General features: G+C 42.3%; 10 non-coding genes across 10 annotated transcripts; 6 read left to right on the forward strand and 4 right to left on the reverse strand.

Moving 5' to 3' along the window:
* Nucleotides 1-7,157: 7,157 nt before the first annotated feature.
* LOC140276371 (U5 spliceosomal RNA) lies at nt 7,158-7,271 on the forward strand. The gene has a single exon (XR_011908971.1). It is a non-coding gene; the product is annotated as a U5 spliceosomal RNA (small nuclear RNA).
* Nucleotides 7,272-10,523: 3,252 nt separating this feature from the next.
* LOC140276134 (U2 spliceosomal RNA) lies at nt 10,524-10,707 on the reverse strand. Its single transcript, XR_011908817.1, has one exon. It is a non-coding gene; the product is annotated as a U2 spliceosomal RNA (small nuclear RNA).
* Nucleotides 10,708-11,015: 308 nt separating this feature from the next.
* LOC140275789 (U5 spliceosomal RNA) lies at nt 11,016-11,129 on the reverse strand. Its single transcript, XR_011908504.1, has one exon. It is a non-coding gene; the product is annotated as a U5 spliceosomal RNA (small nuclear RNA).
* A 16,469-nt stretch (nt 11,130-27,598) lies between these two features.
* Nucleotides 27,599-27,712, forward strand: LOC140275733 (U5 spliceosomal RNA). The gene has a single exon (XR_011908452.1). It is a non-coding gene; the product is annotated as a U5 spliceosomal RNA (small nuclear RNA).
* A 308-nt stretch (nt 27,713-28,020) lies between these two features.
* On the forward strand, nt 28,021-28,204 carry LOC140276041 (U2 spliceosomal RNA). Its single transcript, XR_011908732.1, has one exon. It is a non-coding gene; the product is annotated as a U2 spliceosomal RNA (small nuclear RNA).
* Nucleotides 28,205-30,471: 2,267 nt separating this feature from the next.
* Nucleotides 30,472-30,585, forward strand: LOC140276338 (U5 spliceosomal RNA). Its single transcript, XR_011908940.1, has one exon. It is a non-coding gene; the product is annotated as a U5 spliceosomal RNA (small nuclear RNA).
* A 308-nt stretch (nt 30,586-30,893) lies between these two features.
* LOC140276043 (U2 spliceosomal RNA) lies at nt 30,894-31,077 on the forward strand. The gene has a single exon (XR_011908733.1). It is a non-coding gene; the product is annotated as a U2 spliceosomal RNA (small nuclear RNA).
* A 23,486-nt stretch (nt 31,078-54,563) lies between these two features.
* LOC140276321 (U5 spliceosomal RNA) lies at nt 54,564-54,677 on the forward strand. Its single transcript, XR_011908924.1, has one exon. It is a non-coding gene; the product is annotated as a U5 spliceosomal RNA (small nuclear RNA).
* Nucleotides 54,678-57,907: 3,230 nt separating this feature from the next.
* LOC140276093 (U2 spliceosomal RNA) lies at nt 57,908-58,091 on the reverse strand. The gene has a single exon (XR_011908779.1). It is a non-coding gene; the product is annotated as a U2 spliceosomal RNA (small nuclear RNA).
* A 312-nt stretch (nt 58,092-58,403) lies between these two features.
* On the reverse strand, nt 58,404-58,517 carry LOC140276423 (U5 spliceosomal RNA). The gene has a single exon (XR_011909018.1). It is a non-coding gene; the product is annotated as a U5 spliceosomal RNA (small nuclear RNA).
* Nucleotides 58,518-72,089: the final 13,572 nt, after the last annotated feature.

Here is a 72,089-nt window from a genome sequence, read left to right on the forward strand (position 1 = left end):
GTACAGCAGAACACCTCCGCTCCCTCTTTTGATGGTGTATGTTCGGGCAGTCAAACCTTTTCTTACCCGCTTTTTCCAAACTATGGTCGGCTATTCACAGCTTCCTCTCCACCATACTTGTATGGTGGGATATTCACACCCACTTGCATCCGAAGACCTCCGCCCCAAATTTTGTTGATATTTAGTCGGACATTCGCACCTTACCCGCTTTTGGCAAACTATAGCCTTCTTGCAGCCAAACACCTCTGATCTCGCTTTTGATGATGTAAGGTTGGGCATTCAGACCTTGCTTCACCTGCTTTTCACCAAATATAGTCGGACATTCACACCTTCTTGCAGCCGAACACTTCCGCTCCACCTTTTAGTGTTCTATCACACCTTTTTTTCACCGCATTTTATACATTATGGTCGGAAATTTTCAACCACTCTCATCCGAAGACCTCTCCTCCCGCTTTTGTTAATATATTTGAACTTTAGTTTGACATTCAAACCTTCTTGTAGCCGAACAACTCCGCTCCCGCTATTGATTGTGTACAGTCGGGTATTTTAACCTTTTCTTACCCGCTTTTTACCAACTATGGTCGGACATTCACACCGTCTTACAGCGGAACACCTCTGCTCCCGCTTTTCATGGTGTATAGTCGGGCATTCGAACCTTTTCTTACCCGCTTTTTACAAACTATGGTGGGACATTCAAACCTTCTTGTATCCGAAAACCTCCGCTCTCTCTTTTGATCATACATTGTCGGACATTCGCACCTTTTCTTACCCGCTTTTTACAAACCATGGTCGGACTTTCACATCTTCTTGTAGCCGAACACATCCGCTCCCGCTATTGATTGTGTACAGTCGGGTATTTTAACCTTTTCTTACCCGCTTTTTACCAAGTATGGTCGGACATTCACACCTTCGTACAGCGGAACACCTCCGCTCCCTCTTTTGATGGTGTATGTTCGGGCATTCAAACCTTTTCTTACCCGCTTTTTCCAAACTATGGTCGACTATTCACAGCTTCCTCTCCACCATACTTGTATGGTGGGATATTCACACCCACTTGCATCCGAAGACCTCCGCCCCAAATTTTGTTGATATTTAGTCGGACATTCGCACCTTACCCGCTTTTGGCAAACTATGGCCTTCTTGCAGCCAAACACCTCTGATCTCGCTTTTGATGATGTAAGGTTGGGCATTCAGACCTTGCTTCACCTGCTTTTCACCAAATATAGTCGGACATTCACACCTTCTTGCAGCCGAACACTTCCGCTCCACCTTTTAGTGTTCTATCACACCTTTTTTTCACCGCATTTTATACATTATGGTCGGAAATTTTCAACCACTCTCATCCGAAGACCTCTCCTCCCGCTTTTGTTAATATATTTGAACTTTAGTTTGACATTCAAACCTTCTTGCAGCTGAACCACCTCCGCTCCCTGTTTTGATCATATATGGTCTGGCTACTACCTTTTCTTACACGTTTGTGAGTAATTATGGCTGGACATTCACACCTACTTGCAGTCGAACACAACCTCTCTCGCTTTTGATGATGTATGGACCGGCATTTTTACCTTTTCTAACACATTTTTCAGCAATTATGGTCGGAGATTCACACCTACTCACAGCCGAACAACTCCGCTCCCGCATTTGATGATGTATAGTCGGGCATTCTCACCCTTTCTCATCAGCTTTTTGCAAATTATGATCTGACATTCACACCTACTTGCAGTCGAACAGCTCTGCTCCCGCTTTTGATTATGTTTGGTTGGATATTCTAACCTTTTCTTAACTTCTTTTTACATATTTTGGTTGGACGTTCACACCTTCTTGTAGCCGAACACTTCCACTCCTGCTTTTGATGATGTATGGTTGGGCATTCACACCTTTTTTTTTCCCATTTGTCAGGAATTATGGGTGGACATTCACACCTTGCAGCTGAACACCTCCTATCCCACTTATGATCATGTGCGGTTTGATTTTCGAAAAGTTTCTTTCATGTTTTCTAGCAATTATTGATGGACATGTAGACCTTCTTGCAGCTGAACACCTCCGCTCCCGCTTTTGATCATACATTGTCAGGCATTCGCACCTTGTCTTACCCACTTTTTACAAACTTTAGTCGAACAGTCACACCTTTTTGCAGCCGAACACCACCTCTCCCGCTTTTGATGATGTATGGTCCAGCATTCTTACCTTTTCTAACACATTCTTCAGCAATTATGGTCGGACATTCACACCTACTCAGAGCCGAACACCTCCGCTCCCGCATTTGATGGTGTATAGTCGGGCATTCTCACCCTTTCTCATCAGCTTTTTACAAATTATGATCTGACATTCACACCTGCTTTTGATAATGTATTGTTAGGCATTCGCACCTTTTTTTTTTACCCATTTTTCATGAATTATGGGTGGACATTCACACCTTCTTGCAGCCGAACACCTCCTCTCCTGCTTATGATCATGTGCGGTTTGATATTCGAAAATTTACTTTCTTGTTTTAAAGCAATTATTGATGGACATTCAAACCTTCTTTTTGATGGTGTATAGTCGGGCTTTCGAGCCTTTTCTTCCCGGTTTTTACAAACCATGGTCGGACTTTCACACCTTCTTGTAGCCGAACAACTCCGCTCCCGCTATTGATTGTGTACAGTCGGGTATTTTAACCTTTTCTTACCCGCTTTTTACCAACTATGGTCGGACATTCACACCGTCTTACAGCGGAACACCTCTGCTCCCGCTTTTGATGGTGTATAGTCGGGCATTCGAACCTTTTCTTACCCGCTTTTTACAAACTATGGTGGGACATTCAAACCTTCTTGTATCCGAAAACCTCCGCTCTCTCTTTTGATCATACATTGTCGGACATTCGCACCTTTTCTTACCCGCTTTTTACAAACCATGGTCGGACTTTCACATCTTCTTGTAGCCGAACACATCCGCTCCCGCTATTGATTGTGTACAGTCGGGTATTTTAACCTTTTCTTACCCGCTTTTTACCAAGTATGGTCGGACATTCACACCTTCGTACAGCGGAACACCTCCGCTCCCTCTTTTGATGGTGTATGTTCGGGCAGTCAAACCTTTTCTTACCCGCTTTTTCCAAACTATGGTCGGCTATTCACAGCTTCCTCTCCACCATACTTGTATGGTGGGATATTCACACCCACTTGCATCCGAAGACCTCCGCCCCAAATTTTGTTGATATTTAGTCGGACATTCGCACCTTACCCGCTTTTGGCAAACTATGGCCTTCTTGCAGCCAAACACCTCTGATCTCGCTTTTGATGATGTAAGGTTGGGCATTCAGACCTTGCTTCACCTGCTTTTCACCAAATATAGTCGGACATTCACACCTTCTTGCAGCCGAACACTTCCGCTCCACCTTTTAGTGTTCTATCACACCTTTTTTTCACTGCATTTTATACATTATGGTCGGAAATTTTCAACCACTCTCATCCGAAGACCTCTCCTCCCGCTTTCTTCAATATATTTGAACTTTAGTCGGACATTCAAACCTTCTTGCAGCTGAACCACCTCCGCTCCCTGTTTTGATCATATATGGTCTGGCAATACTACCTTTTCTTACCCGTTTGTGAGTAATTATGGCTGGACATTCACACCTACTTGCAGCCGAACACAACCTCTCTCGCTTTTGATGATGTATGGACCGGCATTTTTACCTTTTCTAACACATTTTTCAGCAATTATGGTCCGAGATTCACAGCTACTCACAGCCGAACAACTCCGCTCCCGCATTTGATGATGTATAGTCGGGCATTCTCACCCTTTCTCATCAGCTTTTTGCAAATTATGATCTGACATTCACACCTACTTGCAGTCGAAAAGCTCTGCTCCCGCTTTTGATTATGTTTGGTTGGATATTCGAACCTTTTCTTAACTGCTTTTTACATATTTTGGTTGGACGTTCACACCTTCTTGTAGCCGAACACTTCCACTCCTGCTTTTGATGATGTATGGTTGGGCATTCACACCTTTTTTTTGCCCATTTTTCAGGAATTATGGGTGGACATTCACACCTTGCAGCTGAACACCTCCTATCCCACTTATGATCATGTGCGGTTTGATTTTCGAAAAGTTTCTTTCATGTTTTCTAGCAATTATTGATGGACATGTAGACCTTCTTGCAGCTGAACACCTCCGCTCCCGCTTTTGATCATACATTGTCAGGCATTCGCACCTTGTCTTACCCACTTTTTACAAACTTTAGTCGAACAGTCACACCTACTTGCAGCCGAACACAACCTCTCTCGCTTTGATGATGTATGGACCGGCATTCTTACCTTTTCTAACACATTTTTCAGCAATTATGGTCGGAGATTCACACCTACTCACAGCCGAACAACTCCGCTCCCGCATTTGATGGTGTATAGTCGGGCATTCTCACCCTTTCTCATCAGCTTTTTGCAAATTATGATCTGACATTCACACCTACTTGCAGTCGAACAGCTCTGCTCCCGCTTTTGATTATGTTTGGTTGGATATTCGAACCTTTTCTTAACTGCTTTTTACCAACTATGGTTGGACATTCACACCTTCTTACAGCAGAACACCTCCGCTCCCTGTTTTGATTATGTATGGTTTGACATTCGCACCTTCTCTCACCCGCCTTTTACTATGGTCGGCCATTCACAGCTTCCTCTCCACCATACTTGTATGGTGGGATATTCACACCCACTTGCATCCGAAGACCTCCGCCCCCACTTTTGTTGATATTTAGTCGGTCATTCGCACCTTACCCGCTTTTGGCAAACTATGGCCTTCTTGCAGCCAAACACCTCTGATCTCGCTTTTGATGATGTAAGGTTGGGCATTCAGACCTTGCTTCACCTGCTTTTCACCAAATATAGTCGGACATTCACACCTTCTTGCAGCCGAACACTTCCGCTTTTAGTGTTCTATGAGGCATTCACATATTTTTTTTCACCGTATTTTATAGATTATGGTTGGAAATTCTCACCCACTCTCATCCGAAGACCTCTCCTCCCGCTTTTGTTAATATATAGTCGGGCATTCGAACTTTTTCTTACCTGCTTTTTACAAATTATGGTCGAACATTCACACCTACTTGCAGCTGAATACTTCCGCTCCACCTTTTAGGTATGTTTGGTTGGCATTTGCACCTCTTTTTATACTGATTGCTGAAGATTAAGTTGTTCTTTCTCAAACTACAAATTTTTTTTAATTGTTGAAACTTGATTTGAAGTGGATAAATAAGGAGGACAAACAGTTTTAAGTCAGGCTGATAGAAGGAATTAATTTTATAGCAAAATCTGTATTTTGTCATATGTCGAGAGATGCTTATTGCTGAAGAAGTTCTTTCTCATTCTACAAAGTACAACGTTGTTTATCGTTGAAACTTGATTAGACATGAATAAATATGAAGGACAAAGCAGTCTTAACTTGGTTTGAGTTAATGAATTCGTTTTATAGGAGAATCCGAATTCGTGCATAACTCATAAAATAGAGCTTATTTTCGGATTCCTGAAGAATGAGTCTGGTTCTTTCTCATAATACAAAGTTTGTTGTTTATTGTTGAAACTTCATCAGAAGTGAAGAAATAAATGAATGCCTATCAACAAATGTGGGATCTAAACTCTAGTGCTTCCTCTAAAATAATTTCCTTTCACAATTTAGAAATGTGTGTGTGTAAGTCACAACACCCGTGACACCAAAACGGCTTTCTTTTCTCTACACTCTGCACTATGAGCACACACACCAAATCAGAAAGGCTTTTTTCTCTCTTTTCTACATTATGGACTGTGGGGACACAAAACCGCTCTCTCTCTTTTTTTTTTTTTATCGTGTGCCAGGGCGTTGTCTCACGTATTAGATTATGCTTAAGATACGACTGGGTTTATCAGTCACATCAGAATCCATACATACTGATCCTCCCGTAATAAAATGGTCGGATCTTATCAAACACACTTTGTTTCTTGTGACAATCAAGTCAGCGAAACAGCGTATACACGTCAAGACACTGAATCAAGTTTGCCACAAGAACTCATAAGTTTGGCAGTATTGCTCTGCCGTCAGCAATCATACACCCATTTTATTTTCGTGAGACATGTGCAAGCACCTGTTCATCTACTGTTCTATCAATATGAATTAGTGATCTATTATCAATAAGGATACGTCTACAACTACTATCAAAGTATGTCCGGACTTCTTATGTTGTCAGTTGCTATATATGAATAAGTGGGTAGCTACTGACAAGCATTAAGCATGTCACACAGCCCAAACATATAACATTTCAGGACACACCACACAGTTAACAACCACAGTGAAGCGTGTCAAAGCCCAAACATGTAACATTCAACAGGACACTTACACAACACATTCAAATCAAACAGTCAGACAACATACAAGAACATATACCCCAGCCGGCATTGCTCCCTGCCTATTTTCGTACAGCACACTATGTGTGCGCACACCTTTATTCACAAACTCTTCAACTTATACTCTTTTACCGAAGCTGCTACAGCTCGATTGGCCGAATACCCTTTGATCCTATTTCGGTGAATTTGACATCTGCCTTACATATAACAGATTAGCGGTTTAGCAGTTTTAATTTAGTATGAGTGAAGGAATTCATTTTATAGCAAAATCCGAAATCGTGAAGAACTCATGAAAGTAAGCTTATTCTCGGATTCCTGAAACTTTAGATTTGCTCTTTCTTTTACTGCAAAGTACAACGTTGTTTTTTTTGTTTAAATCTTTCTAGACATGGTAAATATTAAGGACAAAGCAGTTTTCACATAGTTTGAGTGAAGGAATTAATTTTATGGATAAAATCCCAAGAGTCTGCTGAGAAAAGAGAGTGAATGCGAAGTAGACTTTAACACGGCTATGGGAGCGAGCCGAGTGTGGGCTAACCGGGAGAATTGCTTGAAAGAAACGCGACACCGAATGAGCGATCAGAACAAAGCCTCAATACGGGATTCTCGTGGTGTTTTTGTTGCTGCCTTGTCTTTTGCACAGAGTAAAAGACAAGGCAGCCATCGAATAGGGCCCGATTGTTCCTAGTTGGTCAGCCGAGGAGCAGGGGGGGGGGGGGGCAAGCGTCTCAACCAAGCAAAGCTCACCATGGGGAAGGTGGCTATGCCAACAAGCCTGATGCCCTGCTCCCGCAGTGACGGATAATCGTACTCTGGTTTCTCTTCATAACGTACAAGTCTTTCGCCTTTTACTAAAGATTTCTGTGGAGAGCAGCACTAATGAGTTGTTTCTATTTTTGGCAGGCTTTACCTTTGCGGGTGAAGCCCTTTCTGTCTGTGCAAAAGAAATCTTCTTACTGTGCAGAGTGACTTCTCTGAGTAGAGTCGCCTTACTTGTTGCGACTGTGCCGATGTTCGAAGCTGGAGTGCAAAGTTGTTGCTTGAATGGTGCTTGCTGGAGCGTGCGGGAGTGCAAAGTTATACCATTTAAAAGGGCTGAAGAGTGCTCAGTGCAGCGGGTGGGCGACACTCTGGCCACCTTGAAAACCGAGGTTACATCCACTACCAGGGGCAGCCCAAGTTCTGCCGCAAGTGTGGTGATTATGGGCACCTGGTTGAGGCTTGTACCAAGGTGTTATGTGGGAAGAGCAGAGAAATTGGGCAAACTTTTGGAGAGTGTCCAAATGGCAGGAAATGTAATCTCTGTGGAGAATTAAATCACCTCTTCAGAGATTGCCCTAAATCTTTTGCCAACAAATTAAAGACGGTAAAGCCACAGTCAAGCCAACAAAGAGAAGGACCAAAGGTGGCAGTTGGTGAACAAAGTGAAGAGGTTGACCCAATAAATTCAAACTTCCCGCCAAAAGCTTGGATTGGAAGTGAGGAGCAAAAAGGGGAGGGGCCTGTAGAGGCCTCACCACTCAGTGTTGAAGTCTGTGAGAATTCACAGGCAGAGGGTGGAGCTACGCTAAATGAGGAGGAAGAGCAGACAGGTGAGTCTAGTGAAGATACTCACCTCCCCGAAGGTCAACAGCCGAAGAGGACGGCATCTGAGCCTCTGATTCCCCAGTGGTATCAGAGAAGAGGGGAAGGGTTAGGTCCCTTTCAGACAGTTCTTCAGTGGAAGAACCTAGAGTCTTCCCCTCCGACTCACGAAATGAGGTCTCCTTTTTAACTTCAGCTCTGCAATCAACCCCCAGGGACTCAAAGTTAAATGCAACATTGCGTCAGAGGCCAACACCGAGAGTCCGAAAAGGAAATATAGATCACCCTACTCACTTTTCACCTAAAGAAATGAAGGAAGAGCTAGTTTCCCAAGAAATAACCTGTGTGTAATTTGTTTTGATAACTTAGAAAAACGAAAATGACATACCTACTTTCCTTTATGCTTTTAATGGTTCTCACCTTCTCAACACTAAATGTGAGAAGTGTGAAATCAAAGACAAGAGCCCAGAGTATTTTATCCTTCTTAGACTCCATTAAATCAGATGTGTTTTTAATACAAGAATGTGGACTACCTTTTTTAAAAAACCATAGACAATGGGAGGAAATGTGGCCCCATTTATCGATATGGAGTGGCTCAAATCAAAATAAAAATGATGGTGTGGCCATTCTAATTAAAAATCCGCATGTTCTGGTGAAAGGTAGCACAGTGGTGAGAGACGGACGGGCACTTTTAGCACACTTGAATTTTATGGGGCAAGACTTTAACCTCTTAAATATTTATGGTTTCAATGGAAAAAATGAAAGGTATGACCTTTTAGAAGATATACAGCTTTACATGCTAGGGCAAGTACCTTTAGTTGTAGGAGGGGATTTTAACTGTATCTTGAGCAGGAAAGATAGAAAAAGAGCAGGGGTAGATTTTAAAGTGGATAAGACTTCGAATTTACTTCAGGGCATATGCAGGGATTTTAAGCTTACTGACTGTTTTAAAACCATGCATCCCAGAGAGGAGGGCTTCACCTGGTTTAGTCATGATGGCACCAGAGCCTCTCGCATTGATTATTTCTTTACTAGAGATTGCCCACCCACTGATGTTAGATTAACCCCTGTTTTCTTTTCAGACCACCTTATGCTCTCCTGCACCCTTTCACCCCCTTCTGGTGTGACGGTAGGAAGTGGTCTGTGGAAACTCAACTGTTCCCTGTTGGAGGATGAAATCATAGTCAGTCAGTACAGGGAATGTTATAAAGAGTGGCAGACCCTTCAAGACCTCTACGAAACACATGCACAATGGTGGGAAATGGTGAAGGAAACGACCCAGACTTTTTTTAAACAGCAAGGTAAACGTAAAAAAAGGAAAGAGAATAGATGTATGATGGGACTACATAAACGCTTACAGCGCTACTTTAAACTAAATCAGTGTGGCATAGACTTTAAAGAAGAAATCAAAGATGTCAAAAAGGAAATGTCAGTTTTAGCAGAAATAAAGAGTAAAGGAATTTTTGTAAGAAGCAGGGAGCAGGAAATTGAGGAAGGTGAAAAAGAAAGAAAGTTATAAATAAAAAGGAGTGTATTCAAAATCTAAAAAGAGAAGATGGGTTTTTAACAAAATCCACACAAGAGATGATTGAAACTGTACATACCTTTTATAGTAACATGTACAAAGAGAAACCAGTGCACTTGGAAACATCGGCAGAAATCTTAAAATTCGTTGACAAAACCGTAAAAGAGAATGCACACTTGACACAGAATTTTACTGCTTTAGAGTTAAAAAAAATGCCTAACAGGTTTTAAGAGAAGTCGAGCTCCGGGTTTAGACGGGCTTCCTGCAGAATTCTATCTGACCTATTGGGACCTTTTATCATCAGACATTTTAGATGTTTTTAAAGATTTTGAAAAACTCGACCGACTGCCTGACAGTTTTAGAGTGGGAATAGTGACTCTACTTTATAAAAAAAATGATAAGACTGACCTAAAGAATTGGAGGCCCATCACACTTTTAAACTTTGACTGTAAACTTTTTAGCAAGGTTTTAGCGACACGGATGTCCTCTGTTTTAGAGGAGGTAATTCACCCAGACCAAGCTTGTGCCATCTCAGGGAGACAACTCACCGACAGCCTCGTACTGATTCGAGACATCATTGATTACGCTAGAGACAGAAACACCCGGCTTGTCATCTTAAATTTAGACTTTGAAAAAACATTTGATCGGGTCTCGCATCAATATCTCTTTCAGGTGTTGCAGCCATCGAAAAGGGCCCGATTGTTCCTACTTGGTGAGCTTTGCTTGGTTGAGACGCTTCCCCCCCCCCCCCCCCCCCCGCTCCTCGGCTGACCAAGTAGAAACAATCTATTCGATGGCTGCCTTGTCTTTTACTCTGTGCAAAAGACAAGGCAGCCACAAACACCACGGGAACACCGTATTGAGGCTTTGTTCTGACCACTCATTCGGTGTCGCGTTTCTTTCAAGCAATTCTCCCGGTTAGCCTGCACTCGGCTCGCTCCCAGAGCCGTGTTAAAGTCCACTTCGCATTCACTCTCTTTTCTCAGCAGATTAAAAGAAAGTTTCATCTTGGGCTCCCTGAAACTTCCATCCTGCACCGCTGTTTGCTTTTTCACAAGAGCAGAGGAGAGCGCACCGTTCCCAGCGGCACTGCAGTACCGGGTCGAGGCTTGGAGTGAACGGAGCAAGCTTCTTTTTCAACTCCTATTCTTAAAAATCCATTTAATATGTTGTCCTCGTATAGAGGACATATTAAACTGATAAGAACGGATACTACACTTGATCTTAGCCAAAAGGCCGAGAAGCGATAACTGTCCACTGTTTCAGGTCCGAGGGCCCTTGCTGGCACAATGCGCACTTGTAGCAGTGTTCTTTTTATGGCCATAGGTGGCCAGAGTGTCACGTTGCACCTCCGCCCACCCGCTGCACTGAGCACTCTTCAGCCCTTTTAAATGGTATAACTTTGCACTCCCGCATGCTCCAGCAAGCACCATTCAAGCAACAACTTTGCACTCCAGCTTCGAACATCGGCACAGTCGCAACAAGTAAGGCGACTCTACTCAGAGAAGTCACTCTGCAAAGTAGCAAGATTTCTTTTGCACAGACAGAAAGGGCTTCACCCGCAAAGGTAAAGCCTGCCAATAATAGAAACAACTCATTAGTTCTGCTCTCCACGGAAGTCTTTAGTAAAAGGCGAAAGACTTGTATGTTATGAAGAGAAACCAGAGTACGATTATCCGTCACTGCGGGAGCAGGGCATCAGGCTAGTTGGTATAGCCACCTTCCCCATGGTGAGCTTTGCTTGGTTGAGACGCTTGCCCCCCCCCCCCTTGCTCCTCGGCTGACCAAGTAGGAACAATCGGGCCCTATTCGATGGCTGCCTTGTCTTTTACTCTATGCAAAAGACAAGGCAGCAACAAAAACACCACGAGAATCCCGTATTGAGGCTTTGTTCTGACCTCTCATTCGGTGTCGCGTTTCTTTCAAGCAATTCTCCCGGTTAGCCGACACTCGGCTCGCTCCCATAGCCGTGTTAAAGTCTACTTCGCATTCACTCTCTTTTCTCTGCAGACTCTTGGGATTTTATCTATAAAATTAATTCCTTCACTCAAACTATGTGAAAACTGCTTTGTCGTTCATATTTACCATGTCTAGAAAGATTTAAACAAAAAAAACAACTTTGTACTTTGCAGTAAAAGAAAGAGCAAATCTAAAGTTTCAGGAATCCGAGAATAAGCTTACTTTCATGAGTGCTTCACGATTTCGGATTTTGCTATAAAATGAATTCCTTCACTCAAACTAAATTAAAACTGCTAAACCGCTAATCTGTTACATGTAAGGCAGATGTCAAATTCACCGAAATAGGATCTAAGGGTATTCGGCCAATCGAGCTGTAGCAGCTTCGGTAAAAGAGTATAAGTTGAAGAGTTTGTGAATAAAGGTGTGCGCACACATAGTGAGCTGTACAAAAATAGGCAGGGAGCAATGCCGGCTGGGGTATATGTTCTTGTATGTTGTCTGACTGTTTGATTTGAATGTGTTGTGTAAGTGTCCTGTTGAATGTTTGGGCTTTGACACTTCACTGTGGTTGTTAACTGTGTGGTGTGTCCTGAAATGTTATATGTTTGGGCTGTGTGACATGCTTAATGCTTGTCAGTAGCTACCCACTTATTCATATATAGCAACTGACAACATAAGAAGTCTGGACATACTTTGATAGTAGTTGTAGAAGTATCCTTATTGATAATAGATAAACTAATTCATAGTGATAGAACAGTAGATGAACAGGTGCCTGCACGTCTCACGAAAATAAAATGGGTGTATGATTGCTGACGGCAGAGCAATACTGCCAAACTTATGAGTTCTTGTGGCAAACTTGATTCAGTGTCTTGACATGTATACGCTGTTTCGCTGACTTGATTGTCACAAGAAACAAAGTGTGTTTGATAAGATCCGACCATTTTATTACGGGAGGATCAGTATGTATGGATTCTGATGTGACTGATAAACCCATTCGTATCTTAAGCATAATCTAATACGTGAGACAACGCCCTGGCACACAATCAAAAAAAAAAAGAGAGAGCGGTTTTGTGTCCCCACAGTCCATAATGTAGAAAAGAGAGAAAAAAGCCTTTCTGATTTGGTGTGTGTGCTCATAGTGCAGAGTGTAGAGAAAAGAGAGAAAAGAAAGCCGTTTTGGTGTCACGGGTGTTGTGACTTACACACACACATTTCTGAATTGAGAAAAGAAATTATTTTAGAGGAAACAGTAGAGTTTAGATCCCACATTTGTTGATAGGCATTCATTTATTTCTTCACTTCTGATGAAGTTTCAACAATAAACAACAAACTTTGTATTATGAGAAAGAACCAGACTCATTCTTCAGGAATCCGAAAATAAGCTCTATTTTATGAGTTATGCACGAATTCGGATTCTCCTATAAAACGAATTCATTAACTCAAACCAAGTTAAGACTGCTTTGTCCTTCATATTTATTCATGTCTAATCAAGTTTCAACGATAAACAACGTTGTACTTTGTAGAATGAGAAAGAACTTCTTCAGCAATAAGCATCTCTCGACATATGACGAAATACAGATTTTGCTATAAAATTAATACCTTCTATCAGCCTGACTTAAAACTGTTTGTCCTCCTTATTTATCCACTTCAAATCAAGTTTCAACAATTAAAAAAAATTTGTAGTTTGAGAAAGAACAACTTAATCTTCAGCAATCAGTATAAAAAGAGGTGCAAATGCCAACCAAACATACCTAAAAGGTGGAGCGGAAGTATTCAGCTGCAAGTAGGTGTGAATGTTCGACCATAATTTGTAAAAAGCGGGTAAGAAAAGGTTCGAATGCCCGACTATATATTAACAAAAGCGGGAGGAGAGGTCTTCGGATGAGAGTGGGTGAGAATTTCCAACCATAATCTATAAAATACGGTGAAAAAAAATATGTGAATGCCTCATAGAACACTAAAAGCGGAAGTGTTCGGCTGCAAGAAGGTGTGAATGTCCGACTATATTTGGTGAAAAGCAGGTGAAGCAAGGTCTGAATGCCCAACCTTACATCATCAAAAGCAGGAGTGCATGTGTTCGGCTACAAGAAGGTGTGAACGTCCAACCAAAGTTTGTAAAAAGCAGTTAAGAAAAGGTTCGAATATCCAACCATACATAATCAAAAGCGGGAGCAGAGCTGTTCGACTGCAAGTAGGTGTGAATGTCAGATCATAATTTGCAAAAAGCTGATGAGAAAGGGTGAGAATGCCCGACTATACACCATCAAATGCGGTAGCGGAGTTGTTCGGCTGTGAGTAGGTGTGAATCTCCAACCATAATTGCTGAAAAATGTGTTAGAAAAGGTAAAAATGCCGGTCCATACATAATCAAAATCGGGAGAGGTGGTGTTCAGTTGCAAGAAGGTCTAAATGTCCATCAATAATTGCTAGAAAACATGAAAGAAAATTTTCGAAAATCAAACCACACATGATCATAAGTGGGAGCGGAGTTGTTCGGCTGTGAGTAGGTTTGAATGTCCGACCATAATTGCTGAAAAATGTGTTAGAAAAGGTAAGAATGCCGGTCCATACATCATCAAAAGCGAGAGAGGTTGTGTTCGGCTGCAAGTAGGTGTGAATGTCCAGCCATAATTACTCACAAACGGGTAAGAAAAGGTAGTATTGCCAGACCATATATGATCAAAACAGGGAGCGGAGGTGGTTCAGCTGCAAGAAGGTTTGAATGTCCGACTAAAGTTCAAATATATTAACAAAAGCGGGAGGAGAGGTCTTCGGATGAGAGTGGTTGAAAATTTCCAACCATAATGTATAAAATGCGGTGAAAAAAAGGTGTGATGGAACACTAAAAGGTGGAGCGGAAGTGTTCGGCTGCAAGAAGGTGTGAATGTCCGACTATATTTGGTGAAAAGCAGGTGAAGCAAGGTCTGAATGCCCAACCTTACATCATCAAAAGCGAGAAAAGAGGTGTTTGGCTGCAAGAAGGCCATAGTTTGCCAAAAGCGGGTAAGGTGCGAATGTCCGACTAAATATCAACAAAATTTGGGGCGGAGGTCTTCGGATGCAAGTGGGTGTGAATGTCCGACTATATTTGGTGAAAAGCAGGTGAAGCAAGGTCTGAATGCCCAACCTTACATCATCAAAAGCGAGATCAGAGGTTTTTGGCTGCAAGAAGGCCATAGTTTGCCAAAAGCGGGTAAGGTGCGAATGACCGACTAAATATCAACAAAAGTGGGGGCGGAGGTCTTCGGATGCAAGTGGGTGTGAATATCCCACCATACAAGTATGGTGGAGAGGAAGCTGTGAATGGCCGACCATAGTAAAAGGCGGGTGAGAGAAGGTGCGAATGTCAAACCATACATAATCAAAACAGGGAGCGGAGGTGTTCTGCTGTAAGAAGGTGTGAATGTCCAACCATAGTTGGTAAAAAGCGGGTAAGAAAAGGTTAAAATACCCGACTGTACACAATCAATAGCGGGAGCGGAGTTGTTCGGCTACTAAAAGGTGTGAAAGTCCGACCATGGTTTGTAAAAAGCGGGTAAGAAAAGGTGCGAATGCCCGACAATGTATGATCAAAAGAGGGAGTGGAGGTTTTCGGCTGCAAGAAGGTCTGAATGTCCAACCATAATTTGTAAAAACCGGGGAAGAAAAGGCTCGAAAGCCCGGCTATACACCATCAAAAGTGGGAGCGGAGGTGTTCAGCTGCAAGACGGTCTGAATGTCCATCAATAATTGCTAGAAAACATGAAAGAAAATTTTCGAATATCAAACTGCACATGATCATAAGCGGGAGAGGAGGTGTTCAGCTGCAAGAAGGTGTGAATGTCTACCCATAATTACTGAAAAATGGGTAAGAAAAGGTGCGAATGCCTAACCATACATCATCAAAATAGGGAGCGGAGGTGTTCCGCTGTAAGACGGTGTGAATGTCCGACCATAGATGGTAAAAAGCGGGTAAGAAAAGGTTAAATTACCCGACTGTACACAATCAAAAGAGGGAGCGGAGTTGTTCAGCTAAGAGAAGGTGTGAAAGTCCGACCTTGGTTTGTAAAAAGCGGGTAAGAAAAAGTTCATATGCCCGAATATACACCATCAAAAGCGGAAGCAGAGGTGTTCGGCTGCAAGATATTGTGAACGTCCGACCAAAGTTTGTAAAAAGCAGTTAAGAAAAGGTTCGAATATCTAACCATACATAATCAAAAGCGGGAGCAGAGCTGTTCGACTGCAAGTAGGTGTGAATGTCAGATCATAATTTGCAAAAAGCTGATGAGAAAGGGTCAGAATGCCCGACTATACACCATCAAATGCGGTAGCGGAGTTGTTCGGCTGTGAGTAGGTGTGAATCTCCAACCATAATTGCTGAAAAATGTGTTAGAAAAGGTAAAAATGCCGGTCCATACATCATCAAAATCGGGAGAGGTGGTGTTCAGCTGCAAGAAGGTCTAAATGTCCATCAATAATTGCTAGAAAACATGAAAGAAAATTTTCGAAAATCAAACCACACATGATCATAAGTGGGAGAGGAGGTGTTCAGCTGCAAGACGGTGTGAATGTCCACCCATAATACCTGAAAAATGGGTAAAAAAAAGGTGCGAATGCCCAACCATACATCATCAAAAGCAGGAGTGCATGTGTTCGGCTACAAGAAGGTGTGAACGTCCAACCAAAGTTTGTAAAAAGCAGTTAAGAAAAGGTTCGAATATCATACCAAACATAATCAAAAGCAGGAGCAGAGCTGTTCGACTGCAAGTAGGTGTGAATGTCAGATCATAATTTGCAAAAAGGTGATGAGAAAGGGTGAGAATGCCCGACTATACACCATCAAATGCGGGAGCGGAGTTGTTCGGCTGTGAGTAGGTGTGAATCTCCGACCATAATTGCTGAAAAATGTGTTAGAAAAGGTAAGAATGCCGGTCCATACATCATCAAAAGCGAGAGAGGTTGTGTTCGGCTGCAAGTAGGTGTGACTGTCCAGCCAAATATTACTCACAAACGGGTAAGAAAAGGTACTATTGCCAGACCATATATGATCAAAACAGGGAGCGGAGGTGGTTCAGCTGCAAGAAGGTTTGAATGTCCGACTAAAGTTTGTAAAAAGCGGGTAAGACAAGGTGTGAATGCCCGACAATGTATGATCAAAAGAGGAGCGGAGGTTTTCGGCTGCAAGAAGGTCTGAATGTCCACCCATAATTACTGAAAAACGGGTAAGAAAAGGTGCGAAAGCCCAACCGCACATGATCATAAGTGGATGAGAAGGTGTTCGACTGCAAGTAGGTTTTAATGTAATCAATGTCTAGATAGATTTCAACAAAAAACAACGTTGTACTTTGCAGTAAAAGAAAGTGCACATCAAAAGTTTTAGGAATCCGAGAATAAGCTTATTTTCATGAGTTCTGCACGATTTCGGATTTTATGTATAAAATGAATTTCTTCACTCAAACTAAGTTAACACTGCTTTGTCCTTCATATGTACCCATTTCTACATATATTTCAAGCATAAACTTCCTCATATTACCCTGAATGAGAAAGAGCCACACTTGTGATTAAGCCATACCTCCCTTTTGAGGAGTTCTGCATGATTTGGGATTTTATCTATAAAATTAATTCCTTCACTCAAACTATGTTAAAACGGCTTTTACCTTCATATATATCAATGTCTCGATAGATTTAAACAAAAAAAAACAACGTTGTACTTTGCAATAAAAGAAAGAGCAAATCAAAAGTTTTAGGAATCCGAGAATAAGCTTATTTTCATGAGTTCTGCACGATTTCGGATTTTATGTATAAAATGAATTAATTCACTCAAACCAAGTTAAAACTGCTTTTTCCTTCATATTTATCAATGTCTAGATCGACTTCAACAAAGAACAACATTGTATTTTGCAGTAGAAGAAAGAGCAAAACTGAAGGATCAGGAATCCGAGAATAAGCTTCTTTTCATACGTTCTGCATGATATGGGATTTTATGTATAAAATGAATTCCTTCACTCAAACTAAGTTAACACTGCTTTGTCCTTCATATGTACCCATTTCTACATATATTTCAAGCATAAACTTCCTCATACTACCCTGAATGAGAAAGAACCACACTTGTGATTAAGCCATACGCCCCTTTTGAGGAGTTCTGCATGATTTGGGATTTTATCTATAAAATCAATTCCTTCACTCAAACTATGTTAAAACGGCTTTTACCTTCATATTTATCAATGTCTCGATAGATTTAAACAAAAAAAACAACGTTGTACTTTGCAGTAAAAGAAAGAGCTAATCAAAAGTTTTAGGAATCCGAGAATAAGCTTATTTATATGAGTTCTGCACGATTTCGGATTTTATGTATAAAATGAATTAATTCACTCAAACCAAGTTAAAACTGCTTTTTCCTTCATATTTATCAATGTCTAGATCGACTTCAACAAAGAACAACATTGTATTTTGCAGTAGAAGAAAGAGCAACACTGAAAGATCAGGAATCCGAGAATAAGCTTATTTTCTTATGGGCAAGTAGGAACTGCTTTGTCCTTCATATTTATCAATGTGTAGATGGATTTCAACTTCTTCTACTGCAAAGTCCAATGTTTTTCTTTGTAGAAGTCGATCTAGACATTGATGAATATGGAAGGACAAAGCAGTTTTAACTTGGTTTGAGCAAAGCAATTCATTTTATAGCAAAATCCGAAATCGTGCAGAACTCATGAAAGCAGGCTTATACTCGGATTCCTGAAACTAGATTTGCTCTTTCTTTTACTGCAAAGTACAACGTTGTTTTTTTGTTTAAATATTTCTAGACATGGTAAATATGAAGGACAAATCAGTTTTAACATAGTTTGAGTGAAGTAATGCATTTTATAAGCAAAATCCCAAATCATGCAGAACTCACGAAATGCTTTTTCTCGCTTTTCACTGCTTTTTACAAACTTTGGTCGGACGTTCACACCTTCTTGCATCCGAACACCTCCGCTTCCGCTTTTGATGATGTATATTCGGGCATTTGAACCTTTTTTTACCCGCTTTTTAAAAACCATTGTCGGACTTTCACACCTTCTTGCAGCCGAACACCACCTCTCCCGCTTTTGATGATGTATGGTCCAGTATTCTTACCTTTTCTAACACATTTTTCAGCAATTATGGTCGGACATTCACATCTACTCACAGCTGGACACCTCCGCTCCCGCTTTTGATCATACAATGTCGGGACATCGCTCCTTGTCTTACCAGCTTTTTACAAACTTTAGTCGAACATTCACACCTTCTTGCAGCTGAACACCTCCGCTCCCGCTTTTGATGATGTATAGTCGGGCTTTCGAGCCTTTTCTTACCCGGTTTTTACAAATTATGGTTGGACATTCAGACCTTGCAGCCGAACACCTCCGCTCTCTCTTTTGATCATACATTGTTGGGCATTCGCACCTTGTCTTACCCGCTTTTTACAAACTATAGTCAGACATTAACACCTTGCAGCTGAACCTCTGCTCCCTGTTTTGATCATGTATGGTCTGGCAATACTACCTTTTCTTCCCCCGTTTGTGAGTAATTATGGCTGGACATTCACACCTACTTGCAGTCGAACAGCTCTGCTCCCGCTTTTGATTATGTTTGGTTGGATATTCGAACCTTTTCTTAACTGCTTTTTACAAACCATGGTCGGACTTTCACACCTTCTTGTAGCCGAACAACTCCGCTCCCGCTATTGATTGTGTACAGTCGGGTATTTTAACCTTTTCTTACCCGCTTTTTACCAACTATGGTCGGACATTCACACCGTCTTACAGCGGAACACCTCCGCTCCCGCTTTTTATGGTGTATAGTCGGGCATTCGAACCTTTTCTTACCCGCTATTTACAAACTATGGTAGGACATTCAAACCTTCGTGTATCCGAAAACCTCCGCTCTCTCTTTTGATCATACATTGTCGGACATTCGCACCTTTTCTTACCCGCTTTTTACAAAACATGGTCGGACTGTCACACCTTCTTGTAGCCGAACACATCCGCTCCCGCTATTGATTGTGTACAGTCGGGTATTTTAACCTTTTCTTACCCGCTTTTTACCAAGTATGGTCGGACATTCACACCTTCGTACAGCGGAACACCTCCGCTCCCTCTTTTGATGGTGTATGTTCGGGCATTCAAACCTTTTCTTACCCGCTTTTTCCAAACTATGGTCAGCTATTCACAGCTTCCTCTCCACCATACTTGTATGGTGGGATATTCACACCCACTTGCATCCGAAAACCTCCGCCCCAAATTTTGTTGATATTCAGTCGGACATTCGCACCTTACCCGCTTTTGGCAAACTATGGCCTTCTTGCAGCCTAACAACTCTGATCTTGCTTTTGATGATGTAAGGTTGGGCATTCAGACCTTGCTTCACCTGCTTTTCACCAAATATAGTCGGACATTCACACCTTCTTGCAGCCGAACACTTCCGCTCCACCTTTTAGTGTTCTATCACACCTTTTTTTTCACCGCATTTTATACATTATGGTTGGAAATTTTCAACCACTTTCATCCGAAGACCTCTCCTCCCGCTTTTGTTAATATATTTGAACTTTAGTTTGACATTCAAACCTTCTTGCAGCTGAACCACCTCCGCTCCCTGTTTTGATCATATATGGTCTGGCAATACTACCTTTTCTTACCCGTTTGTGAGTAATTATGGCTGGACATTCACACCTACTTGCAGCCGAACACAACCTCTCTCGCTTTTGATGATGTATGGACCGGCATTTTTACCTTTTCTAACACATTTTTCAGCAATTATGGTCGGAGATTCACACCTACTCACAGCCGAACAACTCCGCTCCCGCATTTGATGATGTATAGTCGGGCATTCTCACCCTTTCTCATCAGCTTTTTGCAAATTATGATCTGACATTCACACCTACTCTCAGTCGAACAGCTCTGCTCCCGCTTTTGATTATGTTTGGTTGGATATTCGAACCTTTTCTTAACTTCTTTTTACATATTTTGGTTGGACGTTCACACCTTCTTGTAGCCAAACACTTCCACTCCTGCTTTTGATGATGTATGGTTGGGCATTCACACCTTTTTTTTGCCCATTTTTCAGGAATTATGGGTGGACATTCACACCTTGCAGCTGAACACCTCCTATCCCACTTATGATCATGTGCGGTTTGATTTTCGAAAAGTTTCTTTCATGTTTTCTAGCAATTATTAATGGACATGTAGACCTTCTTGCAGCTGAACACCTCCGCTCCCGCTTTTGATCATACATTGTCAGGCATTCGCACCTTGTCTTACCCACTTTTTACAAACTTTAGTCGAACAGTCACACCTTTTTGCAGCCGAACACCACCTCTACCGCTTTTGATGATGTATGGTCCAGCATTCTTACCTTTTCCAACACATTCTTCAGCAATTATGGTCGGATATTCACACCTACTCAGAGCCGAACACCTCCGCTCCCGCAGTTGATGGTCTATAGTCGGGCATTCTACAGCGGAAAAGACTCATTCTTATGTTTGGTTAGATATTCAAACCTTTTCTTAACTGCTTTTTACAAAATTTGGTCGGACGTTCACAGTATCTTGCAGCCGAACACCTCCGCTTCCGCTTTTGATGGTGTATATTCGGGCATACGAACCTTTTCTTACCCACTTTTTACAAACCAAGGTCGGACTTTCACACCTTCTCTTAGCTGAACAACTCCGCTCCCTCTTTTGATTGTGTACAGTCGGGTAATTTAACCTTTTCTTACCCGCTTTTTACCATCTATGGTCGGACATTCACACCGTCTTACAGCGGAACAACTCCGCTCCCTCTTTTGATGATGTATGGTTAGGCATTCGCACCTTTTCTTACCCATTTTTCAGTAATTATGGGTAGACCTTCTTGCAGCTGAAATCCTCCTCTCCTGCTTATGATCATGTGCAGTTTGATATTTGAAAATTTTCTTTCATGTTTTCTAGCAATTATTGATGGACATTCAGACCGTCTTGAAGCTGAACACCTCCGCTCCCACTTTTGATGGTGTATAGTCGGGCTTTCGAGCCTTTTCTTCCCCGGTTTTTACAAATTATGGTTGGACATTCAGACCTTCTTGCAGCCGAAAACCTCCACTCCCTCTTTTGATCATACATTGTCGGGCATTCGCACCTTTTCTTACCCGCTTTTTACAAACCATGGTCGGACTTTCACACCTTCTTGTAGCCGAACAACTCTGCTCCCGCTATTGATTGTGTACAGTCGGGTATTTTAACCTTTTCTTACCCGCTTTTTACCAACTATTGTTGGACATTCACACCGTCTTACAGCGGAACACCTGCGCTCCCTCTTTTGATGGTGTATGTTCGGGCACTCGAACCTTTTCTTACCCGCTTTTTACAAACTATGGTCAGACATTCAAACCTTCTTGTAGCCGAACACATCCACTCCTGCTTTTGATGATGGGTATTCAAACCTACTTGTTGCCCGATTTTCATTAATTATGGGTGGACATACACACCTTGTCGCAGCCAAACACCTCCGCTCCCTGTTTTGATCATGTATGATTGGACATTCGCACCTTTTCTCACCCGCTTTTTACTATGGTCGGCCATTCACAGCTTCCTCTCCACCATACTTGTATGGTGGGATATTCACACCCACTTGCATCCGAAGACATCCGCCCCCACTTTTGTTGATATTTAGTCGGTCATTCGCAGCTTACCCGCTTTTGGCAAACTATGGCCTTCTTGCAGCCAAACACCTCTGATCTCGTTTTTGATGATGTAAGGTTGGGCATTCAGACCTTGCTTCACCTGCTTTTCACCAAATATAGTCGAACAGTCACACCTTCTTGCAGCCGAACACTTCTGCTCCATCTTTTAGTGTTCTATGGGGTATTCACACCTTTTTTTTCACCGCATTTTATTGATTATGGTTGGAAATTCTCACCCACTCTTATCCGAAGACCTCTCCTCCTGCTTTTGTTAATATATAGTCGAGCATTCAAACCTTTTCTTACCCGCTTTTTACAAATTATGGTCGAACATTCACACCTACTTGCAGCCGAACACCTCCGCTCCCGCTTTTGATGGTGTATAGTCGGGCTTTCGAGCCTTTTCTTCCCCGGTTTTTACAAATTATGGTTGTATATTCAGACCTTGCAGCCGAAAACCTCCGCTCCCTCATTTGATCATACATTGTCAGGCATTCGCACCTTGTCTTACCCGCTTTTTATAAACTTTAGTCAGACATTCACACCTTGCAGCTGAACCACCTCCGCTCCCTGTTTTGATAATGTATGGTCTGGCAATACTACCTTTTCTTACCGGTTTGTGAGTAATTATGGCTGGACATTCACACCTACTTGCAGCCGAACACCACTTTTCCCGCTTTTGATGATGTATGGTCCGGCATTCTTGTCTTTTCTAACACATTTTTCAGCAATTATGGTCGGAGATTCACACCTACTTGCAGTCGAACAGCTCTGCTCCCGCTTTTGATTATGTTTGGTTGGATATTCGAAACTTTTCTTCACTGCTTTTTACAAACTTTGGTCGGACGTTCACACCTTCTCTCAGCCGAACACCTCCGCTTCCGCTTTTGATGGTATATATTCGGGCATTCGAACCTTTTCTTACCCGCTTTTTACAAACCATGGTCGGACTTTCACACCTTTTTGTAGCCGAACAACTCCGCTCCCGCTATTGATTGTGTACAGTCGGGTATTTTAACCTTTTCTTACCCGCTTTTTACCAACTATTGTTGGACATTCACACCGTCTTACAGCGGAACACCTCCGCTCCCTCTTTTGATGGTGTATGTTCGGGAATTCGAACCTTTTCTTACCGGCATTTTACGAACTATGGTCGGACATTCAAACCTTCTTTTAGCCGAACACATCCACTCCTGCTTTTGATGATGTATGGTTGAGCATTCGCACCTTTTCTTACCCATTTTTTACAAACTATGGTCGGACATTCACACCTTCTTGCAGCTGAACACCTCCTCTCCCGCTTATGATGATGTGTGGTTTGATATTCGAAAATTTTCTTTCATGTTTTCTAGCAATTATTGATGGACATTCAGACCTTCTTGCAGCTGAACACCTCCGCTCCCGCTTTTGATGATGTATAGTCGGGCTTTCGAGCCTTTTCTTCCCCGGTTTTTACAAAATTATTGTTGGACATTCAGACCTTCTTGCAGCCGAAAACCTCCGCTCCCTCTTTTGATCATACATTGTCGGGCATTCGCACCTTCTCTTACCCGCTTTTTACAAACCAGGGTCGGACTTTCACACCTTTTAGTAGCCGAACAACTCCGCTCCCGCTATTTATTGTGTACAGTCGGGTATTTTCACCTTTTCTTACCCGCTTTTTACCAACTATGGTCAGACATTCACACCTTCTTACAGTGGAACACCTCCGCTTCCTCTTTTGATGGTGTATGTTCGGGCATTCGAACCTTTTCTTACCCGCTTTTTACAAACTATGGTCGGACATTAAAACCTTCTTGTAGCCGAACACATCCACTCCTGCTTTTGATGATGTATGGTTGGGCATTCGTACCTTTTCTTACCCATTTTGCAGTAATTATGGGTGGACATTCACACCTTTTTGCATTTTAACACCTCCTCTCCCGCTTATGATCATGTGCGGTTTGATATTCGAAAATTCTCTTCCATGTTTTCTAGCAATTATTGATGGACATTCAGACCTTCTTGCAGCTGAACACCTCCGCTCTAGCTGTTGATGGTGTATAGTCGGGCTTTCGAGCCTTTTCTTCCCCGATTTTTACAAATTATGGATGGACATTCAGACCTTCTTTCAGCCGAAAACCTCCACTCCCTCTTTTGATCATACATTGTCGGGCATTCGCACCTTTTCTTACCCGCTTTTTACAATTCATGGTCGGACTTTCACACCTTTTAGTAGCGGAACAACTCTGCTCCCGCTATTGATTCTGTACAATAGGGTATTTTAACCTTTTCTTACCTGCTTTTTGCCAATTATGGTTGGACATTCACACCTTCTTACAGCGGAACACCTCCGCTCCCTCCTTTGATGGTGTATGTTCGGGCATTCAAACCTTTTCTTACCCGCTTTTTACAAACTATGGTCAGACATTCAAACCTTCTTGTAGCCGAACACATCCACTCCTGCTTTTGATGATGGGTATTCAAACCTACTTGTTGCCCGCTTTTCATTAATTATGGGTGGACATACACACCTTGTCGCAGCCAAACACCTCCGCTCCCTGTTAGGATCATGTATGGTTGGGCATTCGTACCTTTTCTTACCCATTTTGCAGTAATTATGGGTGGACATTCACACCTTCTTGCATTTGAACACCTCCTCTCCCGCTTATGATCATGTGCGGTTTGATATTCGAAAATTCTCTTCCATGTTTTCTAGCAATTATTGATGGACATTCAGACCTTCTTGCAGCTGAACACCTACGCTCCAGCTGTTGATGGTGTATAGTCGGGCTTTCGAGCCTTTTCTTCCCAGATTTTTACAAAATATGGATGGACATTCAGACCTTGTTTCAGCCGAAAACCTCCGCTCCCTCTTTTGATCATACATTGTCGGGCATTCGCACCTTTTCTTACCCGCTTTTTACAAACCATGGTCGGACTTTCACACCTTTTAGTAGCGGAACAACTCTGCTCCCGCTATTGATTGTGTACAATCGGGTATTTTAACCTTTTCTTACCTGCTTTTTGCCAACTATGGTCGGACATTCACACCTTCTTACAGCGGAACACCTCCGCTCCCTCCTTTGATGGTGTATGTTCGGGCATTCAAACCTTTTCTTACCCGCTTTTTAAAAACTATGGTCAGACATTCACACCTTCTTGCAGCCGAACACTTCCGCTCTACCTTTTAGTGTTCGATGGGGTATTCACACCTTTTTTTTCACCGCATTTTATAGATTATGGTTGTAAATTCTCACCCACTCTTATCCGAAGACCTCTCCTCCTGCTTTGGTTAATATATAGTCGGGCATTCGAACCTTTTCTTACCCGCTTTTTACAAATTATGGTCGAACATTCACACCTACTTGCAGCCGAACACCTCCGCTCCCGCTTTTGATGGTGTATAGTCGGGCTTTCGAGCCTTTTCTTCCCCGGTTTTTACAAATTATGGTTGGACATTCAGACCTTGCAGTCGAAAACCTCCGCTCCCTCTTTTGATCATACATTGTCAGGCATTCGCACCTACTTGCAGCCGAATACTTCCGCTCCACCTTTTAGTGATGTATGGTTGGCATTTGCACCTTTTCTTACCCTTTCTTACCCTACTGATTGCTTAAGATTAAGTTGTTTTTTCTCAAACTACAACATTTTTTTAATTGTTGAAACTTGATTTGAAGTGGATAAATAAGGAGGACAAACAGTTTTAAGTCAGGCTAATAGAAGGAATTCATTTTATAGCAAAATCTGTATTTCGTCATATGTCGAGAGATGCTTATTGCTGAAGAAGTACAAAGTACAACGTTGTTTATCGTTGATAAATAACTTGATTAGACATGAATAAATATGAAGGACAAAGCAGTCTTAACTTGGTTAGAGTTAAGGAATTCGTTTTATAGGAGAATCCGAATTCGTGCATAACTCGTAAAATAGAGCTTATTTTCGGATTCCTGAAGAATGAGTCTGGTTCTTTCTCATAATACAAAGTTTGTTGTTTATTGTTGAAACTTCATCAGAAGTGAAGAAATAAATGAATGCCTATCAACAAATGTGGGATCTAAACTCTAGTGCTTCCTCTAAAATAATTTCCTTTCTCAATTCAGAAATGTGTGTGTGTAAGTCACAACACCCGTGACACCAAAACGGCTTTCTTTTCTCTCTTTTCTCTACACTCTGCACTGTGAGCACACACACCAAATCAGAAAGGCTTTTTTCTCTCTTTTCTACATTATGGACTGTGGGGACACAAAACCGCTCTCTCTTTTTTTTTTTGATTGTGTGCCAGGGCGTTGTCTCACGTATTAGATTATGCTTACGATACGAATGGGTTTATCAGTCACATCAGAATCCATACATACTGATCCTCCCGTAATAAAATGGTCGGATCTTATCAAACACACTTTGTTTCTTGTGACAATCAAGTCAGCGAAACAGCGTATACACGTCAAGACACTGAATCAAGTTTGCCACAAGAACTCATAAGTTTGGCAGTATTGCTCTGCCGTCAGCAATCATACACCCATTTTATTTTCGTGAGACATGTGCAGGCACCTGTTCATCTACTGTTCTATCACTATGAATTAGTTTATCTATTATTAATAAGGATACTTCTACAACTACTATCAAAGTATGTCCAGACTTCTTATGTTGTCAGTTGCTATATATGAATAAGTGGGTAGCTACTGACAAGCATTAAGCATGTCACACAGCCCAAACATATAACATTTCAGGACACACCACACAGTTAACAACCACAGTGAAGTGTCAAAGCCCAAACATGTAACATTCAACAGTACACTTACACAACACATTCAAATCAAACAGTCAGACAACATACAAGAACATATACCCCAGCCGGCATTGCTCCCTGCCTATTTTCCTACAGCTCACTATGTGTGCGCACACCTTTATTCACAAACTCTTCAACTTATACTCTTTTACCAAAGCTGCTACAGCTCGATTGGCCGAATACCCTTAGATCCTATTTCGGTGAATTTGACATCTGCCTTACATGTAACAGATTAGCGGTTTAGCAGTTTTAATTTAGTTTGAGTGAAGGAATTCATTTTATAGCAAAATCCGAAATCGTGAAGAACTCGTGAAAGTAAGCTTATTCTCGGATTCCTGAAACTTTAGATTTGCTCTTTCTTTTACTGCAAAGTACAACGTTGTTTTTTTTTTTGTTTAAATCTTTCTAGATATGGTAAATATGAAGGACAAAGCAGTTTTAACATAGTTTGAGTGAAGGAATTCATTTTATAGATAAAATCCCAAGAGTCTGCTGAGAAAAGAGAGTGAATGCGAAGTAGACTTTAACACGGCTCTGGGAGCGAGCCGAGTGTGGGCTGACCGGGAGAATTGCTTGAAAGAAACGCGACACCGAATGAGCGGTCAGAACAAAGCCTCAATACGGTGTTCCCGTGGTGTTTTTGTTGCTGCCTTGTCGATTGCACAGGGGCAAGCGTTTCAACCAAGCAACGCTCACCATTGGGAAGGTGGCTATGGCAACTAGCCTGATGCCCTGCTCCCGCAGTGACGGATAATCGTACTCTGGTTTCTCTTCATAACATACAAGTCTTTCGCCTTTTACTAAAGACTTTCGTGGAGAGCAGCACTAATGAGTTGTTTCTATTTTTGGCAGGCTTTACCTTTGCGGGTGAAGCCCTTTCTGTCTGTGCAAAAGAAATCTTGTTACTGTGCAGAGTGACTTCTCTGAGTAGAGTCGCCTTACTTGTTGCGATTGTGCCGATGTTCGAAGCTGGAGTGCAAAGTTGTTGCTTGAATGGTGCTTGCTGGAGCATGCGGGAGTGCAAAGTTATACCATTTAAAAGGGCTGAAGAGTGCTCAGTAAAGCGGGTGGGCGGAGGTGCAACGTGACACTCTGGCCACCTATGGCCATAAAAAGAACACTGCTACAAGTGCGCATTGTGCCAGCAAGGGCCCTCGGACCTGAAACAGTGGACAGTTATCGCTTCTCGGCCTTTTGGCTAAGATCAAGTGTAGTATCTGTTCTTATCAGTTTAATATGTCCTCTATACGAGGACTACATATTAAATGGATTTTTAAGAATAGGAGTTGAAAAAGAAGCTTGCTCCGTTCACTCCAAGCATCGACCCGGTACTGCAGTGCCGCTGGGAACGGTGCGCTCTTCTCTGCTCTTGTGAAAAAGCAAACAGCGGTGCAGGATGGAAGTTTCAGGGAGCCCAAGATGAAACTTTCTTTTAATCTGCTGAGAAAAGAGAGTGAATGCGAAGTAGACTTTAACACAGCTCTGGGAGCGAGCCGAGTGTGGGCTAACCGGGAGAATTGCTTGAAAGAAACGCGACACCGAATGAGTGGTCAGAACAAAGCCTCAATACGGTGTTCCCGTGGTGTTTGTGGCTGCCTTGTCTTTTGCACAGAGTAAAAGACAAGGCAGCCATCGAATAGGGCCCGATTGTTCCTACTTGGTCAGCCGAGGAGCAAGGGGGGGGAGCAAGCGTCTCAACCAAGCAAATCTCACCAAGTAGGAACAATCGGGCCCTATTCGATGGCTGCAACACCTGAAAGAGATATTGATGCGAGACCCGATCAAAAGCTTTTTCAAAGTCTAAATTTAAGATGACAAGCCGGGTGTTTCTGTCTCTAGCGTAATCAATGATGTCTCGAATCAGTACGAGGCTGTCGGTGAGTTGTCTCTCTGAGATGGCACAAGCCTGGTCTGGGTGAATTACCTCCTCTAAAACAGAGGACATCCGTGTCGTTAAAACCTTGCTAAAAAGTTTACAGTCAAAGTTTAAAAGTGTGATGGGCCTCCAATTCTTTAGGTCAGTCTTATCATTTTTATCAGAAGTGAAGAAATAAATGAATGCCTATCAACAAATGTGGGATCTAAACTCTAGTGCTTCCTCTAAAATAATTTCCTTTCACAATTTAGAAATGTGTGTGTGTAAGTCACAACACCCGTGACACCAAAACGGCTTTCTTTTCTCTACACTCTGCACTATGAGCACACACACCAAATCAGAAAGGCTTTTTTCTCTCTTTTCTACATTATGGACTGTGGGGACACAAAACCGCTCTCTCTTTTTTTTTTTGATTGTGTGCCAGGGCGTTGTCTCACGTATTAGATTATGCTTACGATACGAATGGGTTTATCAGTCACATCAGAATCCATACATACTGATCCTCCCGTAATAAAATGGTCGGATCTTATCAAACACACTTTGTTTCTTGTGACAATCAAGTCAGCGAAACAGCGTATACACGTCAAGACACTGAATCAAGTTTGCCACAAGAACTCATAGGTTTGGCAGTATTGCTCTGCTGTCAGCAATCATACACCCATTTTATTTTCGTGAGACATGTGCAGGCACCTGTTCATCTACTGTTCTATCACTATGAATTAGTTTATCTATTATTAATAAGGATACTTCTACAACTACTATCAAAGTATGTCCAGACTTCTTATGTTGTCAGTTGCTATATATGAATAAGTGGGTAGCTACTGACAAGCATTAAGCATGTCACACAGCCCAAACATATAACATTTCAGGACACACCACACAGTTAACAACCACAGTGAAGCGTGTCAAAGCCCAAACATGTAACATTCAACAGGACACTTACACAACACATTCAAATCAAACAGTCAGACAACATACAAGAACATATACCCCAGCCGGCATTGCTCCCTGCCTATTTTCCTACAGCTCACTATGTGTGCGCACACCTTTATTCACAAACTCTTCAACTTATACTCTTTTACCAAAGCTGCTACAGCTCGATTGGCCGAATACCCTTAGATCCTATTTCGGTGAATTTGACATCTGCCTTACATGTAACAGATTAGCGGTTTAGCAGTTTTAATTTAGTTTGAGTGAAGGAATTCATTTTATAGCAAAATCCGAAATCGTGAAGAACTCATGAAAGTAAGCTTATTCTCGGATTCCTGAAACTTTAGATTTGCTATTTCTTTTACTGCAAAGTACAACGTTGGTTTTTTTGTTTAAATCTTTCAAGACATGGTAAATATGAAGGACAAAGCAGTTTTAACATAGTTTGAGTGAATTTATTCATTTTATTGATAAAATCCCAAGAGTCTGCTGAGAAAAGAGAGTGAATGCGAAGTAGACTTTAACACGGCTCTGGGAGCGAGCCGAGTGCGGGCTAACCGGGAGAATTGCTTGAAAGAAACGCGACACCGAATGAGCGGTCAGAACAAAGCCTCAATACGGGATTCTCGTGGTGTTTTTGTTGCTGCCTTGTCTTTTGCACAGAGTAAAAGACAAGGCAGCCATCGAATAGGGCCCGATTGTTCCTACTTGGTCAGCCGAGGAGCAAGGGGGGGAGCAAGCGTCTCAACCAAGCAAAGCTCACCATGGGGAAGGTGGCTATGGCAACTAGCCTGATGCCCTGCTCCCGCAGTGACGGATAATCGTACTCTGGTTTCTCTTCATAACATACAAGTCTTTCGCCTTTTACTAAAGACTTCCGTGGAGAGCAGCACTAATGAGTTGTTTCTATTATTGGCAGGCTTTACCTTTGCGGGTGAAGCCCTTTCTGTCTGTGCAAAAGAAATCTTGCTACTTTGCAGAGTGACTTCTCTGAGTAGAGTCGCCTTACTTGTTGCGACTGTGCCGATGTTCGAAGCTGGAGTGCAAAGTTGTTGCTTGAATGGTGCTTGCTGGAGCATGCGGGAGTGCAAAGTTATACCATTTAAAAGGGCTGAAGAGTGCTCAGTGCAGCGGGTGGGCGGAGGGGCAACGTGACACTCTGGCCACCTATGGCCATAAAAAGAACACTGCTACAAGTGCGCATTGTGCCAGCAAGGGCCCTCGGACCTGAAACAGTGGACAGTTATCGCTTCTCGGCCTTTTGGCTAAGATCAAGTGTAGTATCTGTTCTTATCAGTTTAATATGTCCTCTATACGAGGACTACATATTAAATGGATTTTTAAGAATAGGAGTTGAAAAAGAAGCTTGCTCCGTTCACTCCAAGCATCGACCCGGTACTGCAGTGCCGCTGGGAACGGTGCGCTCTTCTCTGCTCTTGTGAAAAAGCAAACAGCGGTGCAGGATTGAAGTTTCAGGGAGCCCAAGATGAAACTTTCTTTTAATCTGCTGAGAAAAGAGAGTGAATGCGAAGTAGACTTTAACACAGCTCTGGGAGCGAGCCGAGTGTGGGCTAACCGGGAGAATTGCTTGAAAGAAACGCGACACCGAATGAGTGGTCAGAACAAAGCCTCAATACGGTGTTCCCGTGGTGTTTGTGGCTGCCTTGTCTTTTGCACAGAGTAAAAGACAAGGCAGCCATCGAATAGGGCCCGATTGTTCCTACTTGGTCAGCCGAGGAGCAAGGGGGGGGGAGCAAGCGTCTCAACCAAGCAAATCTCACCAAGTAGGAACAATCGGGCCCTATTCGATGGCTGCAACACCTGAAAGAGATATTGATGCGAGACCCGATCAAAAGCTTTTTCAAAGTCTAAATTTAAGATGACAAGCCGGGTGTTTCTGTCTCTAGCGTAATCAATGATGTCTCGAATCAGTACGAGGCTGTCGGTGAGTTGTCTCTCTGAGATGGCACAAGCCTGGTCTGGGTGAATTACCTCCTCTAAAACAGAGGACATCCGTGTCGTTAAAACCTTGCTAAAAAGTTTACAGTCAAAGTTTAAAAGTGTGATGGGCCTCCAATTCTTTAGGTCAGTCTTATCATTTTTATCAGAAGTGAAGAAATAAATGAATGCCTATCAACAAATGTGGGATCTAAACTCTAGTGCTTCCTCTAAAATAATTTCCTTTCACAATTTAGAAATGTGTGTGTGTAAGTCACAACACCCGTGACACCAAAACGGCTTTCTTTTCTCTACACTCTGCACTATGAGCACACACACCAAATCAGAAAGGCTTTTTTCTTTCTTTTCTACATTATGGACTGTGGGGACACAAAACCGCTCTCTCTTTTTTTTTTTATCGTGTGCCAGGGCGTTGTCTCACGTATTAGATTGTGCTTAAGATACGAATGGGTTTATCAGTCACATCAGAATCCATACATACTGATCCTCCCGTAATAAAATGGTCGGATCTTATCAAACACACTTTGTTTCTTGTGACAATCAAGTCAGCGAAACAGCGTATACACGTCAAGACACTGAATCAAGTTTGCCACAAGAACTCATAAGTTTGGCAGTATTGCTCTGCCGTCAGCAATCATACACCCATTTTATTTTCGTGAGACATGTGCAAGCACCTGTTCATCTACTGTTCTATCACTATGAATTAGTGATCTATTATCAATAAGGATACTTCTACAACTACTATCAAAGTATGTCCGGACTTCTTACGTTGTCAGTTGCTATATATGAATAAGTGGGTAGCTACTGACAAGCATTAAGCATGTCACACAGCCCAAACATATAACATTTCAGGACACACCACACAGTTAACAACCACAGTGAAGCGTGTCAAAGCCCAAACATGTAACATTCAACAGGACACTTACACAACACATTCAAATCAAACAGTCAGACAACATACAAGAACATATACCCCAGCCGGCATTGCTCCCTGCCTATTTTCGTACAGCACACTATGTGTGCGCACACCTTTATTCACAAACTCTTCAACTTATACTCTTTTACCGAAGCTGCTACAGCTCGATTGGCCGAATACCCTTTGATCCTATTTCGGTGAATTTGACATCTGCCTTACATATAACAGATTAGCGGTTTAGCAGTTTTAATTTAGTTTGAGTTGTTTTTTTTGTTTAAATCTTTCTAGACATGGTAAATATTAAGGACAAAGCAGTTTTCACATAGTTTGAGTGAAGGAATTCATTTTATAGATAAAATCCCAAGTCATGCAGAACTCACGAAATGCTTTTTCTCGCTTTTCACTGCTTTTTACAAACTTTGGTCGGACGTTCACACCTTCTGGCATCCGAACACCTCCGCTTCCGCTTTTGATGGTGTATAGTCGGGCATTAGAACCTTTTTTTACCCGCTTTTTAAAAACCATTGTCGGACTTTCACACCTTCTTGCAGCCGAACACCACCTCTCCCGCTTTTGATGATGTATGGTCCAGTATTCTTACCTTTTCTAATACATTTTTCAGCAATTATGGTCGGACATTCACACCTACTCAGAGCCGAACACCTCCGCTCCCGCATTTGATGGTCTATAGTCGGGCATTCTACAGCGGAAAAGACTCATTCTTATGTTTGGTTAGATATTCGAACCTTTTCTTAACTGCTTTTTACAAACTTTGGTCGGACGTTCACAATATCTTGCAGCCGAACACCTCCGCTTCCGCTTTTGATGGTGTATATTCGGGCATACGAACTTTTTCTTACCCGCTTTTTACAAACCAAGGTCGGACTTTCACACCTTCTTGCAGCCGAACACCACCTCTCCCGCTTTTGATGATGTATGGTCCAGTATTCTTACCTTTTCTAATACATTTTTCAGCAATTATGGTCGGACATTCACACCTACTCAGAGCCGAACACCTCCGCTCCCGCATTTGATGGTCTATAGTCGGGCATTCTACAGCGGAAAAGACTCATTCTTATGTTTGGTTAGATATTCGAACCTTTTCTTAACTGCTTTTTACAAACTTTGGTCGGACGTTCACAATATCTTGCAGCCGAACACCTCCGCTTCCGCTTTTGATGGTGTATATTCGGGCATACGAACTTTTTCTTACCCGCTTTTTACAAACCAAGGTCGGACTTTCACACCTTCTCTTAGCTGAACAACTCCGCTCCCTCTTTTGATTGTGTGCAGTCGGGTAATTTAACCTTTTCTTAACCGCTTTTTACCATCTATGGTCGGACATTCACACCGTCTTACAGCGGAACACCTCCGCTCCCTCTTTTGATGATGTATGGTTAGGCATTCGCACCTTTTCTTACCCATTTTTCAGTAATTATGGGTAGACATTCACACCTTCTTGCAGCTGAACACCTCCTCTCCTGCTTATGATCATGTGCAGTTTGATATTCGAAAATTTTCTTTCATGTTTTCTAGCAATTATTGATGGACATTCAGACCGTCTTGAAGCTGAACACCCCCGCTACCACTTTTGATGGTGTATAGTCGGGCTTTCGAGCCTTTTCTTCCCCGGTTTTTACAAATTATGGTTGGACATTCAGACCTTCTTGCAGCCGAAAACCTCCACTCCCTCTTTTGATCATACATTGTCGGGCATTCGCACCTTTTCTTACCCGCTTTTTACAAACCATGGTCGGACTTTCACACCTTCTTGTAGCCGAACAACTCCGCTCCCGCTATTGATTGTGTACAGTCGGGTATTTTAACCTTTTCTTACCCGCTTTTTAGAAACTATTGTTGGACATTCACACCGTCTTACAGCGGAACACCTCCGCTCCCTCTTTTGATGGTGTATGTTCGGGCACTCGAAACTTTTCTTACCCGCTTTTTACAAACTATGGTCAGACATTCAAACCTTCTTGTAGCCGAACACATCCACTCCTGCTTTTGATGATGGGTATTTAAACCTACTTGTTGCCCGCTTTTCATTAATTATGGGTGGACATACACACCTTGTCGCAGCCAAACACCTCCGCTCCCTGTTTTGATCATGTATGATTGGACATTCGCACCTTTTCTCACCCGCTTTTTACTATGGTCGGCCATTCACAGCTTCCTCTCCACCATACTTGTATGGTGGGATATTCACACCCACTTGCATCCGAAGACCTCCGCCCCCACTTTTGTTGATATTTAGTCGGTCATTCGCACCTTACCCGCTTTTGGCAAACTATGGCCTTCTTGCAGCCAAACACCTCTGATCTCGTTTTTGATGATGTAAGGTTGGGCATTCAGACCTTGCTTCACCTGCTTTTCACCAAATATAGTCGAACATTCACACCTTCTTGCAGCCGAACACTTCTGCTCCACCTTTTAGTGTTCTATGGGGTATTCACACCTTTTTTTTCACCGCATTTTATTGATTATGGTTGGAAATTCTCACCCACTCTTATCCGAAGACCTCTCCTCCTGCTTTTGTTAATATATAGTCGGGCATTCAAACCTTTTCTTACCCGCTTTTTACAAATTATGGTCGAACATTCACACCTACTTGCAGCCGAACACCTCCGCTCCCGCTTTTGATGGTGTACAGTCGGGCTTTCGAGCCTTTTCTTCCCCGGTTTTTACAAATTATGGTTGTACATTCAGACCTTGCAGCTGAAAACCTCCGCTCCCTCATTTGATCATACATTGTCAGGCATTCACACCTTGTCTTACCCGCTTTTTATAAACTTTAGTCAGACATTCACACCTTGCAGCTGAACCACCTCCGCTCCCTGTTTTGATAATGTATGGTCTGGCAATACTACCTTTTCTTACGGGTTTGTGAGTAATTATGGCTGGACATTCACACCTACTTGCAGCCGAACACCACTTTTCCCGCTTTTGATGATGTATGGTCCGGCATTCTAGTCTTTTCTAACACATTTTTCAGCAATTATGGTTTGACATTCACACCTACTCACAGCCGAACACTTCCGCTTCCGCATTTGATGGTGTATAGTCGGGCATTCTCACCCTTTCTTATCAGCTTTTTGCAAATTATGATCTGACATTCACACCTACTTGCAGTCGAACAGCTCTGCTCCCGCTTTTGATTATGTTTGGTTGGATATTCGAAACTTTTCTTCACTGCTTTTTACAAACTTTGGTCGGACGTTCACACCTTCTTGCAGCCGAACACCTCCGCTTCCGCTTTTGATGGTATATATTCGGGCATTCGAACCTTTTCTTACCCGCTTTTTACAAACCATGGTCGGACTTTCACACCTTCTTGTAGCCGAACAACTCCGCTCCCGCTATTGATTGTGTACAGTCGGGTATTTTAACCTTTTCTTACCCGCTTTTTACCAACTATTGTTGGACATTCACACCGTCTTACAGCGGAACAACTCCGCTCCCTCTTTTGATGGTGTATGTTCGGGCATTCGAACCTTTTCTTACCTGCATTTTACGAACTATGGTCGGACATTCAAACCTTCTTTTAGCCGAACACATCTACTCCTGCTTTTGATGATGTATGGTTGAGCATTCGCACCTTTTCTTACCCATTTTTTACAAACTATGGTCGGACATTTACACCTTCTTGCAGCTGAACACCTCCTCTCCCGCTTATGATGATGTGTGGTTTGATATTCGAAAATTTTCTTTCATGTTTTCTAGCAATTATTGATGGACATTCAGACCTTCTTGCAGCTGAACACCTCCGCTCCCGCTTTTGATGATGTATAGTCGGGCTTTCGAGCCTTTTCTTCCCCGGTTTTTACAAAAATTATTGTTGGACATTCAGACCTTCTTGCAGCCGAAAACCTCCGCTCCCTCTTTTGATCATACATTGTCGGGCATTCGCACCTTCTCTTACCCGCTTAATACAAACCAGGGTCGGACTTTCACACCTTTTAGTAGCCGAACAACTCCGCTCCCGCTATTGATTGTGTACAGTCGGGTATTTTCACCTTTTCTTACCTGCTTTTTACCAACTATGGTCAGACATTCACACCTTCTTACAGTGGAACACCTCCGCTCCCTCTTTTGATGGTGTATGTTCGGGCATTCGAACCTTTTCTTACCCGCTTTTTACAAACTATGGTCGGACATTAAAACCTTCTTGTAGCCGAACACATCCACTCCTGCTTTTGATGATGTATGGTTTGGCATTCGTACCTTTTCTTACCCATTTTGCAGTAATTATGGGTGGACATTCACACCTTTTTGCATTTTAACACCTCCTCTCCCACTTATGATCATGTGCGGTTTGATATTCGAAAATTCTCTTCCATGTTTTCTAGCAATTATTGATGGACATTCAGACCTTCTTGCAGATGAACACCTCCGCTCCCTCCTTTGATGGTGTATGTTCGGGCACTCGAACCTTTTCTTACCCGCTTTTTACAAACTATGGTCAGACATTCAAACCTTCTTTTAGCCGAACGCATCCACTCCTGCTTTTGATGATGGGTATTCAAACCTACTTGTTGCCCGCTTTTCATTAATTATGGGTGGACATACACACCTTGTCGCAGCCAAACACCTCCGCTCCTTGTTAGGATCATGTATGGTTGGGCATTCGTACCTTTTCTTACCCATTTTGCAGTAATTATGGGTGGACATTCACACCTTCTTGCATTTGAACACCTCCTCTCCCGCTTATGATCATGTGCGGTTTGATATTCGAAAATTCTCTTCCATGTTTTCTAGCAATTATTGATGGACATTCAGACCTTCTTGCAGCTGAACACCTCCGCTCCAGCTGTTGATGGTGTATAGTCGGGCTTTCGAGCCTTTTCTTCCCAGATTTTTACAAAATATGGATGGACATTCAGACCTTGTTTCAGCCGAAAACCTCCGCTCCCTCTTTTGATCATACATTGTCGGGCATTCGCACCTTTTCTTACCCGCTTTTTACAAACCATGGTCGGACTTTCACACCTTTTAGTAGCGGAACAACTCCGCTCCCGCTATTGATTGTGTACAATCGGGTATTTTAACCTTTTCTTACCTGCTTTTTGCCAACTATGGTCGGACATTCACACCTTCTTACAGCGGAACACCTCCGCTCCCTCCTTTGATGGTGTATGTTCGGGCATTCAAACCCTTTCTTACCCGCTTTTTACAAACTATGGTCAGACATTCACACCTTCTTGCAGCCGAACACTTCCGCTCTACCTTTTAGTGTTCTATGGGGTATTCACACCTTTTTTTTCATCGCATTTTATAGATTATGGTTGTAAATTCTCACCCACTCTTATCCGAAGACCTCTCCTCCTGCTTTGGTTAATATATAGTCGGGCATTCGAACCTTTTCTTACCCGCTTTTTAAAAATTATGGTCGAACATTCACACCTACTTGCAGCCGAACACCTCCGCTCCCGCTTTTGATGGTGTATAGTCGGGCTTTCGAGCCTTTTCTTCCCCGGTTTTTACAAATTATGGTTGGACATTCAGACCTTGCAGCCGAAAACCTCCGCTCCCTCTTTTGATCATACATAACTCGTAAAGCACGAAGAAAAGGTTAGTAGCCGAGAGTTGTTCGGCTACTAAAAGGTGTGAAAGTCCGACCCTGGTTTGTAAAAAGCGGGTAAGAGAAGGTGCGAATGCCCGACAATGTATGATCAAAAGAGGGAGCGGAGGTTTTCAGCTGCAAGAAGGTCTGAATGTCCAACAATAATTTTGTAAAAACCGGGGAAGAAAAGGCTCTAAAGCCCGACTATACATCATCAAAAGCGGGAGCGGAGGTGTTCAGCTGCAAGAAGGTCTGAATGTCCATCAATAATTGCTAGAAAACATGAAAGAAAATTTTCGAATATCAAACCACACATCATCATAAGCGGGAGAGGAGGTGTTCAGCTGCAAGAAGGTGTGAATGTCCGACCATAGTTTGTAAAAAATGGGTAAGAAAAGGTGCGAATGCTCAACCATACATCATCAAAAGCAGGAGTGAATGTGTTCCGCTGTAAGACGGTGTGAATGTCCGACCATAGATGGTAAAAAGCGGGTAAGAAAAGGTTAAATTACCCGACTGTACACAATCAAAAGAGGGAGCGGAGTTGTTCAGCTAAGAGAAGGTGTGAAAGTCCGACCTTGGTTTGTAAAAAGCGGGTGAGAAAAGGTTCGTATGCCCGAATATACACCATCAAAAGCGGAAGCGGAGGTGTTCGGCTGCAAGATATTGTGAACGTCCGACCAAAATATGTAAAAAGAAGTTAAGAAAAGGTTCGAATATCCAACCAAACATAATCAAGAGCGGGAGCAGAGCTGTTCGACTGCAAGTAGGTGTGAATGTCAGATCATAATTTGCAAAAAGCTGATGAGAAAGGGTGAGAATGCCCGACTATACATCATCAAATGCGGGAGCGGAGTTGTTCGGCTGTGAGTAGGTGTGAATCTCCGACCATAATTGCTGAAAAATGTGTTAGAAAAGGTAAAAATGCCGGTCCATACATCATCAAGAGCGAGAGAGGTTGTGTTCGGCTGCAAGTAGGTGTGAATGTCCAGCCATAATTACTCACAAACGGGTAAGAAAAGGTAGTATTGCCAGACCATATATGATCAAAACAGGGAGCGGAGGTGGTTCAGCTGCAAGAAGGTTTGAATGTCAAACTAAAGTTCAAATATATTAACAAAAGCGGGAGGAGAGGTCTTCGGATGAAAGTGGTTGAAAATTTCCAACCATAATGTATAAAATGCGGTGAAAAAAAAGGTGTGATAGAACACTAAAAGGTGGAGCGGAAGTGTTCGGCTGCAAGAAGGTGTGAATGTCCGACTATATTTGGTGAAAAGCAGGTGAAGCAAGGTCTGAATGCCCAACCTTACATTATCAAAAGCGAGATCAGAGTTGTTTGGCTGCAAGAAGGCCATAGTTTGCCAAAAGCGGGTAAGGTGCGAATGTCCGACTAAATATCAACAAAAGTGGGGGCGGAGGTTTTCGGATGCAAGTGGGTGTGAATGTCCGACTATATTTGGTGAAAAGCAGGTGAAGCAAGGTCTGAATGCCCAACCTTAAATCATCAAAAGCGAGATCAGAGGTGTTGGGCTGCAAGAAGGCCATAGTTTGCCAAAAGCGGGTAAGGTGCGAATGACCAACTAAATATCAACAAAAGTGGGGGCGGAGGTCTTCGGATGCAGGTGGGTGTGAATATCCCACCATACAAGTATGGTGGAGAGGAAGCTGTGAATGGCCGACCATAGTAAAAGGCGGGTGAGAGAAGGTGCGAATGTCAAACCATACATAATCAAAACAGGGAGCGGAGGTGTTCTGCTGTAAGAAGGTGTGAATGTCCAACCATAGTTGGTAAAAAGCGGGTAAGAAAAGGTTAAAATACCCGACTGTACACAATCAATAGCGGGAGCGGAGTTGTTCGGCTACTAAAAGGTGTGAAAGTCCGACCATGGTTTGTAAAAAGCGGGTAAGAAAAGGTGCGAATGCCCGACAATGTATGATCAAAAGAGGGAGTGGAGGTTTTCGGCTGCAAGAAGGTCTGAATGTCCAACCAAAATTTGTAAAAACCGGGGAAGAAAAGGCTCGAAAGCCCGACTATACACCATCAAAAGTGGGAGCGGAGGTGTTCAGCTGCAAGACGGTCTGAATGTCCATCAATAATTAATAGAAAACATGAAAGAAAATTTTCGAATATCAAACTGCACATGATCATAAGCGGGAGAGGAGGTGTTCAGCTGCAAGAAGGTGTGAATGTCTACCCATAATTACTGAAAAATGGGTAAGAAAAGGTGCGAATGCCTAACCATACATCATCAAAAGAGGGAGCGGAGGTGTTCCGTTGTAAGACGGTGTGAATGTCCGACCATAGATGGTAAAAAGCGGGTAAGAAAAGGTTAAATTACCCGACTGTACACAATCAAAAGAGGGAGCGGAGTTGTTCAGCTAAGAGAAGGTGTGAAAGTCCGACCTTGGTTTGTAAAAAGCGGGTAAGAAAAGGTTCGTATGCCCGAATATACACCATCAAAAGCGGAAGCGGAGGTGTTCGGCTGCAAGATATTGTGAACGTCCGACCAAAGTTTGTAAAAAGCAGTTAAGAAAAGGTTCGAATATCTAACCAAACATAATCAAAAGCGGGAGCAGAGCTTTTCGACTGGAAGTAGGTGTGAATGTCAGATCATAATTTGCAAAAAGCTGATGAGAAAGGGTGAGAATGCCCGACTATACACCATCAAATGCGGTAGCGGAGTTGTTCGGCTGTGAGTAGGTGTGAATCTCCAACCATAATTGCTGAAAAATGTGTTAGAAAAGGTAAAAATGCCGGTCCATACATCATCAAAAGCGAGAGAGGTTGTGTTCGGCTGCAAGTAGGTGTGAATGTCCAGCCATAATTACTCACAAACGGGTAAGAAAAGGTAGTATTGCCAGACCATATATGATCAAAACAGGGAGCGGAGGTGGTTCAGCTGCAAGAAGGTTTGAATGTCCGACTAAAGTTCAAATATATTAACAAAAGCGGGAGGAGAGGTCTTCGGATGAGAGTGGTTGAAAATTTCCGACCATAATGTATAAAATGCGGTGAAAAAAAGGTGTGATAGAAGACTAAAAGGTGGAGCGGAAGTGTTCGGCTGCAAGAAGGTGTGAATGTCCGACTATATTTGGTGAAAAGCAGGTGAAGCAAGGTCTGAATGCCCAACCTTACATCATCAAAAGCGAGATCAGAGGTGTTTGGCTGCAAGAAGGCCATAGTTTGCCAAAAGCAGGTAAGGTGCGAATGTCCGACTAAATATCAACAAAATTTGGGGCGGAGGTCTTCGGATGCAAGTGGGTGTGAATATCCCACCATACAAGTATGGTGGAGAGGAAGCTGTGAATAGCCGACCATGGTTTGGAAAAAGCGGGTAAGAAAAGGTTTGAATGCCCGAACATACACCATCAAAAGAGGGAGCGGAGGTGTTCCGCTGTACGAAGGTGTGAATGTCCGACCATACTTGGTAAAAAGCGGGTAAGAAAAGGTTAAAATACCCGACTGTACACAATCAATAGCGGGAGCGGATGTGTTCGGCTACAAGAAGATGTGAAAGTCCGACCATGGTTTGTAAAAAGCGGGTAAGAAAAGGTGCGAATGTCAGACAATGTATGATCAAAAGAGAGAGCGGAGGTTTTCGGATACAAGAAGGTTTGAATGTCCCACCATAGTTGGTAAAAAGCGGGTAAGAAAAGCTTCGAATGCCCGACTATACACCATCAAAAGCGGGAGCAGAGGTGTTCCGCTGTAAGACGGTGTGAATATCCGACCATAGTTGGTAAAAAGCGGGTAAGAAAAGGTTAAAATACCCGACTGTACACAATCAAAAGCGGGAGCGGAGTTGTTCGGCTACAAGAAGGTGTGAAAGTCCGACCATGGTTTGTAAAAACCGGGAAGAAAAGGCTCGAAAGCCCGACTATACACCATCAAAAAGAAGGTTTGAATGTCCATCAATAATTGCTTTAAAACAAGAAAGTAAATTTTCGAATATCAAACCGCACATGATCATAAGCGGGAGAGGAGGTGTTCGGCTGCAAGAAGGTGTGAATGTCCACCCATAATTCATGAAAAATGGGTAAAAAAAAAGGTGCGAATGCCTAACAATACATTATCAAAAGCAGGTGTGAATGTCAGATCATAATTTGTAAAAAGCTGATGAGAAAGGGTGAGAATGCCCGACTATACACCATCAAATGCGGGAGCGGAGGTGTTCGGCTCTGAGTAGGTGTGAATGTCCGACCATAATTGCTGAAGAATGTGTTAGAAAAGATAAGAATGCTGGACCATACATCATCAAAAGCGGGAGAGGTGGTGTTCGGCTGCAAAAAGGTGTGACTGTTCGACTAAAGTTTGTAAAAAGTGGGTAAGACAAGGTGCGAATGCCTGACAATGTATGATCAAAAGCGGGAGCGGAGGTGTTCAGCTGCAAGAAGGTCTACATGTCCATCAATAATTGCTAGAAAACATGAAAGAAACTTTTCGAAAATCAAACCGCACATGATCATAAGTGGGATAGGAGGTGTTCAGCTACAAGGTGTGAATGTCCACCCATAATTCCTGAAAAATGGGCAAAAAAAAGGTGTGAATGCCCAACCATACATCATCAAAAGCAGGAGTGGAAGTGTTCGGCTACAAGAAGGTGTGAACGTCCAACCAAAATATGTAAAAAGAAGTTAAGAAAAGGTTCGAATATCCAACCAAACATAATCAAAAGCGGGAGCAGAGGTGTTCGACTGCAAGTAGGTGTGAATGTCAGATCATAATTTGCAAAAAGCTGATGAGAAAGGGTGAGAATGCCCGACTATACATCATCAAATGCGGGAGCGGAGTTGTTCGGCTGTGAGTAGGTGTGAATCTCCGACCATAATTGCTGAAAAATGTGTTAGAAAAGGTAAAAATGCCGGTCCATACATCATCAAAAGCGAGAGAGGTTGTGTTCGACTGCAAGTAGGTGTGAATGTCGAGCCATAATTACTCACAAACGGGTAAGAAAAGGTAGTAGCCAGACCATATATGATCAAAACAGGGAGCGGAGGTGGTTCAGCTGCAAGAAGGTTTGAATGTCAAACTAAAGTTCAAATATATTAACAAAAGCGGGAGGAGAGGTCTTCGGATGAGAGTGGTTGAGAATTTCCAACCATAATCTATAAAATGCGGTGAAAAAAAAGGTGTGATAGAACACTAAAAGGTGGAGCGGAAGTGTTCGGCTGCAAGAAGGTGTGAATGTCCGACTATATTTGGTGAAAAGCAGGTGAAGCAAGGTCTGAATGCCCAACCTTACATCATCAAAAGCAAGAGCAGAGTTGTTTGGCTGCAAGAAGGCCATAGTTTGCCAAAAGCGGGTAAGGTGCGAATGTCCGACTAAATATCAACAAAATTTGGGGTGGAGGTCTTCGGATGCAAGTGGGTGTGAATATCCCACGATACAAGTATGGTGGAGAGGAAGCTGTGAATAGCCGACCATAGTTTGGAAAAAGCGGGTAAGAAAAGGTTTGAATGCCCGAACATACACCATCAAAAGAGGGAGCGGAGGTGTTCCGCTGTACGAAGGTGTGAATGTCCAACCATACTTGGTAAAAAGCGGGTAAGAAAAGGTTAATATACCCGACTGTACACAATCAATAGCGGGAGCGAATGTGTTCGGCTACAAGAAGATGTGACAGTCCGACCATGGTTTGTAAAAAGCGGGTAAGAAAAGGTGCGAATGTCCGACAATGTATGATCAAAAGAGAGAGCGGAGGTTTTCGGATACACGAAAGTTTGAATGTCCTACCATAGTTTGTAAATAGCGGGTAAGAAAAGGTTCGAATGCCCGACTATACACCATAAAAAGCGGGAGCGGAGGTGTTCCGCTGTAAGATGGTGTGAATGTCCAACCATAGTTGGTAAAAAGCGGGTAAGAAAAGGTTAAAATACCCGACTGTACACAATCAATAGCGGGAGCGGAGTTGTTCGGCTACAAGAAGGTGTGAAAGTCCGACCATGGTTTGTAAAAACCAGGAAGAAAAGGCTCGAAAGCCCGACTATACACCATCAAAAAGAAGCTTTGAATGTCCACCAATAATTGCTTTAAAACAAGAAAGTAAATTTTCGAATATCAAACCGCACATGATCATAAGCGGGAGAGGAGGTGTTCGGCTGCAAGAAGGTGTGAATGTCCACCCATAATTCCTGAAAAATGGGTAAAAAAAAAGGTGCGAATGCCTAACAATACATCATCAAAAGCAGGTGTGAATGTCAGATCATAATTTGTAAAAAGCTGATGAGAAAGGGTGAGAATGCCCGACTATACACCATCAAATGCGGGAGTGGAGGTGTTCGGCTCTGAGTAGGTGTGAATGTCCGACCATAATTGCTGAAGAATGTGTTAGAAAAGGTAAGAATGCTGGACCATACATCATCAAAAGCGGGAGAGGTGGTGTTCGGCTGCAAAAAGGTGTGACTGTTCGACTAAAGTTTGTAAAAAGTGGGTAAGACAAGGTGCGAATGCCTGACAATGTATGATCAAAAGCGGGAGCGGAGGTGTTCAGCTGCAAGAAGGTCTACATGTCCATCAATAATTGCTAGAAAACATGAAAGAAACTTTTCGAAAATCAAACCGCACATGATCATAAGTGGGATAGGAGGTGTTCAGCTGCAAGGTGTGAATGTCCACCCATAATTCCTGAAAAATGGGCAAAAAAAAGGTGTGAATGCCCAACCATACATCATCAAAAGCAGGAGTGGAAGTGTTCGGCTACAAGAAGGTGTGAACGTCCAACCAAAATATGTAAAAAGAAGTTAAGAAAAGGTTCGAATATCCAACCAAACATAATCAAAAGCGGGAGCAGAGGTGTTCGACTGCAAGTAGGTGTGAATGTCAGATCATAATTTGTAAAAAGCTGATGAGAAAGGGTGAGAATGCCCGACTATACATCATCAAATGCGGGAGCGGAGTTGTTCGGCTGTGAGTAGGTGTGAATCTCCGACCATAATTGCTGAAAAATGTGTTAGAAAAGGTAAAAATGCCGGTCCATACATCATCAAAAGCGAGAGAGGTTGTGTTCGACTGCAAGTAGGTGTGAATGTCCAGCCATAATTACTCACAAACGGGTAAGAAAAGGTAGTAGCCAGACCATATATGATCAAAACAGGGAGCGGAGGTGGTTCAGCTGCAAGAAGATTTGAATGTCCTACTAAAGTTTGTAAAAAGCGGGTAAGACAAGGTGCAAATGCCCGACAATGTATGATCAAAAGAGAGAGCGGAGGTGTTCGGCTGCAAGGTCTGAATGTCCAACCATAATTTGTAAAAACCGGGTAAGAAAAGGCTCGAAAGCCCGACTATACATCATCAAAAGCGGGAGCGGAGGTGTTCAGCTGCAAGAAGGTGTGAATGTTCGACTAAAGTTTGTAAAAAGCTGGTAAGACAAGGAGCGATGTCCCGACATTGTATGATCAAAAGCGGGAGCGGAGGTGTCCAGCTGTGAGTAGGTGTGAATGTCCGACCATAATTGCTGAAAAATGTGTTAGAAAAGGTAAGAATACTGGACCATACATCATCAAAAGCGGGAGAGGTGGTGTTCGGCTGCAAGAAGGTGTGAAAGTCCGACAATGGTTTGTAAAAAGCGGGTAAAAAAAGGTTCGAATGCCCGAATATACATCATCAAAAGCGGAAGCGGAGGTGTTCGGATGCAAGAAGGTGTGAACGTCCGACCAAAGTTTGTAAAAAGCAGTGAAAAGCGAGAAAAAGCTTTTCGTGAGTTCTGCATGATTTGGGATTTTGCTTATAAAATGCATTACTTCACTCAAACTATGTTAAAACTGATTTGTCCTTCATATTTACCATGTCTAGAAAGATTTAAACAAAAAAACAACGTTGTACTTTGCAGTAAAAGAAAGAGCAAATCTAAAGTTTCAGGAATCCGAGTATAAGCCTGCTTTCATGAGTTCTGCACGATTTCGGATTTTGCTATAAAATGAATTGCTTTGCTCAAACCAAGTTAAAACTGCTTTGTCCTTCCATATTCATCAATGTCTAGATCGACTTCAACAAAGAAAAACATTGGACTTTGCAGTAGAAGAAGTTGAAATCCATCTACACATTGATAAATATGAAGGACAAAGCAGTTCCCACTTGCCCATAAGAAAATAAGCTTATTCTCGGATTCCTGATCCTTCAGTGTTGCTCTTTCTTCTACTGCAAAATACAATGTTGTTCTTTGTTGAAGTCGATCTAGACATTGATAAATATGAAGGAAAAAGCAGTTTTAACTTGGTTTGAGTGAATGAATTCATTTTATACATAAAATCCGAAATCGTGCAGAACTCATGAAAATAAGCTTATTCTCGGATTCCTAAAACTTTTGATTGGCTCTTTCTTTTACTGCAAAGTACAACGTTGTTTTTTTGTTTAAATCTATCGAGACATTGATAAATATGAAGGTAAAAGCCGTTTTAACATAGTTTGAGTGAAGGAATTGATTTTATAGATAAAATCCCAAATCATGCAGAACTCCTCAAAAGGGGCGTATGGCTTAATCACAAGTGTGGTTCTTTCTCATTCAGGGTAGTATGAGGAAGTTTATGCTTGAAATATATGTAGAAATGGGTACATATGAAGGACAAAGCAGTGTTAACTTAGTTTGAGTGAAGGAATTCATTTTATACATAAAATCCCAAATCATGCAGAACGTATGAAAAGAAGCTTATTCTCGGATTCCTGATCCTTCAGTTTTGCTCTTTCTTCTACTGCAAAATACAATGTTGTTCTTTGTTGAAGTCGATCTAGACATTGATAAATATGAAGGAAAAAGCAGTTTTAACTTGGTTTGAGTGAATGAATTCATTTTATACATAAAATCCGAAATCGTGCAGAACTCATGAAAATAATCTTATTCTCGGATTCCTAAAACTTTTGATTTGCTCTTTCTTTTATTGCAAAGTACAACGTTGTTTTTTTGTTTAAATCTATCGAGACATTGATAAATATGAAGGTAAAAGCCGTTTTAACATAGTTTGAGTGAAGGATTAATTTTATAGATAAAATCCCAAATCATGCAGAACTCCTCAAAAGGGAGGTATGGCTTAATCACAAGTGTGGCTCTTTCTCATTCAGGGTAATATGAGGAAGTTTATGCTTGAAATATATGTAGAAATTGGTACATATGAAGGACAAAGCAGTGTTAACTTAGTTTGCGTGAAGAAATTAATTTTATACATAAAATCCGAAATCGTGCAGAAAATAAGCTTATTCTCGGATTCCGAAAACTTTTGATTTGCACTTTCTTTTACTGCAAAGTACAACGTTGTTTTTTGTTGAAATCTATCTAGACATTGATAAATACCAGCCGAAACTCTGCTGCCGCTTTTGATAATTTATGGTTGGGCATTCTTACCTTTTCTTACCCGCTTTTTACAAATTATGATCTTACATTCACACCTACTTGCAGTCGAACACCTTCTCATCCACTTATGATCATGTGCGGTTGGGCTTTCGCACCTTTTCTTACCCATTTTTCAGTAATTATGGGTGGACATTCAGACCTTCTTGCAGCCGAAAACCTCCTCTCCCGCTTATGATCATGTGCGGTTTGATTTTCGAAAAGTTTCTTTCATGTTTTCTAGCAATTATTGATGGACATGTAGACCTTCTTGCAGCTGAACACCTCCGCTCCCGCTTTTGATCATACATTGTCAGGCATTCGCACCTTGTCTTACCCACTTTTTACAAACTTTAGTCGAACAGTCACACCTACTTGCAGCCGAACACAACCTCTCTCGCTTTTGATGATGTATGGACCGGCATTCTTACCTTTTCTAACACATTTTTCAGCAATTATGGTCGGACATTCACACCTACTCATAGCCGAACAACTCCGCTCCCGCATTTGAAGGTGTATAGTCGGGCATTCTCACCCTTTCTAATCAGCTTTTTGCAAATTATGATCTGACATTCACACCTACTTGCAGTCGAACAGCTCTGCTCCCGCTTTTGATTATGTTTGGTTGGATATTCGAACCTTTTCTTAACTGCTTTTTACAAACTTTGGTTGGACGTTCACACCTTCTTGTAGCCGAACACATGCACTCCTGCTTTTGATGATGTATGGTTGGGCATTCGCACCTTTTTTTTACCCATTTTTCAGGTATTATGGGTGGACATTCACACCTTCTTGCAGCTGAACACCTCCTCTCCCACTTATGATCATGTGTGGTTTGATTTTCGAAAATTTTCTTTCATGTTTTCTAGCAATTATTGATGGACATTTAGACCTTCTTGCAGCTGAACACCACCTCTCCCGATTTTGATGATGTATGGACCGGCATTTTTACCTTTTCTAACACATTTTTCAGCAATTATGGTTGGAGATTCACACCTACTCACAGCCGAATAACTCCGCTACCGCATTTGATGGTGTATAGTCAGGCATTCTCACCCTTTCTCATCAGCTTTTTGCAAATTATGATCTGACATTCACACCTACTTCCAGTCGAACAGCTCTGCTCCCGCTTTTGATTATGTTTGGTTAGATATTCGAACCTATTCTTAACTGCTTTTTACAAACTTTGGTCGGACGTTCACAATATCTTGCAGCCGAACACCTCCGCTTCCGCTTTTGATGGTGTATATTCGGGCATACGAACCTTTTCTTACCCGCTTTTTACAAACCAAGGTCGGACTTTCACACCTTCTCTCAGCTGAACACCTCCTCTCCCGCTTATGATCATGTGCAGTTTGATATTCGAAAATTTTCTTTCATGTTTTCTAGCAATTATTGATGGACATTCAGACCGTCTTGCAGCTGAACACCTCCGCTCCCACTTTTGATGGTGTATAGTCGGGCTTTCGAGCCTTTTCTTCCCCGGTTTTTACAAATTATGGTTGGACATTCAGACCTTCTTGCAGCCGAAAACCTCCACTCCCTCTTTTGATCATACATTGTCGGGCATTCGCACCTTTTCTTACCCGCTTTTTACAAACCATGGTCGGACTTTCACACCTTTTAGTAGCCGAACAACTCCGCTCCCGCTATTGATTGTGTACAGTCGGGTATTTTAACCTTTTCTTACCCGCTTTTTACCAACTATGGTTTGACATTCACACCTTCTTACAGCAGAACACCTCCGCTCCCTGTTTTGATTATGTATGGTTTGACATTCGCACCTTCTCTCACCCGCCTTTTACTATGGTCGGCCATTCACAGCTTCCTCTCCACCATACTTGTATGGTGGGATATTCACACCCACTTGCATGCGAAGACCTCCGCCCCCACTTTTGGCAAACTATGGCCTTCTTGCAGCCAAACACCTCTGATCTCGCTTTTGATGATGTAAGGTTGGGCATTCAGACCTTGCTTCACCTGCTTTTCACCAAATGTAGTCGGACATTCACACCCACTTGCATCCGAAGACCTCCGCCCCAAATTTTGTTGATATTTAGTCGGACATTCGCACCTTACCCGCTTTTGGCAAACTATGGCCTTCTTGCAGCCAAACACCTCTGATCTCGCTTTTGATGATGTAAGGTTGGGAATTCAGACCTTGCTTCACCTGCTTTTCACCAAATATAGTCGGACATTCACACCTTCTTGCAGCCGAACACTTCCGCTCCACCTTTTAGTGTTCTATCACACCTTTTTTTCACCGCATTTTATACATTATGGTTGGAAATTTTCAACCACTCTCATCCGAAGACCTCTCCTCCCGCTTTTGTTAATATATTTGAACTTTAGTCGGACATTCAAACCTTCTTGCAGCTGAACACCTCCGCTCCCTGTTTTGATCATATATGGTCTGGCAATACTACCTTTTCTTACCCGTTTGTGAGTAATTATGGCTGGACATTCACACCTACTTGCAGCCAAACACAACCTCTCTCGCTTTTGATGATGTATGGACCGGCATTCTTACCTTTTCTAACACATTTTTCAGCAATTATGGTCGGAGATTCACACCTAGTCACAGCCGAACAACTCCGCTCCCGCATTTGATGGTGTATAGTCGGGCATTCTCACCCTTTCTCATCAGCTTTTTGCAAATTATGATCTGACATTCACACCTACTTGCAGTCGAACAGCTCTGCTCCCGCTTTTGATTATGTATGGTTGGATATTCGAACCTTTTCTTAACTGCTTTTTACAAACTTTGATTGGACGTTCACACCTTCTTGTAGCCGAACACATGCACTCCTGCTTTTGATGATGTATGGTTGGGCATTCGCACCTTTTTTTTACCCATTTTTCTGGTATTATGGGTGGACATTCACACCTTCTTGCAGCTGAACACCTCCTCTCCCACTTATGATCATGTGTGGTTTGATTTTCAGAAATTTTCTTTCATGTTTTCTAGCAATTATTGATGGACATTTAGACCTTCTTGCAGTTGAACACCACCTCTCCCGATTTTGATTATGTATGGACCGGCATTTTTACCTTTTCTAACACATTTTTCAGCAATTATGGTTGGAGATTCACACCTACTCACAGCCGAACAACTCCGCTCCCGCATTTGATGGTGTATAGTCGGGCATTCTCACCCTTTCTCATCAGCTTTTTGCAAATTATGATCTGACATTCACACCTACTTGCAGTCGAACAGCTCTGCTCCCGCTTTTGATTATGTATGGTTGGATATTCGAACCTTTTCTTAACTGCTTTTTACAAACTTTGGTTGGACGTTCACACCTTCTTGTAGCCGAACACATGCACTCCTGCTTTTGATGATGTATGGTTGGGCATTCGCACCTTTTTTTTACCCATTTTTCAGGTATTATGGGTGGACATTCACACCTTCTTGCAGCTGAACACCTCCTCTCCCACTTATGATCATGTGTGGTTTGATTTTCGAAAATTTTCTTTCATGTTTTCTAGCAATTATTGATGGACATTTAGACCTTCTTGCAGCTGAACACCACCTCTCCCGATTTTGATGATGTATGGACCGGCATTTTTACCTTTTCTAACACATTTTTCAGCAATTATGGTTGGAGATTCACACCTACTCACAGCCGAACAACTCCGCTACCGCATCTGATGGTGTATAGTCGGGCATTCTCACCCTTTCTCATCAGCTTTTTGCAAATTATGATCTGACATTCACACCTACTTCCAGTCGAACAGCTCTGCTCCCGCTTTTGATTATGTTTGGTTAGATATTCGAACCTTTTCTTAACTGCTTTTTACAAACTTTGGTCGGACGTTCACAATATCTTGCAGCCGAACACCTCCGCTTCCGCTTTTGATGGTGTATATTCGGGCATACGAACCTTTTCTTACCCGCTTTTTACAAACCAAGGTCGGACTTTCACACCTTCTCTTAGCTGAACAACTCCGCTCCCTCTTTTGATTGTGTACAGTCGGGTAATTTAACCTTTTCTTACCCGCTTTTTACCATCTATGGTCGGACATTCACACCGTCTTACAGCGGAACACCTCCGCTCCCTCTTTTGATGATGTATGGTTAGGCATTCGCACCTTTTCTTACCCATTTTTCAGTAATTATGGGTAGACATTCACACCTTCTTGCAGCTGAACACCTCCTCTCCCGCTTATGATCATGTGCAGTTTGATATTCGAAAATTTTCTTTCATGTTTTCTAGCAATTTTTGATGGACATTCAGACCGTCTTGCAGCTGAACACCTCCGCTCCCACTTTTGATGGTGTATAGTCGGGCATTCGAGCCTTTTCTTCCCCGGTTTTTACCAATTATGGTTGGACATTCAGACCTTCTTGCAGCCGAAAACCTCCACTCCCTCTTTTGATCATACATTGTCGGGCATTCGCAACTTTTCTTACCCGCTTTTTACAAACCATGGTCGGACTTTCACACCTTTTAGTAGCCGAACAACTCCGCTCCCGCTATTGATTGTGTACAGTCGGGTATTTTAACCTTTTCTTACCCGCTTTTTACCAACTATGGTTGGACATTCACACCTTCTTACAGCAGAACACCTCCGCTCCCTGTTTTGATTATGTATGGTTTGACATTCGCACCTTCTCTCACCCGCCTTTTACTATGGTCGGCCATTCACAGCTTCCTCTCCACCATACTTGTATGGTTGGATATTCACACCCACTTGCATCCGAAGACCTCCGCCCCCACTTTTGTTGATATTTAGTCGGTCATTCGCACCTTACCCGCTTTTGGCAAACTATGGCCTTCTTGCAGCCAAACACCTCTGATCTCGCTTTTGATGATGTAAGGTTGGGCATTCAGACCTTGCTTCACCTGCTTTTCACCAAATATAGTCGGACATTCACACCTTCTTGCAGCCGAACACTTCCGCTTTTAGTGTTCTATGAGGCATTCACATATTTTTTTTCACCGTATTTTATAGATTATGGTTGGAAATTCTCACCCACTCTCATCCGAAGACCTCTCCTCCCGCTTTTGTTAATATATAGTCGGGCATTCGAACCTTTTCTTACACGCTTTTTACAAATTATGGTCGAACATTCACACCTACTTGCAGCTGAATACTTCCGCTCCACCTTTTAGGTATGTATGGTTGGCATTTGCACCTCTTTTTATACTGATTGCTGAAGATTAAGTTGTTCTTTCTCAAACTACAAATTTTTTTTAATTGTTGTTAATTGAAGTGGATAAATAAGGAGGACAAACAGTTTTAAGTCAGGCTGATAGAAGGAATTCATTTTATAGCAAAATCTGTATTTCGTCATATGTCGAGAGATGCTTATTGCTGAAGAAGTTCTTTCTCATTCTACAAAGTACAACGTTGTTTATCGTTGAAACTTGATTAGACATGAATAAATATGAAGGACAAAGCAGTCTTAACTTGGTTTGAGTTAATGAATTCGTTTTATAGGAGAATCCGAATTCGTGCATAACTCATAAAATAGACCTTATTTTCGGATCCCTGAAGAATGAGTCTGGTTCTTTCTCATAATACAAAGTTTGTTGTTTATTGTTGAAACTTCATCAGAAGTGAAGAAATAAATGAATGCCTATCAACAAATGTGGGATCTAAACTCTAGTGCTTCCTCTAAAATAATTTCCTTTCTCAATTTAGAAATGTGTGTGTGTAAGTCACAACACCCGTGACACCAAAATGGCTTTCTTTTCTCTACACTCTGCACTATGAGCACACACACCAAATCAGAAAGGCTTTTTTCTCTCTTTTCTACATTATGGACTGTGGGGACACAAAACCGCTCTCTCTCTTTTTTTTTTTTTATCGTGTGCCAGGGCGTTGTCTCACGTATTAGATTATGCTTAAGATACGAATGGGTTTATCAGTCACATCAGAATCCATACATACTGATCCTCCCGTAATAAAATGGTCGGATCTTATCAAACACACTTTGTTTCTTGTGACAATCAAGTCAGCGAAACAGCGTATACACGTCAAGACACTGAATCAAGTTTGCCACAAGAACTCATAAGTTTGGCAGTATTGCTCTGCCGTCAGCAATCATACACCCATTTTATTTTCGTGAGACATGTGCAAGCACCTGTTCATCTACTGTTCTATCACTATGAATTAGTGATCTATTATCAATAAGGATACTTCTACAACTACTATCAAAGTATGTCCGGACTTCTTATGTTGTCAGTTGCTATATATGAATAAGTGGGTAGCTACTGACAAGCATTAAGCATGTCACACAGCCCAAACATATAACATTTCAGGACACACCACACAGTTAACAACCACAGTGAAGCGTGTCAAAGCCCAAACATGTAACATTCAACAGGACACTTACACAACACATTCAAATCAAACAGTCAGACAACATACAAGAACATATACCCCAGCCGGCATTGCTCCTTGCCTATTTTCGTACAGCACACTATGTGTGCGCACACCTTTATTCACAAACTCTTCAACTTATACTCTTTTACCGAAGCTGCTACAGCTCGATTGGCCGAATACCCTTTGATCCTATTTCGGTGAATTTGACATCTGCCTTACATATAACAGATTAGCGGTTTAGCAGTTTTAATTTAGTTTGAGTGAAGGAATTCATTTTATAGCAAAATCCGAAATCGTGAAGCACTCATGAAAGTAAGCTTATTCTCGGATTCCTGAAACTTTAGATTTGCTCTTTCTTTTACTGCAAAGTACAACGTTGTTTTTTTTGTTTAAATCTTTCTAGACATGGTAAATATTAAGGACAAAGCAGTTTTCACATAGTTTGAGTGAAGGAATTCATTTTATAGATAAAATCCCAAGAGTCTGCTGAGAAAAGAGAGTGAATGCGAAGTAGACTTTAACACGGCTATGGGAGCGAGCCGAGTGTGGGCTAACCGGGAGAATTGCTTGAAAGAAACGCGACACCGAATGAGCGATCAGAACAAAGCCTCAATACGGGATTCTCGTGGTGTTTTTGTTGCTGCCTTGTCTTTTGCACAGAGTAAAAGACAAGGCAGCCATCGAATAGGGCCCGATTGTTCCTAGTTGGTCAGCCGAGGAGCAGGGGGGGGGGGGGCAAGCGTCTCAACCAAGCAAAGCTCACCATGGGGAAGGTGGCTATGCCAACTAGCCTGATGCCCTGCTCCCGCAGTGACGGATAATCGTACTCTGGTTTCTCTTCATAACGTACAAGTCTTTCGCCTTTTACTAAAGATTTCTGTGGAGAGCAGCACTAATGAGTTGTTTCTATTTTTGGCAGGCTTTACCTTTGCAGGTGAAGCCCTTTCTGTCTGTGCAAAAGAAATCTTCTTACTGTGCAGAGTGACTTCTCTGAGTAGAGTCGCCTTACTTGTTGCGACTGTGCCGATGTTCGAAGCTGGAGTGCAAAGTTGTTGCTTGAATGGTGCTTGCTGGAGCGTGCGGGAGTGCAAAGTTATACCATTTAAAAGGGCTGAAGAGTGCTCAGTGCAGCGGGTGGGCGACACTCTGGCCACCTTGAAAACCGAGGTTACATCCACTACCAGGGGCAGCCCAAGTTCTGCCGCAAGTGTGGTGAGCATGGGCACCTGGTTGAGGCTTGTACCAAGGTGTTATGTGGGAAGAGCAGAGAAATTGGGCAAACTTTTGGAGAGTGTCCAAATGGCAAGAAATGTAATCTCTGTGGAGAATTAAATCACCTCTTCAGAGATTGCCCTAAATCTTTTGCCAACAAATTAAAGACGGTAAAGCCACAGTCAAGCCAACAAAGAGAAGGACCAAAGGTGGCAGTTGGTGAACAAAGTGAAGAGGTTGACCCAATAAATTCAAACTTCCCGCCAAAAGCTTGGATTGGAAGTGAGGAGCAAAAAGGGGAGGGGCCTGTAGAGGCCTCACCACTCAGTGTTGAAGTCTGTGAGAATTCACAGGCAGAGGGTGGAGCTACGCTAAATGAGGAGGAAGAGCAGACAGGTGAGTCTAGTAAAGATACTCACCTCCCCGAAGGTCAACAGCCGAAGAGGACGGCATCTGAGCCTCTGATTCCCCAGTGGTATCAGAGAAGAGGGGAAGGGTTAGGTCCCTTTCAGACAGTTCTTCAGTGGAAGAACCTAGAGTCTTCCCCTCCGACTCACCAAATGAGGTCTCCTTTTTAACTTCAGCTCTGCAATCAACCCCCAGGGACTCAAAGTTAAATGCAACATTGCGTCAGAGGCCAACACCGAGAGTCCGAAAAGGAAATATAGATCACCCTACTCACTTTTCACCTAAAGAAATGAAGGAAGAGCTAGTTTCCCAAGAAATAACCTGTGTGTAATTTGTTTTGATAACTTAGAAAAACGAAAATGACATACCTACTTTCCTTTATGCTTTTAATGGTTCTCACCTTCTCAACACTAAATGTGAGAAGTGTGAAATCAAAGACAAGAGCCCAGAGTATTTTATCCTTCTTAGACTCCATAAAATCAGATGTGTTTTTAATACAAGAATGTGGACTACCTTTTTTAAAAAACCATAGACAATGGGAGGAAACGTGGCCCCATTTATCGATATGGAGTGGCTCAAATCAAAATAAAAATGATGGTGTGGTCATTCTAATTAAAAATCTGCATGTTCTGGTGAAAGGTAGCACAGTGGTGAGAGACGGACGGGCACTTTTAGCACACTTGAATTTTATGGGGCAAGACTTTAACCTCTTAAATATTTATGGTTTCAATGGAAAAAATTAAAGGTATGACCTTTTAGAAGATATACAGCTTTACATGCTAGGGCAAGTACCTTTAGTTGTAGGAGGGGATTTTAACTGTATCTTGAGCAGGAAAGATAGAAAAAGAGCAGGGGTAGATTTTAAAGTGGATAAGACTTCGATTTTACTTCAGGGCATATGCAGGGATTTTAAGCTTACTGACTGTTTTAAAACCATGCATCCCAGAGAGGAGGGCTTCACCTAGTTTAGTCATGATGGCACCAGAGCCTCTCGCATTGATTATTTCTTTACTAGAGATTGCCCACCCACTGATGTTAGAATAACCCCTGTTTTCATTTCAGACCACCTTATGCTCTCCTGCACCCTTTCACCCCCTTCTGGTGTGACGGTAGGAAGTGGTCTGTGGAAACTCAACTGTTCCCTGTTGGAGGATGAAATCATAGTCAGTCAGTACAGGGAATGTTATAAAGAGTGGCAGACCCTTCAAGACCTCTACGAAACACATGCACAATGGTGGGAAATGGTGAAGGAAACGACCCAGACTTTTTTTAAACAGCAAGGTAAACGTAAAAAAAGGAAAGAGAATAGATGTATGATGGGACTACATAAACGCTTACAGAGCTACTTTAAACTAAATCAGTGTGGCATAGACTTTAAAGAAGAAATCAAAGATGTCAAAAAGGAAATGTCAGTTTTAGCAGAAATAAAGAGTAAAGGAATTTTTGTAAGAAGCAGGGAGCAGGAAAAAGAAAGAAAGTTATAAATAAAAAGGAGTGTATTCAAAATCTAAAAAGAGAAGATGGGTTTTTAACAAAATCCACACAAGAGATGATTGAAACTGTACATACCTTTTATAGTAACATGTACAAAGAGAAACCAGTGCACTTGGAAACATCGGCAGAAATCTTAAAATTCGTTGACAAAACCGTAAAAGAGAATGCACACTTGACACAGAATTTTACTGCTTTAGAGTTAAAAAAATGCCTAACAGGTTTTAAGAGAAGTCGAGCTCCGGGTTTAGACGGGCTTCCTGCAGAATTCTATCTGACCTATTGGGACCTTTTATCATCAGACATTTTAGATGTTTTTAAAGATTTTGAAAAACTCGACCGACTGCCTGACAGTTTTAGAGTGGGAATAGTGACTCTACTTTATAAAAAAAATTATAAGACTGACCTAAAGAATTGGAGGCCCATCACACTTTTAAACTTTGACTGTAAACTTTTTAGCAAGGTTTTAGCGACACGGATGTCCTCTGTTTTAGAGGAGGTAATTCACCCAGACCAAGCTTGTGCCATCTCAGGGAGACAACTCACCGACAGCCTCGTACTGATTCGAGACATCATTGATTACGCTAGAGACAGAAACACCCGGCTTGTCATCTTAAATTTAGACTTTGAAAAAGCATTTGATCGGGTCTCGCATCAATATCTCTTTCAGGTGTTGCAGCCATCGAAAAGGGCCCGATTGTTCCTACTTGGTGAGCTTTGCTTGGTTGAGACGCTTGCCCCCCCCCCCCTGCTCCTCGGCTGACCAAGTAGAAACAATCTATTCGATGGCTGCCTTGTATTTTACTCTGTGCAAAAGACAAGGCAGCCACAAACACCACGGGAACACCGTCTTGAGGCTTTGTTCTGACCACTCATTCGGTGTCGCGTTTCTTTCAAGCAATTCTCCCGGTTAGCCCGCACTCGGCTCGCTCCCAGAGCCGTGTTAAAGTCCACTTCGCATTCACTCTCTTTTCTCAGCAGATTAAAAGAAAGTTTCATCTTGGGCTCCCTGAAACTTCCATCCTGCACCGCTGTTTGCTTTTTCACAAGAGCAGAGGAGAGCGCACCGTTCCCAGCGGCACTGCAGTACCGGGTCGAGGCTTGGAGTGAACGGAGCAAGCTTCTTTTTCAACTCCTATTCTTAAAAATCCATTTTATATGTTGTCCTCGTATAGAGGACATATTAAACTGATAAGAACAGATACTACACTTGATCTTAGCCAAAAGGCCGAGAAGCGATAACTGTCCACTGTTTCAGGTCCGAGGGCCCTTGCTGGCACAATGCGCACTTGTAGCAGTGTTCTTTTTATGGCCATAGGTGGCCAGAGTGTCACGTTGCACCTCCGCCCACCCGCTGCACTGAGCACTCACTCTTCAGCCCTTTTAAATGGTATAACTTTGCACTCCCGCATGCTCCAGCAAGCACCATTCAAGCAACAACTTTGCACTCCAGCTTCGAACATCGGCACAGTCGCAACAAGTAAGGCGACTCTACTCAGAGAAGTCACTCTGCAAAGTAGCAAGATTTCTTTTGCACAGACAGAAAGGGCTTCACCCGCAAAGGTAAAGCCTGACAATAATAGAAACAACTCATTAGTGCTGCTCTCCACGGAAGTCTTTAGTAAAAGGCGAAAGACTTGTATGTTATGAAGAGAAACCAGAGTACGATTATCCGTCACTGCGGGAGCAGGGCATCAGGCTAGTTGGTATAGCCACCTTCCCCATGGTGAGCTTTGCTTGGTTGAGACGCTTGCCCCCCCCCCCCTTGCTCCTCGGCTGACCAAGTAGGAACAATCGGGCCCTATTCGATGGCTGCCTTGTCTTTTACTCTATGCAAAAGACAAGGCAGCAACAAAAACACCACGAGAATCCCGTATTGAGGCTTTGTTCTGACCGCTCATTCTGTGTCGCGTTTCTTTCAAGCAATTCTCCCGGTTAGCCGACACTCGGCTCGCTCCCATAGCCGTGTTAAAGTCTACTTCGCATTCACTCTCTTTTCTCTGCAGACTCTTGGGATTTTATCTATAAAATGAATTCCTTCACTCAAACTATGTTAAAACTGCTTTGTCGTTCATATTTACCATGTCTAGAAAGATTTAAACAAAAAAAACAACGTTGTACTTTGCAGTAAAAGAAAGAGCAAATCTAAAGTTTCAGGAATCCGAGAATAAGCTTACTTTCATGAGTGCTTCACGATTTCGGATTTTGCTATAAAATGAATTCCTTCACTCAAACTAAATTAAAACTGCTAAACCGCTAATCTGTTACATGTAAGGCAGATGTCAAATTCACCGAAATAGGATCTAAGGGTATTCGGCCAATCGAGCTGTAGCAGCTTCGGTAAAAGAGTATAAGTTGAAGAGTTTGTGAATAAAGGTGTGCGCACACATAGTGAGCTGTAGGAAAATAGGCAGGGAGCAATGCCGGCTGGGGTATATGTTCTTGTATGTTGTCTGACTGTTTGATTTGAATGTGTTGTGTAAGTGTCCTGTTGAATGTTTGGGCTTTGACACTTCACTGTGGTTGTTAACTGTGTGGTGTGTCCTGAAATGTTATATGTTTGGGCTGTGTGACATGCTTAATGCTTGTCAGTAGCTACCCACTTATTCATATATAGCAACTGACAACATAAGAAGTCCGGACATACTTTGATAGTAGTTGTAGAAGTATCCTTATTGATAATAGATCACTAATTCATAGTGATAGAACAGTAGATGAACAGGTGCTTGCACATGTCTCACGAAAATAAAATGGGTGTATGATTGCTGACGGCAGAGCAATACTGCCAAACTTATGAGTTCTTGTGGCAAACTTGATTCAGTGTCTTGACGTGTATACGCTGTTTCGCTGACTTGATTGTCACAAGAAACAAAGTGTGTTTGATAAGATCCGACCATTTTATTACGGGAGGACCAGTATGTATGGATTCTGATGTGATTGATAAACCCATTCGTATCTTAAGCATAATCTAATACGTGAGACAACGCCCTGGCACACAATCAAAAAAAAAGAGAGAGAGCGGTTTTGTGTCCCCACAGTCCATAATGTAGAAAAGAGAGAAAAAAGCCTTTCTGATTTGGTGTGTGTGCTCATAGTGCAGAGTGTAGAGAAAAGAGAAAAAAGAAAGCCGTTTTGGTGTCACGGGTGTTGTGACTTACACACACACATTTCTGAATTGAGAAAATAAATTATTTTAGAGGAAGCAGTAGAGTTTAGATCCCACATTTGTTGATAGGCATTCATTTATTTCTTCACTTCTGATGAAGTTTCAACAATAAACAACAAACTTTGTATTATGAGAAAGAACCAGACTCATTCTTCAGGAATCCGAAAATAAGCACGAATTCGGATTCTCCTATAAAACGAATTCATTAACTCAAACCAAGTTAAGACTGCTTTGTCCTTCATATTTATTCATGTCTAATCAAGTTTCAACGATAAACAACGTTGTACTTTGTAGAATGAGAAAGAACTTCTTCAGCAATAAGCATCTCTCGACATATGACGAAATACAGATTTTGCTATAAAATTAATTTCTTCTATCAGCGTGACTTAAAACTGTTTGTCCTCCTTATTTATCCACTTCAAATCAAGTTTCAACAATTAAAAAAAAATTGTAGTTTGAGAAAGAACAACTTAATCTTCAGCAATCAGTATAAAAAGAGGGTAACAAAAGGTGCAAATGCCAACCATACATCACTAAAAGGTGGAGCGGAAGTATTCAGCTGCAAGTAGGTGGGAATGTTCGACCATAATTTGTAAAAAGTGGGTTAGAAAAGGTTCGAATGCCCGACTAAATATTAACAAAAGCGGGAGGAGAGGTCTTCGGATGAGAGTGGGTGAGAATTTCCTACCATACAAGTATGGTGGAGAGGAAGCTGTGATTGGCCGACAATAGTAAAAAGCAGGTGAGAAAAGGTGCGAATGTCAAAACATACATGATCAAAACAGGGAGCGGAGGTGTTTGGCTGCGACAAGGTGTGAATGTCCACCCATAATTAATGAAAAACGGGCAACAAGTAGGTTTGAATGCCCAACCATACATCATCAAAAGCAGGAGTGGATGTGTTCGGCTTCAAGAAGGTATGAATGTCCATCAATAATTGCTATAAAACATGAAAGAAAATTTTCGAATATCAAACCGCACATAATCATAAGCGGGAGAGGAGGTGTTCCGCTGCAAGAAGGTGTGAATATCCACCCATAATTACTGAAAAATGGGTAAGAAAAGGTGCGAATGCCCAACCATACATCATCAAAAGCAGGAGTGGATGTGTTCGGCTACAAGAAGGTGTGAATGTCCGACCATAGTTTGTAAAAAGCGGGTAAGAACAGATTTGTATGCCCGACTGTACACAATCAAAAGAGGGAGCGGAGTTGTTCAGCTACAAGAAGGTGTGAAAGTCTGACCATGGTTTGTAAAAAGCGGGTAAGAACAGGTTCGTATGCCCGAATATACACCATCAAATGCGGGAGCGGAGGTGTTCGGCTGTGAGTAGGTGTGAATCTCCAACCATAATTGCTGAAAAATGTGTTAGAAAAGGTAAGAATGCCGGTCCATACATCATCAAAAACGGGAGAGGTGGTGTTCGGCTGCAAGTAGGTGTGAATGTCCAGCCATAATTACTCACAAATGGGTAAGAAAAGGTAGTATTGCCAGACCATACATGATCAAAACAGGGAGCGGAGGTGGTTAAGCTGCAAGAAGGTGTTAATGTCCGGCTAAAGTTAATAAAAAGCGGGTAAGAAAAGGTGCGAATGCCCGACAATGTATGATCAAAACAGGGAGCGGAGGTGTTTGGCTGCGACAAGGTGTGAATGTCCACCCATAATTAATGAAAAACGGGCAACAAGTAGGTTCGAATGCCCAACCATACATCATCAAAAGCAGGAGTGGATGTGTTCGGCTTCAAGAAGGTATGAATGTCCATCAATAATTGCTATAAAACATGAAAGAAAATTTTCGAATATCAAACCGCACATAATCATAAGCGGGAGAGGAGGTGTTCCGCTGCAAGAAGGTGTGAATATCCACCCATAATTACTGAAAAATGGGTAAGAAAAGGTGCGAATGCCCAACCATAAATCATCAAAAGCAGGAGTGGAGTTGTTCAGCAACAAGAAGGTATGAAAGTCCAACCATGGTTTGTAAAAAGCGGGTAAGAGAAGGTTCGAATACCCGAATATATACCATCAAAAGCGGAAGCGGGGGTGTTCGGCTGCAAGAAGGTGTGAACGTCAGATCATAATTGTTGAAAAATGTGATAGAAAAGACTAGAATGCCGGACAATACATCATCAAAAGCGGGAGAGGTGGTTTTTCGGCTGCAAGTAGGTGTGAATGTCCAGCCATAATTACTCACAAACGGGGGAAGAAAAGGTAGCATTTCCAGACCACACATGATCAAAATAGGGAATGGAGGTGGTTCAGCTGCAAGGTGTGAATGTCTGACTAAAGTTTGTAAAAACCGTGTAAGACAAGGGGCGAATGCCCGACAATGTATGATCAAAAGAGGGAGCGGAGGTTTTCGGCTGCAAGGTCTGAATGTCCAACCATAATTTGTAAAAATCGGGGAAGAAAAGGCTCGAAAGCCCGACTATACACCATCAAAAGCGGGAGCAGAGGTGTTCAGGTGCAAGAAGGTGTGAATGTCCGACCAAAAATTACTGAAAAATGGGTAAGAAAAGGTGCGAATGCCAAATCATACATCATCAAAAGCAGGAGCGGATGTGTTCGGCTACAAGAAGGTTTGAATGTCCAACCATAGTAAGTAATAGGTGGGTAAGAAAAGGCTCGAATGCCCGACTATACACCATCAAAAGCGGAAGCGGAGGTGTTCGGCTGCAAGACGGTGTGAACGTCCGACCAAAGTTTGTAAAAAGCTTTAAGAAAATGTTCGAATATCCAACCAAACATAATCAAAAGCGGGAGCAGAGCTGTTCGACTGCAAGTAGGTGTGAATATCAGATCATAATTTGCAAAAAGCTGATGAGAAAGGGTGAGAAATCCCGACTATACACCATCAAATGTGGGAGCGGAGGTGTTCGTCTGTGAGTAGGTGTGAATGTCCGACCATAATTGCTGAAAAATGTGTTAGAAAAGGTAAGAATGCCGGACCATATATCATCAAAAGCGGGAGAGGTTGTGTTCGGCTGCAAGAAGGTGTGAATGTCCAGCCATAATTACTCACAAACGGGTAAGAAAAGGTACTATTGCCAGACCATATATGATCAAAACAGGGAGCGGAGGTGGTTCAGCTGCAAGAAGGTTTGAATGTCCGACTAAAGTTTGTAAAAAGCGGGTAAGACAAGGTGTGAATGCCCGACAATGTATGATCAAAAGAGGAGCGGAGGTTTTCGGCTGCAAGAAGGTCTGAATGTCCACCCATAATTACTGAAAAATGGGTAAGAAAAGGTGCGAAAGCCCAACCGCACATGATCATAAGTGGATGAGAAGGTGTTCGACTGCAAGTAGGTGTGAATGTAAGATCATAATTTGTAAAAAGCGGGTAAGAAAAGGTAAGAATGCCCAACCATAAATTATCAAAAGCGGCAGCAGAGTTTCGGCTGGTATTTATCAATGTCTAGATAGATTTCAACAAAAAACAACGTTGTACTTTGCAGTAAAAGAAAGTGCAAATCAAAAGTTTTAGGAATCCGAGAATAAGCTTATTTTCATGAGTTCTGCACGATTTCGGATTTTATGTATAAAATGAATTTCTTCACGCAAACTAAGTTAACACTGCTTTGTCCTTCATATGTACCCATTTCTACATATATTTCAAGCATAAACTTCCTCATATTACCCTGAATGAGAAAGAGCCACACTTGTGATTAAGCCATACCTCCCTTTTGAGGAGTTCTGCATGATTTGGGATTTTATCTATAAAATTAATTCCTTCACTCAAACTATGTTAAAACGGCTTTTACCTTCATATTTATCAATGTCTCGATAGATTTAAACAAAAAAACAACGTTGTACTTTGCAATAAAAGAAAGAGCAAATCAAAAGTTTTAGGAATCCGAGAATAAGCTTATTTTCATGAGTTCTGCACGATTTCGGATTTTATGTATAAAATTAATTCATTCACTCAAACCAAGTTAAAACTGCTTTTTCCTTCATATTTATCAATGTCTAGATTGACTTCAACAAAGAACAACATTGTATTTTGCAGTAGAAGAAAGAGCAACACTGAAGGATCAGGAATCCGAGAATAAGCTTATTTTCTTATGGGCAAGTGGGAACTGCTTTGTCCTTCATATTTATCAATGTGTAGATGGATTTCAACTTCTTCTACTGCAAAGTCTTTGTTGAAGTCGATCTAGACATTGATGAATATGGAAGGACAAAGCAGTTTTAACTTGGTTTGAGCAAAGCAATTCATTTTATAGCAAAATCCGAAATCGTGCAGAACTCAGGAAAGCAGGCTTATACTCGGATTCCTGAAACTTTAGATTTGCTCTTTCTTTTACTGCAAAGTACAACGTTGTTTTTTTGTTTAAATATTTCTAGACATGGTAAATATGAAGGACAAATCAGTTTTAACATAGTTTGAGTGAAGTAATGCATTTTATAAGCAAAATCCCAAATCATGCAGAACTCACGAAATGCTTTTTCTCTCTTTTCACTGCTTTTTACAAACTTTGGTCGGACGTTCACACCTTCTTGCATCCGAACACCTCCGCTTCCGCTTTTGATGATGTATATTCGGGCATTCGAACCTTTTTTTACCCGCTTTTTACAAACCATTGTCGGACTTTCACACCTTCTTGCAGCCGAACACCACCTCTCCCGCTTTTGATGATGTATGGTCCAGTATTCTTACCTTTTCTAACACATTTTTCAGCAATTATGGTCGGACATTCACACCTACTCACAGCTGGACACCTCCGCTCCCGCTTTTGATCATACAATGTCGGGACATCGCTCCTTGTCTTACCAGCTTTTTACAAACTTTAGTCGAACATTCACACCTTCTTGCAGCTGAACCTCCGCTCCCTGTTTTGATCATGTATGGTCTGGCAATACTACCTTTTCTTCCCCCGTTTGTGAGTAATTATGGCTGGACATTCACACCTACTTGCAGTCGAACAGCTCTGCTCCCGCTTTTGATTATGTTTGGTTGGATATTCGAACCTTTTCTTAAATGCTTTTTACAAACCATGGTCGGACGTTCACACCTTCTTGTAGCCGAACAACTTCGCTCCCGCTATTGATTGTGTACAGTCGGCTATTTTAAGCTTTTCTTACCCGCTTTTTACCAACTATGGTCGGACATTCACACCGTCTTACAGCGGAACACCTCTGCTCCCGCTTTTGATGGTGTATAGTCGGGCATTCGAACCTTTTCTCATCAGCTTTTTGCAAATTATGATCTGACATTCACACCTACTTGCAGTCGAACAGCTCTGCTCCCGCTTTTGATTATGTTTGGTTGGATATTCGAACCTTTTCTTAACTTCTTTTTACATATTTTGGTTGGACGTTCACACCTTCTTGTAGCCGAACACTTCCACTCCTGCTTTTGATGATGTATGGTTGGGCATTCACACCTTTTTTTTGCCCATTTTTCAGGAATTATGGGTGGACATTCACACCTTGCAGCTGAACACCTCCTATCCCACTTATGATCATGTGCGGTTTGATTTTCGAAAAGTTTCTTTCATGTTTTCTAGCAATTATTGATGGACATGTAGACCTTCTTGCAGCTGAACACCTCCGCTCCCGCTTTTGATCATACATTGTCAGGCATTCGCACCTTGTCTTACCCACTTTTTACAAACTTTAGTCGAACAGTCACACCTTTTTGCAGCCGAACACCACCTCTACCGCTTTTGATGATGTATGGTCCAGCATTCTTACCTTTTCTAACACATTCTTCAGCAATTATGGTCGGACATTCACACCTACTCAGAGCCGAACACCTCCGCTCCCGCATTTGATGGTCTATAGTCGGGCATTCTACAGCGGAAAAGACTCATTCTTATGTTTGGTTAGATATTCGAACCTTTTCTTAACTGCTTTTTACAAACTTTGGTCGGACGTTCACAATATCTTGCAGCCGAACACCTCCGCTTCCGCTTTTGATGGTGTATATTCGGGCATACGAACCTTTTCTTACCCGCTTTTTACAAACCAAGGTCGGACTTTCACACCTTCTCTTAGCTGAACAACTCCGCTCCCTCTTTTGATTGTGTACAGTCGGGTAATTTAACCTTTTCTTACCCTCTTTTTACCATCTATGGTCGGACATTCACACCGTCTTACAGCGGAACACCTCCGCTCCCTCTTTTGATGATGTATGGTTAGGCATTCGCACCTTTTCTTACCCATTTTTCAGTAATTATGGGTAGACATTCACACCTTCTTGCAGCTGAACACCTCCTCTCCTGCTTATGATCATGTGCAGTTTGATATTCGAAAATTTTCTTTCATGTTTTCTAGCAATTATTGATGGACATTCAGACCGTCTTGAAGCTGAACACCTCCGCTCCCACTTTTGATGGTGTATAGTCGGGCTTTCGAGCCTTTTCTTCCCCGGTTTTTACAAATTATGGTTGGACATTCAGACCTTCTTGCAGCCGAAAACCTCCACTCACTCTTTTGATCATACATTGTCGGGCATTCGCACCTTTTCTTACCCGCTTTTTACAAACCATGGTCGGACTTTCACACCTTCTTGTAGCCGAACAACTCCGCTCCCGCTATTGATTGTGTACAGTCGGGTATTTTAACCTTTTCTTACCCGCTTTTTACCAACTATTGTTGGACATTCACACCGTCTTACAGCGGAACACCTCCGCTCCCTCTTTTGATGGTGTATGTTCGGGCACTCGAACCTTTTCTTACCCGCTTTTTACAAACTATGGTCAGACATTCAAACCTTCTTGTAGCCGAACACATCCACTCCTGCTTTTGATGATGGGTATTCAAACCTACTTGTTGCCCGCTTTTCATTAATTATGGGTGGACATACACACCTTGTCGCAGCCAAACACCTCCGCTCCCTGTTTTGATCATGTATGATTGGACATTCGCACCTTTTCTCACCCGCTTTTTACTATGGTCGGCCATTCACAGCTTCCTCTCCACCATACTTGTATGGTGGGATATTCACACCCACTTGCATGTGTAAGTCACAACACCCGTGACACCAAAACGGCTTTCTTTTCTCTCTTTTCTCTACACTCTGCACTATGAGCACACACACCAAATCAGAAAGGCTTTTTTCTCTCTTTTCTACATTATGGACTGTGGGGACACAAAACCGCTCTCTCTTTTTTTTTTTGATTGTGTGCCAGGGCGTTGTCTCACGTATTAGATTATGCTTACGATACGAATGGGTTTATCAGTCACATCAGAATCCATACATACTGATCCTCCCGTAATAAAATGGTCGGATCTTATCAAACACACTTTGTTTCTTGTGACAATCAAGTCAGCGAAACAGCGTATACACGTCAAGACACTGAATCAAGTTTGCCACAAGAACTCATAAGTTTGGCAGTATTGCTCTGCCGTCAGCAATCATACACCCATTTTATTTTCGTGAGACATGTGCAGGCACCTGTTCATCTACTGTTCTATCACTATGAATTAGTTTATCTATTATCAATAAGGATACTTCTACAACTACTATCAAAGTATGTCCAGACTTCTTATGTTGTCAGTTGCTATATATGAATAAGTGGGTAGCTACTGACAAGCATTAAGCCTGTCACACAGCCCAAACATATAACATTTCAGGACACACCACACAGTTAACAACCACAGTGAAGTGTCAAAGCCCAAACATGTAACATTCAACAGGACACTTACACAACACATTCAAATCAAACAGTCAGACAACATACAAGAACGTATACCCCAGCCGGCATTGCTCCGTGCCTATTTTCCTACAGCTCACTATGTGTGCGCACACCTTTATTCACAAACTCTTCAACTTATACTCTTTTACCAAAGCTGCTACAGCTCGATTGGCCGAATACCCTTAGATCCTATTTCGGTGAATTTGACATCTGCCTTACATGTAACAGATTAGCGGTTTAGCAGTTTTAATTTAGTTTGAGTGAAGGAATTCATTTTATAGCAAAATCCGAAATCGTGAAGAACTCATGGAAGTAAGCTTATTCTCGGATTCCTGAATCTTTAGATTTGCTCTTTCTTTTACTGCAAAGTACAATGTTGAGCAGCACTAATGAGTTGTTTCTATTTTTGGCAGGCTTTACCTTTGCGGATGAAGCCCTTTCTGTCTGTGCAAAAGAAATCTTGTTACTGTGCAGAGTGACTTCTCTGAGTAGAGTCGCCTTACTTGTTGCGACTGTGCCGATGTTCGAAGCTGGAGTGCAAAGATGTTGCTTGAATGGTGCTCGCTGGAGCGTGCGGTAGTGTAAAGTTATACCATTTAAAAGGGCTGAAGAGTGCTCAGTGCAGCGGGTGGGTGGAGGTGCGGAATGCGAAGTAGACTTTCACACCTTCTTTTAGCCGAACAACTCCGCTCCCGCTATTGATTGTGTAGAGTCGGGTATTTTAACCTTTTCTTACCCGCGTTTTACCAACTATGGTCGGACATTCACACCTTCTTACAGCGGAACACCTCCGCTCCCTCTTTTGATGGTGTATGTTCTGGCATTCGAACCTTTTCTTACCCACTTTTTACAAACTATGCTCGGACATTCACACCTTGCAGCGAAACACCTCCGCTCCCTCTTTTGATTGTGTATGTTCGGGCATTCGAACCTTTTCTTACCCGCCTTTTACAAACTATGGTCGGACATTCAAACCTTCTTGTGGCCGAACACATCCACTTCTGCTTTTTATGATGTATAGTTGGGCATTCACACCTTTTCTTACCCATTTTTCAGTAATTATTGGTGGACATTCAGACCTTCTTGCAGCTGAACACCTCTGCTCCCGCTTTTGATGGTGTATAGTCGGGCTTTCGAGGCTTTTCTTCAACGGTGTTTACAAATTATGGTTGGAAATTCAGACCTTGCAGCCGAACACCTCCGCTCCCTCTTTTGATCATACATTGTCGGGCATTCGCACCTTGTCTTACCCGCGTTTTACAAACGAACACTTTCACTTTCACAAGACTTTCACACCTTCTTGTAGCCGAACAACTCCGCTCCCGCTATTGATTGTGTACACTCGGGTATTTTAACCTTTTCTTACCCGCTTTTTACCAATTATGGTCGGACATTCACACCATCTTACAGCGGAACACCTCCGCTCCCTCTTTTGATGGTGTATGTTCGGGCATTCAAACTTTTTCTTACCCAATTTTTACAAACTATGGTCGGACATTCAAACCTTCTTGTAGCAGAACACATCCACTTCTTCTTTTGATGATGTATGGTTGGGCATTCGCACCTTTTCTTACCCATTTTTCAGGAATTATGGGTGGACATTCACACCTACTTGCAGTCGAACAGCTCTGCTCCCACTTTTGATTATGTTTGGTTGGATATTCGAAACTTTTCTTAACTGCTTTTTACAAACTTTGGTCGGACGTTCACACCTTCTTGCAGCCGAACACCTCCGCTTCCGCTTTTGATGGTATATATTCGGGCATTCGAACCTTTTCTTACCCGCTTTTTACCAACTATGGTCGGACATTCACACCGTCTTTCAGCGGAACACCTCCGCTCCCTCTTTTGATGGTGTATGTTCGGGCATTCGCACCTTTTCTTACCTGCTTTTTACAAACTTTGGTCGGACGTTCACACCTTCTTGCAGCCGAACACCTCCGCTTCCGCTTTTGATGGTATATATTCGGGCATTCGAACCTTTTCTTACCCGCTTTTTACCAACTATGGTCGGACATTCGCACCATCTTACAGCCGAACACCTCTTCTCCCGCTTTTGATGATGAATGGTCCGGCATTCTTACCTTTTCTAACACATTTTTTAGCAATTATTGTCGATCATTCACACCTTTCTCATCAGCTTTTTGCAAATTATGATCTGACATTCACACCTACTTGCAGCCGAACACCTCGGCTTCCGCTTTTGATGGTGTATATTTTGGCATTCGAACCTTTTCTTACCCGCTTTTTACAAACCATGGTAGGACTTTCACACCTTCTTTTAGCCGAACAACTCCGCTCCCGCTATTGATTGTGTAGAGTCGGGTATTTTAACCTTTTCTTACCTGCTTTTTACCAACTATGGTCGGACATTCACACCTTCAACAGTCCCTTCTATGTCCACAATTTTGGCGTCACGAACAGGATCCCTCGACTGGTGTCTCTGGACCGGACCGCAGTGCATGGCCAGCCTGGACTGAAGTAGCTGTTCCAGCCTCATACCTCCAAGGCCTTTTCTGAGAGAGAGGACTGGCAGGTCCTTTTCCTGAATACCAGCGCTGGGATCATTTTTTAAATATGATAGTCTGAGATGATAGGACTGCTTTTTAGTTTTTATTTGAATAAAAGAGGGTTTCCCAGTTGTGTCATTAGTGAGACAGAGATTTCATGGGTAAGGGAAACTTTTGAAGCAGTCCGAAGAAGTGTGAAGTACTCCGAAGAAGTGTGAGTACAGATTAAGGTCCTCATTGGAGACGTCCTTTGAGTGAAGGAATATATTTCCCCATTCCAAGTCTGAGAATGGGAAACAGTAGGTCTCAGACTTTTGACCCTACCGGGGGACCTAAGCATGTTGAAATGAAAAAGAAATATGGTCCAGAGGTTTTCCACCTGAAGGTTCTTTTAGTATGTTAGAAATAAGAAAATTAGAAGAAAAGTTTTGCAAATATGAGAAAGAGATGAAGCAAAAAAAAAGAAAATTAAGTTTAAATAAGAAGTAAGAAAGGTATAGAATGTTGGAAAAAATAAAGTGTATTAAGAGAAAGAAAGGAAAATGTTAAACGAATGCCATGACGGAATGATGATAATAATTTAGTATGTGGACGAAAAGATAATTCAGCTCTGATTAAGACTGAATCTTCTTTTAAACCATCACCATATTCCACTGATAACACTTTTTCTCCTTCTGCACCTCTTTACCCCACCCTGAGCGCTCTCGCTGTGCCGGATCCAGACCTGGACTCCTGCCCTCCACGACGCCTGCAACAACAACAGCCAGCCCTGCCACAAGCCTCTGGCTCTCGGGAAGAAGGGACTTCTTCCATCCTCCCTCGGGAAGAAATTCCATCATTCTCACAACATCAGTTACATAGGTCTGATGATGAGGAAAAGGAAGACGTTTGGTTCTCCAGCGTACCTGCCCAAGAACTTTTAACGCAAGTGACAAAAATCCTTTACCCACAATCTGGACTTCAGAGATCTAAACGTGAGAAAAAACAAAACCAGATTCAAACCATGCCTATGGTTAAAGTTGCAGTTCCCACTGGACCATTACTGGTTTATCGACCCTGGACTGAGACTGACATCATGGAAGCATAACAATGCTTACCAGATCCAGAGATTTCTGGACCCCATTTTGCTGACGAGTTGCGAGATTTCTGCGCACAATTCTGCCCGACCGGGGTTGAATTGCGTCGCATATTGGCAAAAAAGTTCAAACTGACCGACCTCTGCAAAATAGAGGCCAGTATGCTACAACTGGATTTGCGACCTACCAACAGTGAACGAGGACATAATGATAACGCTCAATATGAAGCAGCCATCCAAAGACTGTGTCAAGCCATCACCACTCAATTTCCAACCAAAATCAATATGTCCCACATTTACACCTGCAAACAGAAACCCGGTGAAGGGACTGATGATTTTGTACACCGCATCCTTGAGGAAGTCAGCAAGCACAGCGGTCATCAGAGACCAAGGGATTTGGGTAATGAATCAGGACCATGGGAGAGTATTGCATGCAATGCAATAATTAAAGGCCTCATGCCAGATGTCGCCACTGAAGTAAAGAACATTTACGTGGGATGGTGTGAGGGTCCTCGTTTGGCTGACGTTCGCCGATATGCTCGCCATGCTGAGAGCCAAGTTGAGACGCTTAAGATATAGGACAAGTGTGAAAAGGAGCTGCATTTGGCAGCCATGACCATGTATTACGCAGTTGGTTTAAACAGAGGACGAGGCCGAAGTCGAAGACGTGGACGTGTGGGAGAGGAGGTCGAAATGGGCCACGCCAGAGCTATGATCCGAATATTTGTTTTTACTGTGGCTGTGTCCACAGCTGAAAAGTGATGAAATTGGGCAAAAGGCTGACTGAGGGTGGGAGGCAGGTTCTGGACGTCACGTGGCAGCGGAGCCTCCACTAATGGGTGATA

The sequence above is a fragment of the Leuresthes tenuis genome, unplaced genomic scaffold (genome assembly GCF_036924035.1).
Source record: "Leuresthes tenuis unplaced genomic scaffold, fLeuTen1.0.hap1 SCAF_18, whole genome shotgun sequence".
In the NCBI taxonomy this organism is placed as follows: Eukaryota; Metazoa; Chordata; class Actinopteri; order Atheriniformes; family Atherinopsidae; genus Leuresthes; species Leuresthes tenuis.